Here is a 69,508-nt window from a genome sequence, read left to right as displayed (position 1 = left end):
GAGCTTAGTATTGACAGAACTACGGTATTGCTGCCTTTAAAAGACAAACGTCTCCCTTTTAATTCAGCGCTGCAGTTACTCCTGCCTTTTACAGCCTAATTGATCCGTAAGCTGATTAAACACATGCTGTTCCACAGCAGTGACACTCTCCCGCAAACAACACACACAGCTGCTGTTTATGCAGTTGTTTTTCCGGTATGGAGAATCCCAGAATTAAAATCGCTAAAACATTTTCAACAAATCCTGGAAGCATTTTCACACTCAGCCTTCATTTTGCGGTGTATTTTGTCCTTGTTTAATTTTTTCGTCCTTCTTTAACATCTTTTTGTTTTCCTGAGCAGCTTGTACTAACGTCTGTGAACGTCATGTCCAGTGGTTTATAGTTGTACTATTGTTGTTCTGATTATTATTTCAGTATCATACCTATTTAATAATTGAGCTGTTTTCTCCTACACAGAAACCATCACCACATGTGATTTCATCTTTAATGGGCATGCTCACTAAAAAAAGCTGTCACCAGGTGCCTTGCAGTTTGCCGTCCATGCAGTGTCCTGAACTGTGTTAATATTCACTGTCTTACCGATCCTCTTCTTTCACTCCTTTGGTTTCCATCGGCTCTGGTTGTTGTTGGTTTGACTGCATTGCTTGGACTAAAATGTTTCAAATCGCTTTGTGGCCATTTTTTTCTGTGGTTTCGTAAAAAGGTGAAGGGATGGGAAGGATGGTGGTGTGACGGTTACTGCTTTCGCCCTATGGATTCAATTATTTGACCTCAGTCAGAAAATAGATTTACTCTGAATATACAGAGGAAAAATGAATTCTATTGGCAGATATTTTTCCTTAATTTAGGAAACTTACGAGTGTAAGAACTTGGCCCGTATTCCGCTGGTCTCATCCTTTTCTCTCTTAACTCCTTACGTGCTCTTTGTAACCTGTTACCTCCCAGTTTTTGTCATGTCCTCTTGGCTCCTTCTGCACCATTCTTACCTTTTTATTTCGCCCACAGGGGACGAGTTGCTCGGTATGGATGGAGCGCGTTATTTGAAGCTGGACGACTTCAAGGACCAGGACGATGACTTTCTTTCCCCAAAGAAGACCCTCAGAGAGTTTGAGGGTGGCATGGGCACCACGTAAGTCAGCGTGTAGTGGCTCGTGAGGTGGTAAATCGAAAACTGATTTTGTTTCACTTTCGAGAATACATGACGTAATGTAGTTGTAAAATGCTGAGCCAGTGCCTTAATTCCTGACACAGATCATTCGTCTTAAATTATGGCAAGCAGCAGAATATGACGCCAAGAATTTCTTGCAGAGTAATATTCACCCACTGTCTCATTTTACCTAATTCTCACTTCCTCTCCTGCAGGCCATATTCTCCTGCTATTCCCAGGATCCCCTGTGTGTCACCAGAGACAGTTCTGTTGGATCAGGTAACGTTTAACATTTACAGTGTGGGTTCCATTTTGTATCATTTGCTACTTCGTCATATTCATTTTACTTTGGAGTTTTTCTTTTAGTGCCTTTTCTCTCACTCCTTTTTTGGTGCTGCATTTTTAGCCATCCTTTCCTCTCTCTCATTTTCTACTCCCACTTTTTTAATCTTCTCAGTCATGGTTTTCTTGCTGCCTCTCCGCTTTTCACCACCTGTCATTTTTCTCCCTCTCTGACCGCAGCATACCCCCATCCCTTTGCCAAAAGAGTACGACGAGGATTCTCTAATCCCAAGCAGCCCGGCTACGGAGACTTCAGACAACGTCAGCCCTGTAGCCAGCCCCATACACACGGGGTGAGCTAATGAAACATTTCAAGTTACTCCTTTTTTTTTTTTTTTATTTACTTATATTAATTGCGGTATGCATCCACACCTCTTTTCAGGCTTGCGATGAAGAAGGGGTTTTGGCTGTAAAATTACCAGTATTGCAAATGTATGGTACAGCATGCACAAAAGGAAAAGGAGTTGAAAGTCATAGAGGTTGTTTTTTCTTATATATAACAATGGTCTTCAGTGTATGATTAGTAATTATTTGGGATGTAAAACACAGATTTGCAAGGGAAGGTCTGTTCACAAACAGTTGAAACATTTGGTTGAACTGCAGAACCATCCTTCATCATTTATGTCCTCTGTATGTCATTGACACGATGATATCCTCATGAATGATCATCAGTGGCCAAGAGTGAACAGTAGATAATCCACATACCATCCCTCTCAAGACATAATCACAATTATAGGGATGTTTCTTTTATTTACTAACCCATACTGTAACTTGGATGACGCATAAAATATCAAGATATTCAAAAAGAGGAACCAAAGTCAACCTCTGCTGTGTGGAAGTACTTTACTGAAGTCAGTCAGACAGAAATTTGTAAATTATACAACGTGGATGATTGGCAAGGTGGTAGTACAGTGCGTGCACAATTATTAGTCACAAGTGCTGAGCATCTCTTATAACATGAAGTCTGAATGTATTTAAGTAACCAGATGACTCATTAAATATCTGTGTGATGCTCAGCTTCCTGGTGAGTTTCATGGTGGATGCTCGAGGAGGCTCCATGCGAGGCAGCAGACACCACGGGCTACGGGTGATCATCCCACCACGAACGTGCGCCGCACCGACGCGCATTACCTGCCGCCTCGTCAAGCCCCAGAAACTGACCACACCTCCTCCACTGGTGGAGGGGGAGGGCCTTGCCAGCCGGATAATTTCCCTGGGGCCGTCCAGCATGCAGTTCCTTGGGTGAGTCAAACCTGCACTGGGTTTATTTCCTGTGTTTTTGGCCGCTATTAACTGTGCATGTATGATCCCTTCTTGATCATACTAACATGATTTCTTTTTGGTATTTTAAGGGTTGTATTGTGGGTTTGACAGCTTTTAAATATCTTAAAAGTTCCTGGTTTGTATTGAGTTTCTCTAATGCTTGCAGCACTTGAAAATTCATTACAAGCGTATTATTAGTGTGCCATCTATTGGCCATTGATATGTGCACACATTTGAGGGAGTTGCTGTCAATTATGGTGCAAAACAATACTAACAATATTAAGTAATAACAATAAGTGCCATTTTTTTTATTATTATTATTATTATTATTATAAGACTGGCCTGATTAAGGGGTCTGCTGAATTCAGTACAATTCTGTGAACAGACCAGATCTTTATGCTGGTTGTTGTTTCTTCCACAGACCCGTTATCGTGGAGATCCCTCATTTTGCCTCTCTGGGCCGAGGAGACAGAGAGCTTGTGGTCCTCCGCAGCGAAAACGGCTCCGTCTGGAAGGAGCATCGCAATCGCTATGGCGACGAAGTGCTGGAAACTATTTTGAATGGCATGGACGAAGGTCAGTGCGATGGTAACTGATGCCATTGTCCGTGAGACCTTGCATCGCCGCAGATAAGTCAGTGTTAATCTTGATGTATGGCCCTGGAGCTACAGAACAGGAACACAGGGAGGGGGTACTTTCATAATGGGAACGCTGTCTCAGCAGCACGGCACAAATGCCTGCTACTCTCATATCCACTTACAACTGATTGACTTATACTGTATGCATTATCTTTTTGTCCCCTTCTGAGTATCGTTTCTCTATTTCTATCCTTCCTTCATCGTAGACTTGGAGAGTCAAGAGGAGCTGGAGAAGAAGAGAATCCGTCGAATCATCTCCACCGACTTCCCCCTCTACTTTGCTGTAGTCTCCCGCATTCAGCAGGAGAGCGATCTCATTGGTCCAGAGGGCGGTCGACTCACCACTAAGCTGGTCCCCCATGTTGAGGCCATTTTCCCCGAGACTGCTGTCACCAAGAGAGTGAGACTGGGACTGCAGGTATGAGGATGAGTCAAAGTTATAGTAGAAATCAGTAGATTACAGATAATAAGTAGAATGGATGAACAGAATAGATAGGAAAAAGCAGAAAACCATTTTAATAGACGCTGTGCAGGTCCTCATCTTTCATAATTGCTTGGAGGTTTGTTATCTTGTTAGTACAACAAACACAATCTGAGTGCTTTGCAGAAATCACTGAGAGCAGATGTTTGAATTATAAAACATCTGCGATTCAGTGGTCTGTGCCAACATGTTTACCTCGGTTTGTGTTTCTGCTGCTTTCAGTCTTAGAGATTTGACAGACTTCATTTCCTGAAGCTGATGTTCTGTCAGTTTGACCAATGAGCCCCAATATGTAGGAGTCGTGCTATCAGTCATGGAGACGTTACTCGATGTTGACCGACTGATTCATTCTTATTGAGAATCTTCACGTTTGAAGGAAGGTTATGACTTGTCATTTGAGTTATTGCATCTAGGAGAGCAGAAAATCCATATTTGAGTCAGTATATTGTTCTATTTTATTTTAGAGGAACGTAACAGGTTCTGAATGTTTTTCTCACTGACTGCAAATCATGTGCATGTTACATTTTTGAAATATGTTTTCCTGCCTTGCATTTTCAGTTTTTTATTTTTCATTATAAGATGAATTTGCGTTGGTGTATTCGTCATCAACAAATCAGCTTCGCTGAGACTGAACCGAAACCAAAGGTAGCACTGAATACATTAGTGGCTATATTTACATGCACAATATTTCTTCAATCTGATTAAAATAATTAAGATTACAGATTCAAACCTTTCACATGCAAAAAGTAGTTCTGCCCACTGTGGAGGAACAATCCTGTCAAAAATATAACATATGAAGAAGAATTTGTTTCCCGTTCATCTGTCCAAACTATAGACTGTATATTAAAGAAGTATAACGGAACAGCTCCTCTAAAATGAAGCCAAAGCAAGTAGAGCTCCCCCTGTTGGCAGGTTGCAGAATAGGTCATAAGCTCCACCTCCTCCATGTTAGTGGATGGCCCTTGAGCTGAACTAAAACACTAAAATACACGTCAAATAAAACATTTTCAAAGCTGGTTACTGTCATTTTAGGTAGTTAATATAATACTGATGCATACTCAAGGGTCCTTTTTTCTGATAAGTTTCACTTTAGTTAGTTATTTGTTGCTATAAAAACAGGATGTGATGTTATGATGATTGACAGTTGCCATGTCGCCCAGTCCGCAAAAGCAGTCTCTTAGGAAAAAATAAATAAATGAATAAATCAGTACAGTGTATAATCCAACACTTCTTTATAACTGGTGGAGGTAAAGCAGAGCGTATTATTAATTAAAAGAAAACGCATTGACTAAATATGGTTGTATTTTCAAGGCCTTTAAAATACTACATGATATCTCTGAATTTTAAATTATTATACATTACCCTGGTTACTTGAACACAGCTATACAGCTACTGCATATTGCGCTGATCCTAAATTAGCATTCGCAACACATGGTGTCTGCAATGTCAAAAAGGGGCTTTTGGCAAATGTATGGGTGTTACTCATCCAGACCTCCACAGACACACATATGGGAACTTGGTTACACTCATGCTGACCATCAGTTTTCACTCACCGCCTCCGTTTGGTTTTGTTTTCCATGACAGAAAGATTGTGACGGATTATGGGTTCTTCTTTCCCGTTGCCTTGGTCACTTCACTGGACATTGTTTACATTGTCTGTCACGGCACTGATGTGATGTGAGGATCTGCATGAGTTTTGCTTTGCCTTATGCTGGTCTGTTTATGTTCTCCTTTTATCCAGCCATTCGTCACTCCTCAGTTCCCTGATTTAAGTTGTGAGCCACACTGGCCGAGGTGATGCACTGATCTGAGTTGGGTCAGGTGTGAAATATGAGTTTGTTGCATGTGTGAGTATGGCTGTGTGTTTGCTGTTTCAGTCTTTTTGTATGTGCTCTTTTATAATTCCCTACCTATGCACTATCCTTTCTTATTATTAGGCTGTTATGCTATTTGTGCTTGAGTTTATCTTTCATATATTTTATGTTCTCAGCATTTTTCAACTTCATGTTCTTAAAAATGTCTCGTCTCAATAAGCTGTTCCCTCACCACTTTAACCCCAGGCGCAGCCAATCCCAGATGAGCTGCTGACTAGGCAGCTTGGTAACCAGGCAACCTTCAGCCCTGTGGTTACCATCGAGCCACGCAGACGCAAATTCCACCGTCCAATCGGGTTGCGCATTCCTTTACCACCGTCCTGGAGGGAGAGTCCTCGTGATGCTGGCGAGGGAGATACTACCAGCTTGCGTCTCCTCTGCAGTGTCATTGGTAGGTTTCACTTTTTAAAATAATGTGTTGACTGTGGTTAAATTAGTCTTGTCCCTTATTGGGACATGAATGACGGTGTGGTCATCGTGTCTCAGGTGGTACAGCACCAGCTCAGTGGGAGGACATCACTGGAACCACCAAGCTGATGTACGCCAACAACTGTGCCAATTTTACCACCAATGTCTCTGCAAGGTGAGCCCCCGCAGTGACCAAGACTTGCCTTCCTTCAGGAGTGCACGCATCTGAATACTAATCAAGCTTTGCTCTTCTTTACATTATTCAGATTCTGGCTGGCAGACTGCCCTCGGACAGCAGAGGCTGTGACCTTTGCCAACCTGCTGTATCGTGAGCTAATGGCCGTTCCATACATGGCCAAGTTTGTTATTTTTGCCAAGATGAATGAAGCACGCGAGGGGCGCTTGCGTTGTTACTGCATGACAGATGACAAGATGGACAAAACTCTGGAGCTGCATGAAAACTTCACAGAAGTGGCCCGCAGTCGAGATATAGAGGTCAGCACCGGGGCAAATGGAAACAGTTGGCATGGTCACCAGAACAAAGTCGTTATGAAGACCAATAGAACATGTGATTTAAGTCATTTGTTCTCGAGAGTGATTTATATAAGCAGACTTTGATTTTAGCTACATGGAAATTATATTTTGCGAAAGCCAAGTATGGCCATGCGTGGAGCATTTTTTCACATAACAAGATAATCTATCATGAGAAAAAAGCTATTTTCAAGATTGCATGGACATGGACAAGTAAAAGAATTTGTGTCTGAGTCATGTGATCACACCTGATTTCAGCCTTTAATGGCCCCTGCATTAATATCCAACCTGGAAAAACCTGGCATTGAAATGTGTCTCCACATGCGTCCCCAGCCAGCACTTGAGATCTGATCGCACTTTTGTGCTCTGTATAAATAAACACAAACATCATTTGGGGTGCAGTAAAATACTGTAACAGCTGCTGTCAATAATGAATTGCTACCACTGTATCAGGACCAAAAACAACTGTGTGTCGTGTGTGTGACTTGGAGAAATTATATATATTGTAGAACAAGCTGTTATGTGTCCTCACTCAACTGAAATCACGTGTGTTTTTATTTATTGATCTTTATTTTAGAGACTTATGCAAAGATCACATTATAACTTGAATCCTGAAAACTTCTATACACACGTAATTTCGCCGCTATGCTCTATGAAGCAGCGACAGAAACATTTCCAGTTCAAAGGGGGCAATTTAAGCCCAATCATGCTTTTTTCCTAAACCAGAAAGACTAGCTTTTCTGAGGCTTAAAGACACAAACCTCTATCTCCTTTGTTTAATCTTTTCAAACACCACAACCGCCTTCTCTCAAGGACTTTATCGCTTTGTATAGTACTCTACCCAAAAGAGGATAGAACTTTTTGTTTACTTGTGATAAGAAAATAATCACCTGAAAACAAACTTTTCTGCACAACTTCAGATAATGAGAAAAAATAAACTTATCTCCGTATTACAAAATATTTGTCATGTTGAGGCTACGGCATTAAAAAATGATTGCAACCATTGTCGTTGCTGGCTTCTACAATGATTAAACAGAATAACACATGTTGCTAGTACCGGTGCATAAAAAGAACCAATTCATTTTTCCTCTTATTATGATGTAAAGAGTTTTATGTTTAACTTTCGTGACATTTTCCGCAGCTAATGGAGGGAATGCCGCTGCACCTGGAGTGTTCTGGGAACCTGGTGCCCATCCGGAAGGCCACTCAGCAGCCTCGCAGCTTCAGCTTTCAGGCCTTCAGAGATAACCGACTGCCCGTCTCTGTCAAGGTCTGTCTTCATCCGACCGTCCACGTGCCTGCTCCTTTTCTGTCACTGCTGTGTGTTCACATAATATATATTTCTGTTCAGTTGTTGGGCTCAGTGTGTCAAGGATCCTCTCGCCAGTTCGTCAGTCTGATCACCCAAACAAACCGTTCATGTGGTGGTTTTTTCTGTGTCTGTTTGCTCTTCACTGGCATATCAGTCAGGCAGTTGTTGTCACTGTCGGCATGTTGAGATAACAGTACAGTGCTCTGCTCTCATTCTGTCTGCTTTACGGCAACACTACATCAAAAGAGAATGGAGCAATAATAACACAGTGTCATCGTATTCATACAGTGTGAAGAAAATGTGTCCGTCAGTCAATCCATTCCAGTCATTATCATTTCAGACAAGAGTTGTCAGAATTTTAGATTGTTCCTTTCAAATTTAATTTAAGATAATAATAACATCCAGGCTCATTTGTAATGGTGCATTGTTTATCCCTTGATTATCATTGTAAAATTAGTCCTTTTTTCCGATGATAATGGTCAATTCATCAGTCATTTTTTTCCTTTGTGCGTTTTATTTTAGTCGTTCTCTTGCACATATGACTAGTGTATCTGTTTTCATACTGTGTCGATGTATGTGCAAGCCTTTCTTGTCTGTCCTGTGACCATATATATGTATTATTCACTTGTTCGCTTCTGTTTTCCTAAGTTTCTGTCAGTGACCCTGTGTGTCTGTCAGTGTGACATACAGTACTGTTCAGTATCATCTAGATGAATACTTGTAGCCAAGCAACAAACAACTTACCTATGTAGCTGTCGACTCTGTCGGGTAATTGTTTGCATGTCGTGTGACTCCCTCACTTTCTTTGCCTGCCTTCCTATCTTGCGGCCTTGCCTGTCTGTACGTGTCTGTCTCACTGTCTCTCTTTCTCTCTCTCACGGTCACTGACTCTCTGTAACTGTCTGGTCTGACAGATGTCCAGGTAAAATGTGCAGGTAAATCTCTCCCTCTCGCCTGCCTGTGGACTGCTTCCATCCCTGTTTCCCCCTGCTTCTCGTCCCATGTTGCCACACGCTCGAGATATAGTTGAGGGATCTAATACCTGCTCTGATCTGTTTTTGCTTCCTCCTCCTGCTCATCTCTCTCTGTCTCTCTCTCTCTCTGTTCCATCTTCTTCTTTTCTCATTTGACCCTTCTCTTGCACTCTCATCTTTCTTTCACATCCTTCATTTCTTTGCTCTATTTCTCTTTGCTTACTTCCATATTCATTGTCCTCTATCTGGTTTCTATCTCCTCTTTCGCCATATTCTTGCTCTCTTTTTCTTTTTCTGTCTTGTTCTGTCCATCTTCCTCAATAATAGGTCAGGGATAGTAACAAGGATGCCACTGGGTTTTTGTCCTTTCTACGGAAGTGCACTAAGTACGAGGACACGCAGCACGTACTGTGTAACCTTAACATAACCATGCCACCTTGTGTCAAGGTAAGAATTTAACTGCAAACACAACCTCACCTGCACACGTATACAGTCTTTTTGTGCTTGAATATCCGTAGACATCCACGTCTGATGAGGTCTGGCTGTGTCAGCCTTTCTAAAATCGTTTCTTCCACAGTTGTTCTACAAGATATACTGTTGCTTTGTCAAATATTTGAAATAATAATAGTTTTAGTAGACGAATGCCAGTCAAACATTTATCAGTGTCAGACATTGCACAAATCTCTGTTGTGTCCCATCCCTTAATTGCGGGGGAGGCACGATCAGTTTTTGATTGTTAGACTCTTACGATGAATTTGGACATTTAGGATTCTGACAGACTGCTTTGAAGGTATGGAGACTCTTCAACTTTAACTTGTATTCTTTATTTGGATTATTGGTGCAATAAGTCATTCAGTTGGCATGTGACTAAAGAATAATATTTTACACACTCCTATTGATGTCTGTTTTCATTGTACCCGCTGAAAGCACTACATAGTGCTAATGTTACATTAACCAAACAGTGTCTGTTAAAAGTTTAAAAAGTGAACACATTAGGCAATTATTTTGAAGTAATTCTAATGAAAACTTTTTCTTTAGGCTGTTGGAAGTGAGGAGCGCAGGCGGACTTTAACCCCCCTCGCCCTGAGAGAGCGCTACAGTGCGCTGAACGAGCCTGGCGTTGGTAAGTCCTCCACTGACCTTCAGCCCTCTCCTGATATACACACAGTGGAGATGGGCACTGAAGGTTGCACTGCCCCTTTACCCACAACCCTGCTTCTTACTCTGCCCTCTCTATCTTATCTCTTGTGTGCAAGCATGGCACAAAGACTGAGCCTTGGATGCAATGCACTGCTCTACAGTGTGCCCCAGAGTTATCTGCAGTGCAGTTAAATTATATTGAATGTGCAGTCCCCTAACACGGCCCAAAATGGCTCCATGGCACATGGCAAATGCCTTTTCTGTCCTGAGTGTCCTGGTAGCTATGACAATTGAATGACGACTGTGATTGGTTTTGCATGGCGCTGGTGTCTCCACTGCGAATTCCAACGGCATGGCAGCAGATGCTGTTAGCATTAGCACCGTAGCTTAGCACTGAGAATGGGCAGGAGCTCACAGTGGAGCTAGACAGAGGAGTCCTTATACTGGCCTGTGGTAAATGAACAGAGTCAAGATGACATTTATGGTTGATTTAAATATTTTTGATGGTGGGTGGGGGCGTGGGGGAAAGGCCTTTTCTGTCTACACAGCGCTGCTACATTGCACCTCAGTCCCTCTGTAATGGTTACTGAATGCTACTATGATTAATGGGACTAGCACCTGAATGATCCCCCAAATTCTAACCTCCCCTGTCCATATGGTGTCCTAACCCTGAGGTTTACGTGGATAAAACAATGTGGGTGTTGCATATTTCCTCCAACAGAGCAATGCTTTTGTTGAGGTAAGTGTTGCTAACGACATTAATGGCAACTCATGTCAGTGTCAAATCTTTTAGGTCTTAGATGATGAATTGAAACCGAAAGAAGGAAAATTAAACAAAGGTCTGCAGTGTTTAGATACCTATCAATAATATTTGGATAGTCCAAAGTTGATATGATGAACAGTTGTTTCGCACATTATTATTCTTAACAATTATAGTCACCTTTGTATCTGTTGGACTATCCAAATACGTTGAGACATAACTATATTTAAAACGCTCTCATATTTAGTCTTAGTGACACTGGCTTTTCATGCTGTGTTGCATGTTTCTGAACCCCCTTTTTGTCTCTTTAGCTACAGTGAATGCCATGGAGAGGACTGAGATCAAAATCAACATCATATCTGAACAGCTGGGTTTGAGCTGGGCAGGTTAGTCACCTCAGATATGTACGCCAAACTGAACTAAAAACATTAGGAGCACTCCTGCTGTTGGCCCTGATTCATAACGAGCAGTCCTACAAGTGAAAAATGGGAGCTGCCAAGGATCGGCCCTCTTCCCCAAATAATTACTGACCAGTTCATAGGTTGTTCCTCCTCAGACCACTGACAGTAGATACTCACCAGTGCTGACCCATAGCAACACATAGCACCTTTCCCTTATGAAAGGTCTTTACACTTTTCCATTTCTCCCACATCCAACATGTTGTCTACAATAAATTGTTTTCATAGCTACATACTGTCATACTGACCTGTCATCACGAAGTAATCAATGCTGCTCAACTCGTATATGAGTGATCCTGATATTTACCTATCTGCTGTATTTGTCTAACTATTCACATACTTTCCTGTTCTTCTATCAGAGCTGGCAAGAGAGCTTCAGTTTGGTGTGGACGACATCAATAGGATCCGTGTGGAGAATCCAAACTCCCTGCTAGACCAGAGTTCTGCCCTTCTCAATTTGTGGGCCAGCAGAGAGGGCAAAAGGGCCAAGAGTAAGTACGACATATGAGTAAAATATATTAGTAGAGCTGCGTGTCTCGTACAATTCATGCACTTCTGACCTGAGCTACTTAAATTGATCTGTCTGCGACTGGTGTCCATTAATTTACTTTGTTACTGTAGAAAAAAAGGCCATTAATACTCCAGCTTTTGAATCATCGCATTTTTACATTTTCTGGAGTAGAATTCAATGTGGACAGTTCTGTCGTTAACTTATTTTGCTGTTAGTTGTTTGGAGGGGGAGTAACTTTAGGGACAGAAAAACAGTAGCGTACAGAAAATTATAAAGCTGGCTGAAACCTTTGTGTCTCAAAAAAGGTTTGTGATGCTTAAAGAAGACTAAGGACTGGATGGCTAACGTCATAGTGTGTGGACAGTGTTTGTATAATTGCCCTCATTGCCAGAAGGGGGAGACAAAAGCTCAGCCCTTTATGTTTAAGTTTGTCTAAGTGGTACAACACTCTCTAGCTATCCATCTTATCTGACTTTCTCTGTATCCTTCTCTTATTTTTGTCCTTGTGCCCGGCCCCTCCATTGGTCTGTTTCTCTTTCATCCTCTCAGTGGAGAGCCTCTACACTGCTCTGAGGAACATTGATCGTGCAGACATTGTAACCTCTCTGGAGGGTCAGGCTCCGCAGCCAGTGCCGGGTTCTTCAGAGGAGGGTGCCTGTCGACTCAGCGACCGCGACTCCACCTTCCTGTCGCCCAGTGTTATTAATGGTAAGACACACAGCAGCATCAAGCATGACACACGAGGCATGCAAGATTCAGATCAGTCGAAATCTATGTTCAGGAAGACATATAAACCTACCTTAAACGAGTGGAACAAACTGTTGCTAGATTATTTGATTTTTTTTTTTTCTATTTTCTATTACATTTAAATCTAACATTTAAAACTAACAGTTTGATTGTAATAGTTTTGAAAGTGACCAGAAGATTATGCAATGAATACACATGTTATTTGATCATTAATGGTCAGAAATGGAAAGTTTTAAGAGAAATTTCTTGTGTAAAAACAGTCTGGAAGCAACGTTAATCAGAGACTTAATAACTTCAGTCACCAGTATTTGGCACTTGTCACCCTTTGCAGATAGATAATTTAATAGGAGATGCAAACATATGGTACAAAGGGATTAGGTGTTAAAGGAAGTATTACAATTTGTCCCTCATATGTATTAGTCACTACAGCTAAGATAGTCATCGCTGCTCCAAATCTGAGCCGAAATTCTTCAGCACAGCGAGGTGAGCTGTTGTTCTCAATTACTTTCCACCTCTGAAAACCCCCCCTGCTTCCTCTGAGTCTGGGTAACAGCCGTCTTACCTTGTCTCTATTGCCCCACAAGAGATCACGGACACAAGGCAACCGCGCCTAGTGCACAAGCCACGCGTTATTAGACCCCCGTTTTTCAGAAGGGGTAAGTTGGGAGGGAACTTGGGCTGCATGGTGGTTTGCTGCTCATGACGTGATGATGATGATGGTAATGAGGATGAGTCTCAAATGATGTTTTTGAGGTTTGAGGAATGGTGTCATTCTTCCACCATGAACCCAGCCTTGGGCAGCATGCAACAACACCGCCTCTGTGCATTCCTCACTGGGGCACTGGTCATTTTTTTAAGTTACAGTTTTTCACACCTCATATTTAAGCCCTGAACATGATGGTTCCTATTCTTCTTAAGTAATATGAGAGATGAGGAGAACTCCTTTCAGTCTTGACAGGATTTTAAGGATAAACTGTAAGGCCAGCATATTGGGTAATCGCTAATTATTATTTTTCTCTTTTTATGATGGATGTTTGGGATTGTTTAGATTATTAATTGGGTGATTGTGTTGCTGTGTGTGTACACATACATACACGTGTGTGTGCATTCATGCCTGTGTGTGTTTGTCTGGGATGGATACATTAGTTAAAAGTGTTATAAAGATAACAGTGTGGTTTGGGCCTTCACACCTTGTTTCTATCCCTCTTCCTTTCTCTTTTCTTCCCGAGAACAAGACAAAATTTCACCTGTCCAGTTGTGCATGATTGACCGCAGACATTGTGGCGTAACTGCAATGTTGTAGCTGTCTGGAAATTTAGTCTTTTCCTCGGGGCCTACTTTCTGTCTTTTACTCTGAACCTGTAACATGTCATATCTGCTGCCCAGCCGCCCTGCTCCTCCTCCTCCTCCTCCGCCTCCTCCTCCTCCTCCCTTTTCCTGCTCTTCTTCCTCACAGCTCTTCCTGTCCGACCTCTGACCTCATATGACCTCATGTTGACCTCTGGGCCTCCTCTTCTCTTGTCATCTTATTTTCCCGCGCTCCTCCCTCGTTCAGTCGAGTGGGGACCCTCTCCTCCTCTTTTAATCCAGCTCTGTGTGTGTACTACAGTTTGTGCATGTGCATGCTGCATGCTTTGCTGGGACAGTATCTGTTTGTTTGTGTGCGTGTTTCAGACCTGGGCTTCAGTGATTAGTGGCAGACAGTCAAGGAAATCCATTTTTCTTAGCTCAGCTTGCAGGAACTGTGTCTGTAACTTTTTTGTGTCACTATCACACATGAAATGTTTAAAATATCTTGCAAGATAAAGTGATGCACGGATTGGCTCCGATGCCATCTGAATCGGTCTCTTCAACCACAAGAACAAATACAATATTTTACACCTACACCCAATTCTGTATTACTATTGTGGGGTGAGATTGTTTCCCTGCTCGGTTGGTTCGTTTGGTCTGGTGTAAACAGATCGGTTGACCTGAGACCGATTAGAGAGGTCGATCTTAGCCCACTTGCAGTCGCTTCTTGAAAGAAATAATTTGTAGTGACAACACACATTACCGACGGACCGATACACCTAAGTTATTCAATGCCTCCAGATCGCACCTATTACTTCGGAGGTGTGTGGCAGCAGCAGTGCGCCTTCTTGGCATATATTTTGAAACACTGTTTTCTATGCATAGCCTAGATGCTCGATGAAACTGACGGAGCATCTGGTACATGCGCCCACGTAGCTCCACCACTGCTGATGCTCCATTTTCAGTTCACTTGAATTCAATTTTCCTGCAAAGTTAGTCTCGATTGCTTCGTGAACACGTACAAAAAACAAAAGTTCACCTTATTTGGTCAAACTGAAACAGGCGGACATATTTAATTCCTTTTTAAAGAGTCGCTTGGCTAATATCTAGCACTTAATGCTTTAGGCTATTATTTCAGCCACCCAGACTGTTAATTTTTAATGACCCAGCCCATCCACTGCATCACTATTGCAAGATAAATTTAGCCTCAGCGTAATACTTAAAAGTAAATAAGTATTTTAAATTAAATTCTTGCCCAGGTCTACCCAAGATGATTTTTGTCTGTACAGTGACGTGTGTGTTTGTGAGTGAGTGAGGAGTTTCTTGACGGGAAATAAAGTTTGCTGTGTGCTGTTTCTGGATATGACATCTCTATGTGCATGGCATGCTTTCAATGTATGAAGTTTTCTTCACGGTGTAAAATGTTTTCTCTGTGTTTTCAATGGGTGTATTTCAGTCTTGTTTTAATGCTATATTAACAAACAGTTATTTTTTATTTTTTTTCCTGTAAAATAAATGGTGTGTTTTTTTAATGCTGCGCTGTTAACACATGATCAGCTGCGTAACACATAATGTTCAATGTACAACGTTGCTGTGACACGATGTCTTTCATACGTGGGCAAAATAATTTATAGTGAAATGTTTTCAACATTTGATAGATGCCAGTTTTATGTAGTTTGTACCATTTTTCCTTTTGTGTTCAAGAAAAAATATTTTCTTGTGATAATTTAAAAGTAAAATCTATTGTTTTTGCCCATGTCTGATGACGGACTCACCGTTAACATTGTTGTTGAACATTATCTGCCAGCAGGGATATCGCTGTGAGGTGTGTGTTTGTGTATTGTTTTGGGTGTGTGTGATATTTTCTGTACGTTTGAGTAACACCTGTGAGTCAAAAGTGTTTCTGTTTAAATCGTTTTCTATGTGAGTGCAGTGCGTTTATGTGTGTGTGTGTTTGTGTGTGTGTGCAGTGGTGAAGTGAATAGTGTGCTGTGCAGTGCGTTGTCTCCTCTGTGGACTTTATTTGTGCTTCACTACGTGTTGTGCCTCTGACACTGTGCGTGCGTGTTTTGTGTTTAAACGGCAGGAGTGAAGGGAAAGGCTAAGCCACATTCATCGAACTCATTCTAACGCTCATTCTAACTCATTTCTCCCCGACCACCTCATTCTGACGCCACCTCTGACCGTCCTGGCCCCGTATACCATCCCAGAAACACACACACATGCTTGGTTCATTAGTGCATAAACTCTGAGAGACACTTACTTACACAGTAAAGAGCTATTTCACCCACTAATGCTTTTACTGACGAGAGTTGTTGAGGATTTTTATCTATATAAGGAACAGTCTCCCCCTGGCTAATCACTCAAGCATTTATACTCTAAGAACAGAGAATGCATTTAGTTCATTTAAGGTGGACCATGCTGATTCTTTTCAGTCATTTTCAGACCGTACAGCAGCTGCACCTTAACACTAGACGACTTACTAGAGATTTAACCTTTAAGAAACTTGATGCTGCATTAACTTTGAAATACCTGTGTTTTGTTTCCACAGCTGAACATCAGAGCATCATTAAATACAGGGACAAAGCATTTTTGTGATTACATGTTTAGGCTGAGTCATCGATTCCTGCAAACAAATCTTCTTCGCCTTTCTTTTCTGTGCCAAGTCAGGCTGGTGGAGGTATATAGCTGTGACTAGGATAGGAAAGTATGACTATACACTATCCTTTTGGTTGTCCTATAAGAGGACAGCCTTCGTAGATTCCACTTTTCATAATCCATAAACGTGAGATTACTCATGTGTTTGATAGTGAGGACTCCGTTATAAATGTAGACGTCCTAACATTGAATTTGGGTGAAATACTTCTTTACTGTTTGATTCAGCCTTATTTCATTCATCTGAGCTCTTGCAATTTATGAAACATTTTACCCATAAATCCAAACTTGTCACATCATTTCAGGTCTAAAGATCAAAATATGGATTAGAAGCTTCACAGACATTTCCATAAAATAAATAATGATGATTAATGAATATTTCTTCCATACTGATTTACCACCATGATAATAATTTGTATAAAAATGTTAATTCTATAAAATAATAGCTGAAATAGCTCATTTTTAAATGTGTCATTAGTACTTAATAAAGTATTGATATGTTAATAGTAGATAAATAAACACCAGCTATGAAAAAATACAGATCAAGAAAGAAAGTATCATAAATCCCAATGAGGTCCAGAGAACAAATAAAGGTTTTATCATAAATCTGAATGATAATATTAGTGTATGACTTCTAATTTTTTCACATAAGAAACATGAGAATATAATGTGTGTTTGTGTATTTGACTGTGTATGTTTGTGTGTTCCTGTGTTTTTTAATAGTAACTGTAGCTAAATAGAACAAGTATTTCTTTTGAAATATCCCAATAATGTGTACAAAGTTTATAGATTGCTTATTATATTCAAGCGTCGCTCTAGATTTGCTGATAGAAGTGGACGTTAAGCCATAGATATATGCGTAGAACTGGAGATCCAGAGAGCGTTTGCAAGATATAAATGCATATACAGTACAGAGCATCTAATAAATAAGCCTCACAACCGTCACAACTGATTTTACATTAATGGGTTAGGTTTGGATGAAGACTAATGTGCAGATGAAAGTACCTGTGTCATAGTATGCCACATATGCTAAAATACATAAAATAGCCCAAACATTCAGACAACACACCTGACCACAGCCTGTATGTAGGCATAGATCAGATCAGACACTAGAGCAGGATACTTGAACAAACACACAAACAATCTAATTATTAATGTAACTTATACAAAATAATAAGATTTTCCCTAAATACAACGATCAGGCATAACATTAAATGGTGTGAATAACATGAATAACATTGACCATCTCGTGATAATACAATGTTCTGCTTAGACATGTAGCGCCCACCTAGACCAGACCAGGCACCCCCACCCCATAGCAATGACAGTCCTTAATGGTAGCAGCCATCCCCAGCAGGATGCAGCCTGACACAGGTACACACACAAAAACGGTTTAAGAACAACTCAAAAAACATGAAAACAGCACAAGGTGTTGACCTGGCCTCTATATTCACTAGATCCCAAACTGATCAAATATCTGTGGGATGTACTGTAACAAGCCTGATCCATAGAGGCCCATCCCCTCAATCCAAAGGACCCAAAGCCCCCACTAATAAGATTCTGTTTCCAGACACCACAGGACCCCCTCAGAAGGCCCATGTCTATTCTCTGATGAGTCACAACTGTTTTGGAGGCACAAGGGAGACCTACACAATGTTAGGAAGGTGGTCATAATGTTAAGCCTGACCGGTGTACATGTATCTATATGTGTGTCAAACACTTACGCTGAACAGTGCTCATATGGGAAGTTTATAATACACATAAAAACAACACTTAACATATGACAGTAGGTCCTTTTTTTATTCTGATAAATAGTACCTCGTAAGATCGTGCCGATACCGTAACATAATATGAGAGCAAGGTTGTATTTATTTCCAAACTAATCCTCAACAACTAAGTTGTACTGAATCTCATTAAGAAACTTTCCAGCATAATACATAATAGTACAAGCTGCAACTAAGTGACTGAACTACCAGAAGAAGAAGAGAGGTTGACAAAAGTTTTTGAATGTTATAGCTGTGTTTGATGTGTGTGTACATTTTTGTTTGTGTATGCGTGTGTGGGTGTGTGTGTAGTGACTTTTATTTGGATGCTTGGGGTTCAAACTTAAAAGTGCATGACTCTGATGCTGTGCGGGAGAACGCAAGAGCAACAGCAACTTGCATTTTCCTCTGTGGTATCTGCAAGACGCTGCCGACTCCCAGGCAGGGACGTCCAACTGGGGTTGGAACGATAAGAGGCATTTTGTTAAAGCTTCGGTGTTTGTATCACAGCTGCAGTGATATCTCTGATAAAGATCATCTCTCTGAAATAGTTTGTCCCAACCTTCACCTTGAGTGGACAATAGATGTAAAAAAAAAAAGAAAAAAAAACTATTATCTGAACGTATCTGTTAGTGTGATGATCACTCATTTTTGAAGGGTTCTTAAAGAGCTCCAGATCTGATCATGACACTGAAAGCTCACTGGAATAGATGTTACAAAGTGAGTCAAAGAGAGTTTAACTCCTAGTCTATATATGCTGTTGTGAAAAATAGTTATCGTGCCAACCCCATAATATATAACTCTACACTCGCCTTTGTTTTCTCTTACCAAGAAACAACTCACTGCACTTTGTTCACATGGTAACAAGCTAGAGACCTGCATCATTCACTTGACAAACAACGGATGATACACTGAACCCCCTTTCTCCCTCACCTCACACATAGTGCTGTGTCCCAATGACCTAAACTCCTCCTTTGCATCAATTATTGTCTTTATTATTAGACTGAAAGAAATCAAATGGAGGACATCTTAATTCCAAATTAGATCTCCAAACTCTTGGTGAATAAAGATGGACTTTAGTCTCTCCAGGTGTATTGGGACAGGGCTGAGCCCCACTGTTTCCCTTGTAGGGTGGAGAAACAGTCGACCCATCACCTCCACATCCTCCTCCCGGCAGTGCCTGCTTGGTGTTAGTCTTTCTCTTGTCTCCCCACTGTCTTCCCTCCAGGTTATGGGCTGGTGCAGGAGGAGCTTCTATCCCCGGCCTCCATGCAGTACAGCTTGCCCTCTCCGCTGGGCGCGGAGCCCTACTGGCAGGAAGTCTCCAGCCTCGAGTGCGCCCCCATTGCCACCACAGAGGAAGACACTTTAATGGAGATGTCAGATGTTCAGGTGTGGCCAGCCGGGGTCAGCCCCTCGCTGGTCACAGTGGAGGACTCGTCGCTAGAGGGCAGCAGTCGGGCTGACGACTCGGAGGGCGCCACGCTCTCCTTGCCCTGCAGCTTGGGTCGCCCAAGCAGCGGAGCCAGTGGGGCCAGCGGGTCCATCATGGAGCTGGAAGAAGAGGAGGAGGAGGAGGAGGAGGAAGGGGAGGTTGAGGAGGAGGAGGCGCCACAGGAGCCAGCGAGTGCGCTGGCAGAAAGAGACAGGGTGAGAGCCAGTGGCGCCGTTCCCAAGGTCAATCTGAACGGCCAGCTGGGAGGTCAGAGGTTGGACGCGAGGAGAGGGGAGGCCATGGCGGTGGGAGGAGGAATAAAAGGAGGAGGTGGAGGTTTAGGGCTGGGCTCAGTGGAAGGGATTTCTGTTGTTGCAGGCCAGCAGGTGTACGCTCAGCGCTGTGAGATATCGGGATTGAGTCGAGCCACAGAGCACAATGGAGATAACCGGTATGCCACCTATAAGTGCAGTCAAACTCACAAAACTGTCTTCTTTACCACTAACTGTGCTGAGAATATCACTTAGTTTATTTTCCTTCTCTCTCCTTTTGCTTCAGGGTGGTGGGAGGTGGAGCGTTTCAGCCCTATTTGCCCGACAAGGACTCCCTGCAGAGCTGGGTGGGCTCAGTGTCACCGGGACGTGACGGCGGCGTGCCAGGCTTGCATGTGGCCCAGGAGGCTCTGCTGACTCCGGTGTGTGACACGGGTTACTCTCAGGTGCTGCGTGGGCGCTTCCTGCAGGGCACGCAGCCCTTTGACAAGGGGCTGGGCTTCTCTCACCAGGAGGCAGGCCAGAGGGCTTGGCAACAGGAGCAGAGGCGGGGCCAGGTCAGGTTGCCACTCCGACCACCCGCCGCTTCCTGCGCCTGGAGGGGGGGGGAACATCTTTCTCCGTCCCTTTGTCTTTACCTTTTTTTCAATTCTCAAATTGAAAGACAGTCATTGCTTTTGATTTCTTTGATCGCGATCATCGACGGTTTTAATCTCTCAACTCAACAATCATCAAGAGAGATGATTGATCATGTAGATCTCAGAACCAGACCGAGTGATGTGTTGTGTGGCGCAACACATCAGTGGAAAATCTGCAGACAGTTTTTGCTTTTGTTCCTGATGATTGCAAACAACTTGTTGAGAATGATAAACTCACATTTACCACATGTGTCTCTTTACAGAGACAAGAGAAGGAGGATTATGCTGCTGAGATGCCGTTTGTTGAGGAACGCGGAACTACACTCGCTAGAAAGGTGCGTCAGTTGTGTTTGCATCATTTCCACTGAGTCATAGTCACCCCCAGTCAATGATAACCCAAGCACACAACTTTGTACTTTGAATTAGTCACCTAGTCTGGCATAAAGGGTGGGAAATTAACAGCAGCCACCAGCCGAGTGTTGGTCATTTGTCCACATCAGCAGATAGTAAGAATTTAATTAGACAAATAGGGCATCTATTCTGTTAAAACCTGCAATATCTTGAAAATTGAGACGTATCTCATCATCATTGGCAAGACACTGTAATCTGGTTTAGACAGGTGGTAAACGGGGCTCAGTAGCTGGCCGGTGGACAGACAAGTTAGTTTCCTGCTCTGGTTCCGTGTAGAGGCTTCAGCGGTTTAACCGGTCCGAGTGTTGTTTCCTTCCCTCCTCCCTCCTTCCTTGCTCCAGGTAGGGGTGGATGTGAGAAAGGGCGCTCAGTCAGTACAGCGCACCAGTCTGCGGAGAATTAAACACTGAAATACACTTACTACCCAGTCCTCCAGGTATGGGACACACAGCAAGCACTTGTGCATCCCAGTGCTTGGAAAATTCCTGTATGGCAACCTGCTAGACTCTGTTAGAGCCTAATAGTCTTCTAGTTCATTGATGTTCAAGATTAAAACCCTAGATTTTGTCATTCTCTACACCTTTTCTAGAAGGCCAAAGGAATTAAGCCTGTGTTGTGCGCATTAATGCCACCCGGCTCTGTTTTCTAGGACCGGAAAGCCACTGCCAAAACATCGTTCACGAAACCACGACCGGACCGGAGAGGAAAATGAGCGAGGAGGAGGAGGAAGAGGAGGAGGAGGACAAGTGCGAACTATAAAATGACAAACAGAATCATCCTCAACCTGTGACCATGGAGCACCACAAAACAAAAGAAGAGGAAGGGGAGGAAAAAAAAAAGAAACTTGTAGTTTTATAACATTTGTAAAGAAAAATATCAACCAGAGTAAGGCATGAATCTTTTTTATAAAAAAAAAACGACACCATAAATGTTAGTAAAACAACAAAGAAAAAAAAAGCAACAAAGTGCTTCCTGTGAACTGTAATCGCATGATGACTGCTGGTGCATGCCCTTTGACCTATTGAACTGTCATTATCTACAAACTGAAGGGGTACGAGGTACGGGGCTGGCCCACGCATGGGTCGCAGGCCTTTTGAAGGACCTTCCTCCCCCAGCTGGAGTGGTTTGTATCAGCGAGTTGAGTCCAACGACACTTCAGCCAAAAAAAAAAAAAAAAAAAAAAACAGTCCCTCGATGGATGGTTGTGTAAACAGCTACGCCTGCGCTGAGCCCACCGATGCTTCTGTCACTGGACCCTTTCCCCTATTACTCTCAATGTGATATATGCACTCTATGCTACGTGGACATGTGTCGGTGTGTGTGTATGTGTGTGCGCGCGCGTGTACTCTCCTCTGCCGCATGTGTTATTTGCTTCTGGCTTGGCGCTGAGCCCTCGCCCCATGATTGGTTTGTTGTCCCTGTGATGTCACGGCGTGCTCAGCGCCGGAATGAGAAAGCCACCGTGCTTCCCCTCCCCCTGCTCGTGAGTTGTCTGCGTGTGCTGACGTCTTTCTTTTCCTTTGTGGACGACGCTCGCTTCTTGTTGTTCGTTTCTTTGGAACACGTCCACCTTCAGCTCCGTTTGACTCCGGTAGAGCGTTGGCCGCTTGATTGCGCCGTGCAGCAGCTCTACGAAAAGCTCCAAGCAAACACAAAGCTAGACTTTTTCCTCCCTTGTGACCTTCTCTACACTCTTCGTTTATTCCCAGTAGCGTTAAGTCAAATTGATCCTCAATCCGTATCAGTAGCCTCAGTCTTTATGCAGTAAAATCCCAGGCCTCTCCCATCAGCGTCTTACAGGCCCTCCATCCAACATTTAAAACTCTGTGTGCTCCCTCTTTTCATCCTGCTCGCAACAGCTGTAGCTCATCACTGTCCAAATGTGTGTCGTCACTTGAAACAAAGCGAACGAAGCAGAGAAAGCTTGGAGGATCTGATTCACGTGAGGATGTAAGTGTGAAGTCGCACTGCGCTCCGGCGGCATGTGGTTGTGGAGGGATCTGTGCGGCGAGGACGGACAGGTAGCACTGTGATTGTCTTATCAACACTGACCCCAGACTCGTGAAACCGTCAAGACATGTCAGAACACTCGTACGTGGAACAAGCAAAAGCACACAGATTTAAACACGCATCAACGCATCACACAGTTAAACGATTATTTCCTGGTCAGGGCGTCGTTTGCCACAGCAATAATACCTACAAGAACGAGGAGCCAGGGCTTGGAAGGTCTAAGGAAAGGACTCCTCGGTGAAGACGGAAACTCCATCTGGACGAACAGCATTCGAGTTTGACTTTGCTGCTGCTGCTGCTGCTGCTGCTGCGCAGACGCCAGGTTTCATCGACCTTGAGGCGAATGAGTCAGAGAGGACGTTGTGATGCAGGATCAGATGACTCAGCTGTAGCAGTGTGGGACTGTGGATTCCGGAGAGGGTCGTTCGCTTTTTCAGCACTTAACGTAGCAAATTATAAACCAGGATATGTTCATAGAATACTACCTGTAAAAGGAGTTGGCTGCTGCCATCAGGTGAAACCCACCTTACTCTGTTTTTCTTTCAAATGTATCAATGTTTCACACAGGTCAGAAACACACTGTAAACCATCTGTCGTTCATCTTTGAAACACTTTATGCAGAAACCTGACGGCAGCACCGCGGAGGGGTTATATCGCAGTAGCACACGTTTCCTGAGAATCACAACACACTATTTATCCCATAAGTACTGTAAATGCTACTGTAGCCTGAATGACTGAGACACTGAATGAATGATCAGTTACACATCACAAGGATGCACATACTTTTCCATGCCCGGTCCGCGCATGAGAACCTCATCCGATATACAGCACATGTTTTCTACATATCACGTTTTCCACTGTTACTCCACTCAGGTTTTCAGTTCTGCTCTGTCAGAAACAAGTTGTGTTTTTGATTTCAAGTTCTGAGTCCTCCTCTCAAAGACGGGTGTGGGACATGATGAGTGCTCCACAAATTAGGTGTTGGGGCCTTTTGGGGGGGGGGGGATGCATGCAGGGGAGAGGGGGGGTCTTTTGTGGATATATGAAGCAGAGTGGTTTGTGTGTTTGTGGGAATATATGTATGTGTGTGGGTGAGGGTTAATTATTTGATTAAAAGAAGACCAAAAAATGACAGATGAGTATTGGGTGTGTGGTCAGAAACCACAAATCTCCTTCCTGTCTGGTGCTCAGCTCTGACTGACACCTTTTCTCGATTGTGTTTATCCTCATTCAGTTTTACCACTGATGAACGGAAGCGATCCAAAGGAGTTTTAGTGAAGAATGTTCTTTAATTCGACTTTCTTGCGGGTTTTAGACAAACACAACTCTTACCGTGTTTGTTTTTTTGTTTTTTTTTAAGAGACATTTAATCACATCATCTGTTGCCCAAACGTTGAAGCCAAACTTTGACTTCAGCAACTCAAACCCCACTCTATATTTACTCTACTTCACAGCTTTTAGATAACAGAGGGCGGTGATTCACACCATCTCTTGAATGACTCACTCTCTTTATGTTAGTCTTTCTGTGCACTTTCACCACAAGAAAATGCATAATTTATCATGAGTTAAAGTTATAATGCTTAAGATTTACATTACAAATATAAAACCTCACTGTAATGCTGTATTTGGTCAGCCATGGAGCTGTTCCACAGTTATACAACCAGTAATTGCCTCTGTATGGTAGGTCTATTACATGGAGCTGAGTTTATTGACGTAAAAGTGGAAGCGTCTCATCTCTGGAGGGATGAAGAAACCTTTTCTGTCTTTCTGTAATGAAGACGTTAAATATTCTTGGCATTTTGGATGTATTTGTGGTTCTGATTCAGCAAATATTTAAAAAGTTCAACAACATCCTTGATCACCGTCTAGAATACGGTGCCGCTGACATCAGCCCTCCTTGTGCCGTGGATGTTGAGCCCTTACAAGGTGGCACATCAAATGGTGGCAAGTTGACCAGCTAACGTTACCACATAGATGCCCTCCATATTTTTATTCATTTATTGCCACTTTGTGCTGCGAAAACCAAAGCGCTGACACAGAAGGCATGCACATTTCAATAACCAGGACGCTCATAGAGGATATGATTTCTCAGTGCTCCATGTGAACACCCCACCCCGAATGTGATCAAAATCACAAGAAACCCCCATCACCGATGGTCCCGGGTAAACACAATCCCCGTTAGTGTCTGTGGACATTCAAATTATGTTGCCCCAAAAGAAGTCACGTGAAACTGGAAGTGGCCCCAAATGGGTGGCATTGAGCTTGTAGGCGTGATCTTTACTCCAGTATTAATATTTCTTTCGTGTGTGACGGAATTTGATCGGACAGTGACACAAACAATTAAAACATTAGGAAAAATTATAGTGCGGCAACTGTGATGTCGTCCACTGGGTTGTGGCTTGCAGTTGCGAAACACAAATGGTAGTCACATGTTGTAATTGACATGGCCATTTCCTAAAGCATACCCTGCCTTATGCCTGTTTAAGTCTGGCCATAATAAAAAAAAACGAGAGAGAGAGAGAGAGAGAATATCAAACTTTACTGAAAACATGAACCATGAATGAAACCATTAACTCTTTAGAAAAGAGTTGGCCATTAGAAATAATGCAGGTTTAAGACAATGCTGTAGTTCGGACAGCTGAGTGTTCCTCAAATAATAACCATAAACTTGGTAGCTTCTTAAAACCAACCGTTTGTTGCCAACAGAGCTCACAACTGGTCACTATTAGTAAAAGTTGTTGTAACCATCAGAGACTGCAGGTGGCGCCAAATCAGCCAGAACTCAAATCTTGAGGATTATAACTTTAATTGAATAGTTCACTCTTTGTTTACTTTACAGTGAAAAGACAGATTGATGGTGATGTTTGAAAAAAAAAAAAGAAAAAAAGAAATACACTCAATTAAACGAAATTGTGTATTGAGCAGTTTTATGTTGTGTAAATGTGTTTTTCCACTCTGAGCTGGATTTTAACTTTTAACATCATCTGGGTATACCATCTGAATAAATCAGTCAGTGATCCTGTGCACTCCACCATGTTTGTGCGTACGGTGTGTGAGCGTGTGTGTGTGATGATGATGATGATGATGATGATGAAGCTGGTTGGATCAGAGGGAAGAAGAGAGAGCCTTTTTACCCGGCATGGGACTCAAGAGGACGTGTAACCTACGACGATGTATTTACAAAAAAAAAGAGAAAAAAAAAGAAGAGTATTGTAAAATTTTACCGAAGAATAGAGATCACCTATACTCCTTTAGAATGGATACATGACAATGTAAACGCAATATCATATTACTCTATCCTAAGGAATGCAACTGCGCACATGCACAAAAAAAAAAGATGTTTTTATGAAAATATATGTATAAATATATGACAAAATATATTTAATTAGAATGCTATGCACCCTCATACAGTTGTTATGGATGTTCTTTAAGCATTATGTAGACTAGGCCGACGCCCACATCATGGGGAATGTAGAGGCTTTGTAGCTATGACCACTTGTTTTCTTTTGTATTGTCCCGGAGAGAGGATAAACAAACGTGAATAATGTATACAAGCCTTTCAATCAGAATCGTTCTGACATGAAGATATGTATAGATCATCTTACCCTGTACACCAGCTCAAACCATTTACAAGAATTAATAAACAAAGATGTGACAGAAATGCAGCGTCTTCTTGTTTTGTTTTAGGACCCAGAAAAGATTTTTTTTAACCACTCCACAGGTTCTCTGTCACCAAGTTGTGAATACTTCAGTTATACTTCAAACAAATGCAGATATTTTCCATGCCCAGTTTCTCTGTGCCTCAGAAAAACATCACAATTTCAACATCTGATTTCAGGAGATCTATAATGAATGATTTACCCATATAGCTGCCAACACTTTCTTTTTCTGCTGACTGATTTTCATCTCAGATGCTTTTCAGAATTTGTTTTCATTTAGGAAAAAAAAGTTGTATCATGGGTTGGATCAAATCCACCAGGACTAAAATCCTAAAGATCATAAGTTTCTGTAGCCTTTTTCCTTTCTATGGAACCTGTAAAATAAAGGGTTAGCTACTTTAACCATACATCTATGTTATTATTTTGAACATCTGTGCTTGACTCTTTTATCTATAAAATGTCCATAATTTCTGCTTTAAATTGTCCTTGTATAATGGTTAGCTGTTTGACAGGTCAGATCAGAGGGAAAAAACTACAACTTCCAGGGTCAGTGACGCCCCCTGGTTTCAGCCAATCCCAGCCGTGTGTTGTTTTGTAGGAAGTCCTTTGGATGTTTTGGGTTTGCTCACACCACGTGGAGGCACAAGGTAACTCAGGCGGGCCGACTGCAGCTTTTAACCGAAGCCCTCCGAACTGTGAGCGACACTGCCAGTCGCCTTCCCACCGTCTTAAAAAGTAGCAACGACAGACGCCCCAGTGAGAGATGTCAGCGGGAGGCCAGACCACCAGGAGCCGGGAAATCCCAGCCGTCAGGCGGGTCGCCATCCACGATGCAGCCCACATGCCCCAGGACTACTCCACGACCCCAGGGGGAACTCTGTTCAGCACCACGCCAGGAGGTAACGATGTTATAGGCTCATGAAAGAAGATTTAACTTAAGAGAAATTAGATGATGAAAGCACTGGGGAAGGATTTGTAAAATAAAATTTAAAAAAAGAGCTGATTTAAATGGGAAACTACAAGATATAGAGCCACTTATTGACATGCAGCAGGCAGAAAGGTAAAATACAAGGTGAAAATACATACATCCCTATTTTAAAATACTACTTCCTTACTTTAACAGAAGAGGCTGAAACCTTAAGAAGCATAACTTTAAGTCTCTGTTCAGCCTACAGTTAAAACTCCAGATAACACAGTTCATTGTAAAAGAAATACTTTTGGGGCCAAGCTGAAGGTCTTGTCATGCTGCTCCTGTTAATGTTTGACAGTGTCAGTGCTTCCTAAAGGCTAAAGACCACCACAAGTAAAAAATAATCAGCTCAGCACTTTTTCTGCACTTTCTCCTTTACTCCTGTAACATTTAAATCCCACTTTCTCACTGTGGCTGTTCAGCAGATTATGTTTTTTTCCTGCTTCCATCAGTTTAATGTGAACGGTCGTGAATTACGGGTCAGACGTGAGCAACAGATTCAGTGTCATTACCCCGGGGTGAGACTTTATAGAGAAGGACTGTACTCAGTCATATCCTATTTATAGTCCTGCTTTTGCAGCAGCCTGTTGTTGAGCAGCAGCGACATGTTTACTGGGTGTGGGCTCGGGTTGGTCACACTGGTAGCTTTAAAGAATTCAGGCTTACGATTCCCTCTCTATTCATTATAAATGCAGGAGGTTTCTTCTTGGGCCAGAAGCTGCTGAAACTAACATGATCCCACACATGGCTCAGCTCTCACAGTGTCAGTCGTCAGCACGCTGAGGTGTTACTAGGCCCATTTATTCACCGGCGTGGTGGGGCCTTGGGAAACTTCCATTATGGTGCTAAAAGCAAAGACGTAGCTGTGAGAAATCCAGCGCAGATGCACATGTCCGTTATAGCTGATACTGTGTTCGACAACATCACCAGGTGGGAAAGTTTGAACAGATAAAACTGATGTGGGTCACTGAAAATTGAGTCACTGGTCATCTGCATGTGTGGACATGTTTACAGGAAAGACGTGATCTCACACAGGACAGTCAATCAGCACTGAAACTGAAGCCCCCAATATAATGAAGACGTGTTCAATACATGACTTATTTTATTAAGATACAACTGTTTGCTATTTAAAGTTTTTATCAGACAAGCGTTTATAGATATTTTTATTTTTATTTTTTATTTTAATCATCTAGATCGAAGTCTGTAATGTCATGATTACCAGATTTATTTTATTTTTTTAAGATATGAGAATCTTTAACATGAAGTTGATCATATTTACTTTATTTGATTTTGAGTTTAGGAGGGTTATTTAACTTAAGTTAAGAGACAAAACAAAAAGTCAAACTAAATGTCATTGTTCTTTCTGTATGACAAAACGTTGACCTGTTTGGTTTCCCCCTTGCCGCCCGCAGGGACCAGAATCATCTACGACAGGAAGTTCCTCCTTCAGTGTCGGACGTCTCCCCTGGCCCGTACGCCTCCCAATCTGCCCGACATACCAGGAGTCACCAGGTCGCTCAAGCGCGACTCCTCCAGCGACACGAACCAGTCTGAGCAAACAGCCACCACTAACACCAACCACAACGTGCATGAGGAGAGCGCAGGTAAACATGCCTGAGTATCTATGATGTAAAAAAACAGAGCAAACATGTAAATGCATTTATAAACATGTGCCTCCCTCTACTGAACTGCAATATTTCTTTCTTTTTTTTGTAGGGGAAGATGCCCAGTTTGATATGGACATCTGAAGAGTATCATATATAAGGATGAAAATGATCAACATGTTCTGTGTCATGGGATAAAAATATATATATATATCAGTCGAAATGAGAAGCCTACTCACTCAGTTGCGTAATCTTCTTTCAGATTTGTTCTGAAAACGAGACTGTATTTTTTTTTTTTGTAATGCTTAATATGTGTTTAAATGTCTAACACTATCTGATGCAAGAAATAGTTTTCTCACTTTGATGATCTTTGACTTACTTGACAAGTAAGTTTTGTTAAGATTACATAATCGATATTTTATGTGATTTGACTCTTTATATTATTTTAAAGAAATGTCTTTAATTTTTTAAAACTAATAAAAAAAATATTGAACTGTGCTTCTCTCGTTTAAAAAAGTGCAATAACTGACTCCGGCCGCTTGAGGGCAGCAGCGCCCCCCTCTACATTCTAAACACTGACATCATTATTTCAGTTGCTATGGTGATTTAGCAAGTTAGCCAAAAGTTGCTAATTACACATCCAGCAAATAAAGAGACGTTATCGGCAGTTAGCAGCCGTATTATTGGCCACTTGAGTGATGTCTTTACTACTACTACTTTGAAATTAATCATATACTCTTGAGAAATATCTGAGTTTTGTGAGGCCAGATGTGTCGCTATTTTCACTTACCTGCTAACTTGAGGCGCTTTGCTTTTTGATGTTGCTCGTAGCATAAATACAAAGGGGTTTTGGCTTAAAAGTGAAATTAAGACACTGAAGCAAGTTTGAGGCCATGAAACTGGTGAAAGAGTTGAAAGATAAATAATATTAACTGAAAATATTTTAGTGAACAGGTTCCCATTTTAAAACTAAAAACATGTTTCCATTTTTTCAGTCTGTCTGCGGACGCAAGCGCACGTTAAAAGCTTGAGCAATGGCTGAGCTCCATTTAACTGTTGGGGAACTAATTGACAATGAGCCAGAATCAACAACCCTGGGACCTTGAGCTTGTACCTATGGCTTGTACACATAAATGGTACGCAGTCGTAATTGATTTATTTTCATTTTTTAAATTCACCACACATGTGCTGTTTTTAGTTAATCTCTGCCCAGGTTTATGATCACAATCCCTAACATATTATGGGGGATCACAGAAGAAGACACTCTTATAAACACATGTAATGAAAACTATGGAACAATTTAGTTGAAGATAAGAAATAATTTATTGTGTTACTGTACAATGTAAACATACAAATGGGTCAATGTGACCCAAACATCTTAATAAAGTTAAAGCGCTTAAACCATTCTTAACTAAAAATTCTGTTTTCAAGCATAAAAAAAACAGTTTGTACTTATATTGTGTACAGCTGTACTATAGTGCTTCAGTTAGTGTCCTACTAATCTCCAGAAAGTACCATTTGTAAATAACTATTAATGTCTATAATTCATTGAGTGTTGTCCAGGGTGTACAGTAGTTGCCTTCTTTCATTTCTTGCATCACAGCAGCAGCCTCTGTCCCAGTGTCAGACTTGACATCTCTGTAAAGTGCTTGTGGACCGTCATCCACTTTGTGCCTCTGAGTAGCTCCGGTCTGTGGCTGTAGTCTCCTCTGGACATACAGTCCAAAGTCTCTCTGATTTGCAGGTGTTGTCCTCAGTGGCAGCCACACTCCTCCACCATCATGTTCTCGTGATGCCTCATCACCATCTTCCCGTTCTCGTAGTACAGCATGGAAAGCGGTGCCAGGCGTGTGGGCACACAGGACACACATGGCACCTTGTCTGGGTGGTGAAGCTTCAATAGGCTCTGGAGAGAGAAAAAGAAGAAAAGTATTGATTAGAACACATCTACTATCAATAGATTAATTCAGAAAGTACTGAACGGTAGAAGTAAATGATTATGTTCTGCACAGTTTAGTCTTACCTGCATGAATGCGTGGTTAGTTGGAGTGAAGGTCTCATCTACTGGTGTAGGACAGCTCCCCTCACAGCGGTAAGCATTGTATCTCTTGGGATAGACAATCCACTCGCTCCAGCCAATCTTCTCAAAGTCCACCCACATGTCCACCTTCCTGCAGAGAGGACCCTTCTCCAACTCTGTAGCCTTGCCGACAGGAGCAGCCCCGTTCACCCCCTGTTTCTGCTGCTGGGCGTGGTGGTGCCTCTTTTCTCTGCGACTCCTCATCCTGGAAGTCGGAGTCGCTCCCTCCTTGTCCAGGCTGACGTACTTGGAGTGCTCTGCTGTGCGGATGAGATTCGGCTGACTGTTTGGGCTCTGCCTTGAGAAAACGACCATCATGACCCTGTCAGATGTAGGATGCTGGATTCCCTCCTGCTTCTCCACCTCCTCCCCCTCTGTGGAGTGTTTCTGCTGCAGCCAGCGATGGAGCATCTCTGTCATGTTGAACACTTTCCAGGAGGATGGTGACACCATCGAACTGGGGTGAGCTCTCAGGCGGCCCAGCAGTACCCTACTCTCTGTGCAGAGTGTGCCAGAGCACTGGTCACTGTGAGAGTGGTAGATGTCCACAGAGCTGCTGGAGGACTCGGTGAAGTCAGGAAGGCGAATGCGAAGCTGAGCCAGCTGAATGTTGTCATTTGCAGACATGGAGGACATGTCAAAGGTTACAGACCATCTCTTCCCAATCTGCTGGCAGCCTGAAAGAAAGAAAAAAAAAAAAAAAACATTTGTTAGCATATGAGTTTTGCAAAAGATGAATTCAGCTCTTGTAAAATATTAAGGGGAAAATCCACAAAATGCTGCAGGAACTTGCAGACATTCATATTTCTGTATATTTTAGTGGTGACATTTTAAGTAACCACATTAAACTGAATTAGATAATTGTGTTGATAGGCATTTTTTTTTTTTCTAAAGCTGAATACTCACTCTTGGCGACGAGGCTGATCACAGAGTCGGAGTCCTGCAGACTCGGGTTGTCCTCGGCCCTTGTTTGGCTCACGATGGCAGCCGGAGATCTGTCCCGGTCCTCGGTAATCATGGTCCGGTAGAGCTGCATCATGTAGAGAGGCAGCCTGCCGGCCTGCTGCCGCTGCACGGTGCGTGTGGATCCACGGAGCCGAGCGTTCATCCCACGGAGCAAAGCGTCAGGGTGCATCCCAGTGAAGGGCTGCGCCGCTGCCGGGGCCACAACCAAGTCCACGAGAAGAAGAAACGCGAGAGCGAAATCCACAGATAGTCCCTTCATAATTCCTCAGGAGTGGTGTTGTCGCTTCCTCAAGCAAAATCCAAATGCTCCAGATGAGATGCTGAGACTGGGATTTATAATCACACGCCTCTTTCCTGACGGCCTTTGAAGAGATCTGTCAAGTTGAAGGGCGTGTGTGATCCACGCTCAAAGACTTAAACGCTACAATGTGAGATGTGACAAGGTCGTTATGTATCGAAACCAAGCGGGCTTTGTTGTGGCGGAGGTGGGAAAAGCCCAAGAGCCCTCCACTCTGATTGTTGTTGTTTTGTATATTAGAGATCCCTTTGATAAGGAGCTGTGACAACAATATTAGTTAAGGAGATTAGGAGCTGTAACTGCGCTGTGATTAATGGGGAAGATACACGGGAGTTAATCAGAAATCACTTTCTGTAGCTAAGGTCCTGTTCGCAAGAAGACATGGGGGCAAGTTAAGGTCAGTATTAATAAGGTTACAAAAATGAAATATGTGACACGTAACTATTTCATTATTGTTTAAAAAGTTAAAACAGAAAGGTAATACTGTGAATAAAACTGAGCGCATGCTCAGACTTTAGTTTAATTACTCAACAGTGAAATAAAATCTTAAAATAGTAAGAAATATTCGGCCTGTATTGAGACAATACATTATTTTAACCTGTAATAATGTAATATTATTTAAAAAATAAACTTAACAGAACGTTTTCAAAAGATATTGATTACAATCACATACTGTTAAAGGAAAATTCAGTGTATGTTTATGGAATCAATGCCAACTATTTTATTACTACATATATTTACCTCTTTAGAAGAGTTTTATTTGTGTTACCATTACTGGGCATTATTTCATAAAACAACATCAAAAGATAAAAGAACAGAAAAAAACTAATGATAAAATGATAATTGACACACTGATCGTTGCCCATTCATAAGACAAACTGCACACTTGACCTCAAAGGAGACAATAGAGAGTCGATGGAAAACTGCAAAGCTTTTATTCCTTTGATGAGAAAACATGTAGTTGTTACTAAATTTGCCTTGTTCTTTGAAAACTTTTTAGTGTGACAACATCAAACAAACTTAAAACAGAAAAATGTATTGATCGATCAGCTTTTAAGAAAGTAGTCCCTTCATGGTGGAGGAATGAAGAGAAGCGGATATTGTGTCATGCGGATATGATATAGTTTCAGTTACTTTAATATAGTGTTGAAGAGGAAAATATCCACGTGTCAGATTATTTCAGACTGAAAACAGATCAACACATTTATAGAAAGAAAACTGCATCACTTCAACAGTATGTCTTGTTCAATCTGCCATATTGATATGCTACGGACTTGTTTCAGCAATGCCGTATAATTGAGCAGTGGAGTGGAACACATTATAAATAATACTATCAATATTATCATTTACACACGGGGAGAGAGCTGATAAGCAGTATATTTAGTTTTGACACTGTTTTTTAAGAAGAAAGGGAATCGTAACTTTAGTCGTTCCGTGCGTAAAAGTACCAAACGTATCCAAATACGCACGGCCCAATCCGGCCCGAGAACATGTTAAATAATTATGAGCTACACCTCAATGAAAGTCTCCATTTTCTAGAATAAAGTGAAACATTATAATGATCATTTTAAAGTGGATATTTCGCGAGTCAACAAACAAACAAACAAAAATATTTTAAGTGTGTTTTAAGCAAACCTCAAACATGATTTCATGATGTTTTAATAAATACATCTCTCAAAAATACTCGGTAAATAAGTGGCATCGTATGAAGTGTTCAACGTTGCAGATTTGATCGCATTTTATACTTTATTAAATCGGTGAAGGCTTCTATCCGTGTATGCAGTGACAGCCACACCTGCAGCAGAGGAAGCTGATAAAGCCTTTCCTCTCAGCTGATACGCTTCGTCCCGATGAACCGCGCCGGCTGACATGGACCCGCGCTTGTTCGTTTGTTTGATTTTTCTGCCAATTCTGAGACTTTCCCGAGGTAACATTGTTTTTAAATATGCAGTTTTAACTTCATTTACACCCCTGACACGAGGAGCGGCTTGATTGTGTTCCTCAGACCTGGACTAAACACGACGGCGTGAACTTTGAAATCCCCGTGGTTCGGGGCTCGTTCGGGCTACCATCTTTAATCTAATTGAACTTTTAACTACAGATGGCGTTTCCTTGATCAAAATACCTTGAAGCAAGGTCATTTTACACAGCTAGCAGTAGTCAGAGGTGATTAGTAAAGTGGATGAGAGACTGGCGTTAAACTTCCTTTACTAATATTTGACCATGTGGAAATGGATTCAACCAGTGCTTCTGTTTGGCCTTACTTTTTAGTTTTCATGTATCTGAACTTCTTTATCATCGAAGTTGCTCTCTCTGAAGTTTTCCAAGCATTTATCTTGTTTGGAATTAAACTAACCGTTAAATCTTTTTATAAATTGTTGTGATTTTGGACTCATGTAACTCACTGCGATATGAGCGATGGGCAATAAATGTTCAGCTCACTGTGGAGGAAATGAAATATTCTTTGGCAACGTTATTAGGTTACATGTCTGTTTAGCCCTTGCTCTAGCATGCGGTTGAAATTGATCAAAATAAAAGAGTGTAAATTGTTTGCATTCCTTTTTATTTATGACCCTAATCTAGCTCTATTAAACATAGACTTATCCAAAACTGATGTCTAATTTTGGCCACTCATTACATTTTCTTAACTGTATAGATTTGTTTTGCTTCATCACATAATTTTGACTTCTGTTTGGTTTGCTGGTAGGACAAATCGTGTGCCGTCGAGGTCAGTGGGAATGTGATGATGGAAGCTGCATTCCTGATGAGTGGAGATGTGATGGACAGGGAGACTGTCTGGATGGATCTGATGAAGTGGACTGCCCAGGTATTTATTATTTATTCATAAATTGCCATAGCTGTTTGCACATAATCTAAAGTATCACAAATAATTAGACAGAAACCTGCCTGCCCTCTTGTTGGAGTATTAATGATTGAAAATGAATTATAAATATTTCTTCTCAATGAAATTAGAGTATTATATGTTGTGTTTTCTCCCCCTCAGCACCTACTGGTTCTACCAATTGTCCACCCGGTCACTTTCCTTGTGTGGACTCTGTTGGCTGTGTCAATGCGTCTGCCCGCTGTGATGGACAAAGCCAGTGTCCCACCGGCTCAGATGAGGAGAACTGTCCGGCTCTAGAAGGCTGTCTTGACTCTGACTGGACGTGTCGCAACAGCATCTGTATTCCTAAAGAGCTGCGCTGCAATGGACGCAATGACTGTATGGACAACTCTGATGAACAAGACTGTGGTGAGGAAGATGCTTGGAATCTGTGGGTTTGAATAGCACTGTGGAGTTGTACTTAAATGCCCCAGTTCATCTGAGTTTCAAAAAGTCATGTTAACATTTACCCCGAGAGGTAACTTGAAAAAATGGGGTTTTATATCTCACAGTATGGAGACAAATGAACACTTGTCTTCAGTGTCCTGTGGGACATGTTTATGCAGCCAAGGTTTCTTCAAATGGTTCAGTGGTAGGTAGATATGAGAACCTGTTGGTCACAGAGTAAAGTACAGATCGTCTCTCCTTTTTATAGGTCTGTGTACTGACGGCATACGTTGTCCTGAGGGGAAGTGTCTATCTGCTGAAGAGAGGTGTGACGGGCATTTTCAATGTACTGATGGCACTGATGAGCCAATAACCTGCGGTAAGCTTGGTAGAAAATGCTGGAATAAATAACCCAATACAGCCCAAAGGCTTCTTTTAATAAATGGAAAAAAAACAACTTCTGTAGTTCTCAACTATTGCTGCTTATTATTGCATCTCCTGCAGGTCGGATCTGCTCTGTGAACAATGGTGGATGTAGCCATGTCTGTACAGATGAAGCCTGGGGAGCTCTATGTTCCTGTCCTGCTGGATACAAGCTCTCTCCTAACGGAGCAGTCTGTGAAGGTTTTTCTTCACATTCAATACTGATTTTGTACGAGTGGTCATTCGCCTCATCCAGTTTTGTAGATGACCACTGGAGTGTTTTTTTGTCTGTTTTTGATACATGCTCATGTTTATGAGCCTAACACACACTGTCTTCTCAGATTTGGATGAATGTGCTTCACCTTTTCCTTCCTGTGTCCATCACTGCACTAACACCATTGGATCTTACTATTGCCACTGCAGAGAAGGTTTCAAACTAAACAAAAGCTCCAACTGTCTAGCTTCAGGTAACAAGCTTTTTCCCATTTATCCAATTGTACTTTACACAAAATCAGCACACCACCATGTTGTTTGGTACCAACTAGCCTTAGGGAAAAGGAAGAGCTCTACAAAAAAAGCTATTTTTGCACATGTCACATACAGAATAAGATCTAGTCAACATTTGAATCATATAATGTGTGAACTGTCTCTGGATTTAGTTTTATGCTCTGAAAAGATCAAGAAATGAAGTGGACAAAATTTGTTAATATGCAACTTTGAAGTGGATAGCCAATAACAAAAGAAACAAAGCCTAGTTGATGATGATCATAGAACTTGCAATGAGCAATTTACATCTAAATGGGTGTTTGTTACACTATTAAACAGTATACAGAAATTACTGCACAGTCATCCAGGTACTTTTGTGTCTAAATACACTGACTTCATTTTAGATAGAAAGATAAGGTAACCCAGAATTGATTGTTAAATTTGGTCCAATTTAATTATGCTCACTAACTACATACTTTTTGAATTTGTATCCAGGGAGTGCTACACAGCTGCTGATGGTGCAGAGGAGCGCTGTGGGATTGTTGGATGTGCAGTCTCAACAGTTTCAAGTGATCCACACTTCAGTGTTTGACCCAGTGGCCTTGGCATTTGATGTTGCCCGAGGGTGGTACTACTGGGCAGACAGCCATGGCAGCATATATAAAAGTGATGGACAGTATAGCTGGATGGCCTATACTGGTTAGTTGACCAGAAAATTCTGGTGGATACTTGGTACATTCATATTTGAATAAAACAATAAAAACAAAAAATAATGCAAAACGTTCTGCTAATGTTCAAACAGGAGAGCCAGGAATCACAGGTCTAGCTTGTGACTGGCTCAACGGATACTTGTTCTGGACCAATCAGAAGACGGAGTCAATCTACATGCAGGCCGCTGACGGGAAAAGTTATACAACTCTGCTAAGTAAACGCATCAGCCCGTCAGAGCTGGTTCTTCTACCTGTGGAGAGGTACATTGACTTTTATTCAATCTGCTGCATATCATCAGATTTTAAAGTGACCTAATTTAAGAGATTTTGCGTATGGACTCATGAAAATCATGTTATTGTGACTGCTTCCAGAAAGCTTACAAGGCATTTACTCCTATTGACTTTTCTCTGCCTCCCAGCTTGATGTTCTGGATCAATGCAGGTCCAGGTGACAGGATGACACTAGAAAAGTCATGGATGGACGGGTCAGAAAGAAGCTCCCTGGTCGTGATCACAGCTCAGTCTGCCCACAGCCTCACTGCTGACGTAGCTGCCAGGAGGCTGTATTGGATCAGTGATTTCAAGAGGGTGAGTTTTATCAATTTCACACTTTGCTTACAGGCAGATTGGGAAGGTCTCAGATTTGTTGAATGTTATGTTTCACAGTTAATATAAATCACTTTTATTCAGTCCATAGAGACAGTAAAGATGGATGGGACCGGACGTTACTCCTTGACAGGACTGTTTAACAGGAGACCAGCTTTGGGCCTCGCTGTGTTCGGAAGTTTCTTCTACTGGGTGGATAACAGAGGACTGTGGCAGACTGCACAGAACCAACCTAGCCAGAAGAAATTTATCTCGAAAGCTGAACTGCCTCTGTTAGCTGTTTACCATGAGCTGCAGCAACCTAAAGGTACTTGGCAGATTTAATATTAGTCTGGCTGTGGTGCTCGTCATATGCAACATACCCAGTTCGTTTTAAATACAGAACCAGTTTTCTATACTTGTAGTAGGAATATCTCTTTCTTATGGCTTCTTTCTTCATGGCTGTTTCCTTCACACCTCATCATATTTTTTAAATATTTTGTATTGTCTTCAGGTACTTCTGCTTGTATCAATACTCCATGCCAACTCTGCCAGCTGACTAAAGGCAGCCCTGTTGGATTCACCTGTGCCTGTCCAAACTCCAAAGTACTGTTGCCTGATGGAACATGTCATTGTAGGTTTACTTTATTTTTTTTTTTTGTCGAAAAACTGTCTCTTAGTATCTTGCAAGAACTTTGATCATTAGCAACTGGGAACGTGTCTTTAAAATGTACTATTAATCTTTTTTTGTTCCACAGACCCACAGTTTATATATTCTACCATGACAACCATCAACTTGTTGGAGTTCAGAGGCAAAGAGTCGTCTGAAACCCAGTTGTTCACCACCGGCAACGGCATCCTGTCTTTTGATCTGGACTGGAACAGAGACTGGCTGTACTGGGCCAATCAAACTGGGCATATCCAACGCACCAGTCTAATCCAGGTCAAGACTGAGGTGGTCCCAACACCTTTCCCAGGTTAGCACTTGATTTGTGGAGATATAGTACATGCTGGTGTGGTAGAGCAATTGAGAAAGTCATATTTACAGTGTTGGTTTTTGACCACTGTTGGATACTTTCTTTTGACTTGTATCTTTATTTCATTTTAGTTTGTCTAATAAATGTAGACCAGAGGAGCGGAAGGCTTTATTGGGTGTCATGTGACCAAAAAATCCTTGGCACAGCCACAACAGATCGTTATCCACAGCAGCTGTACCGCACTACCAAGGAGATTCGAGACTTGTATCTGGACTGGTTGAGGGGTGGCATCCTCTGGCTGGAAGAAGATCAGATATTCAGCATGAGCATGCTGGGAGGCAAAGTTAAAGAGGTGCTGCACATAGCAGGAGGGGTCAGTGGGAACATCGCCTTCGACATCAGGGCCAATAGTCTGCTCTGGAACTCAAAGAGAGCAGGTCAGTTATTAGATTAGTTATTAGAAAATGCAGTACTCTCTCAGGGGGCAGTGATGGCAAAGGTCCAATGTGTAAATTGATGCTTGGCCAACTAGACATTGTAATAATGCATTGTACAGTTGGTTTTCGACAGTCAATTCAGGTAGCAGGTAGACGAGAGCATAACATGCATGTCACATTAAGCTACAAACTATATGGTATTAGTCATAGACTGTAGAAAATACCTTTTTTTTTTTCTTTTTTTTTTTTCTCCTCTCTCTCCTATAGTCTATCCCAACATTGCCCATGAGTGTAATTAGTTCCATTCAACAGTGGCCATCAACATAAGTTGCCTTTTATCAGTTCAGCAGCTTTGTATGGAAAGACAACAACTTCAGTATTATTGGGAAAAATAAATTGAGTTCAGTCATTAATTAATTAACTTCAGGTTCAGTCAGAATAATAATTATTTCCAACTTAAAGGCATCGGTTACTTTCTTTAGGAAGAAACCAAAAGACTTGGCTAAATGTTTTTTGAGTTACTGCTGGGCCTTTGACTTTAGTTATGTTCAGTAGTATACTAACTTCCATATCTTTGATAAATACGTCATTGGTAGACGCCTGTTGTGACTCCTTCCACAGGCCTGACGGCCGTGAGTCTGTTGCAAAGGAGAAGCCACCAAGCTGGAAGAAGATGGAACATCTCAGGCTCAGTCATAGCTGCATTTGAGCCCTTCTTGTTGTCCATTTCTGGTGATGTAATAACTCTGTGGGATCGGCGTGATGGGAGCCTCATTCGAGAAGTGACAGTCAGTGGTCAAGTGTTCAGTGTAATTGCTGCACTCGGGGACATTCAAACAGGTCAGACAAAGAGAAAACACGTTTATTCAGTTATGAATTGTTGATAAAAATTTATGTAAATGATCTTTTTTTTTTTTTATTCATGGTAGATGCCATGGCTAATGTTAACTGTACAGTTCCTTCTGTTTTTTCTAAAACAGCAAAACTTAGTTTTAATTAAAGGTGAATCAGCACTGACATAAAGATGTTTATGAGAAGACATTTGTATTAGAATTGAACCCAGATGTACCTCTTAACTTGTTCATTATTCCTTTACTTTGTTTCCATAGCGCCTAGTGCTCCTGTCTGCACTGAACCGTCTGTGTTGTGCCGGCACTCATCAATCTGCCTCTCACAAGTCCAGCTGTGTGATGGAAAAAGGGATTGTCCTGACGGAGATGACGAGGAATCTTGTGTTGTGACTTGTCCATCTAAAGGTAAACTGTCAATGTGTCATTAGATTCTTGTGAGTAGTAAACGCATTCACCTGCAACTTACTGATTTTCTTTTTTTCTTTTCTGGCCCTACTGTCAATCAAGATTTCAAGTGCAAAGACGGTAGAAGTTGTATCTCCAGAGACCTTGTATGCGACGGTCGCTCTCATTGTCGCGATGCCTCGGATGAGGTTGACTGTCCGACCGTAGCGTCTCCTACAACTCGGGCAAACATCTTGAAATGTCGCAAGGGCTCCATACCATGCAAAGATGGCACAGAGTGCGTTTTATACAGTCACGTGTGTGATGGAGAGAAGGACTGTAAGGATGGATCTGATGAAGTGGGATGTGGTGAGTTTTCTGACACGCAAAAAAAAATCAGTAATGTTCTGTTTTTATCTTAAATCTTAGGGAAGGGCATTTCCCTGGGCAGGTTTGTGGGTTTCTAATGCAATGTGTATCTTTTAAGATGTCCCACAACAGACCACGACCACAATAAAACCCACCATCGACCCATTGAGTGTAATGCCACCTGCCACAACAACTCCTGCTCAGACTCGGCCAACCTGCAGCAGCCCTTCTGTCCTCTGTCCTTCTAATATCCATATCTGCATTTCTCCGAGCCAGTTTTGCAACGGGCTTGAAGACTGTCCTGATGGCTATGATGAAAAGAACTGTGTGAAAAGCTGTCCCTCAAAAAGTAAGCCACAAATCAGGAATGTGTGTTTTCATATTTCCAGATGTTTAGCATCTCCTCCAAACAGAAGTATACACAATACCTCTGACTTGTTTTAGGTCATGTTCATAGATGGTATTTGTCATCTGTTCTCAGTCCTGCGCTCTTGATGCAGATGAATACCTAGCTTGTTGGAAAATCTTTTTTTCAGTGCAATAATGTCACTATTGAATACAGCTGTAACACTGTACAGCAGAAAAAAATCTGTAATAAAAAACTTGTCTTGAAAGAAAAATAAATTACTATGTAGATCAGACTTCTACGAAAAGTAGCCTAAAACTAAAATATCCGACAGCCGTGAGTGCCCTCTTCACTACAGTAAACACGTACTATGAACAGACCTTTTCACCCATTTCACTACTATGTCCTTTGTTTTTCTTCTAGCGGATTTTCTCTGTAAAGACCGTCTGAGCTGCATCCCCAAGAGCCTAGTTTGCGATGGTCGGTCTCACTGCCACGATGGCTCAGATGAGTTTGATTGTCCGAGTGTAGCTCCTCCTACTCTGCGAACAAATACCCTGAAATGTCGCTTTGGGTCTAGACTGTGTCAAGATATGACAGAATGTGTCCTCTTGAGTCACGTCTGTGATGGAGAGAGAGACTGTCGGGATGGATCAGATGAAGAGGGATGTAGTGAGTATTCATCTAAATGTTTTTAACCTGTCATAAATATACGTTTAGGCATTACAGTTGTTGCTAATAATTTGACAATGTTATATTTAGTTTTGTAAATATTGATCCTTCCTGTTCTTTGCCGTCATGTCTAGATGTTTCAGCCACTCCTGGTGCTACGACTGTTCTTGCAGAAAACCAGAACTTGAATGAATCTGCTGCTCCCATCAAGCCATTTACTCAGTCTACCACCAAGCCGCCTTGCACCAGCCCTTCAGTTCTGTGTCCAAAATCCACTTTATGCATCAACTCAACACAGTTATGTGATGGAAAGACAGACTGCCCTGATGGATCTGATGAAAAGTGTGTGAAAAGATGCCCCTATCAGAGTATGTAGAGCATTCAGTCACCACTTCAATCTGTGCAATCCCACAGTCGTAAAGCTGACTTCTTAATTTTTTACTAAATTGTCATTTTGTATTAAATGTGGTTTGCTAAAATTAAGTTTTCCAACAGAGGTAGGGATGTGAACTAATCTTATATTCTAAATATATTCTGTGTAAATTTGACATACAGAGAAAATTGGACACAGTTCTACTCCAATCTTATTTTCTTCCACCCTCTACAGCGGACTTCCGCTGCAAAGACCGCCGGAGCTGCGTCTCAAAGAGCTTAGTGTGTGATGGCCGCTCTCATTGCCACGATGGCTCAGATGAAGTCGACTGTCCGAGCGTGAGCCTTACCGCAGCTCGGACAAACGTCCTGAAATGTCGCATGGGCTCCAGAATCTGCCGAGATGGGACGCAGTGTGTCCTGTTCAGTCACGTCTGTGATGGAGAGAGGGACTGCAAAGATGGATCAGATGAAGAAGACTGCAGTGAGTTTTTGTGGAAATTTGGCAAACTGAAAGGGTATCACAGGTTTATAAAGTAGTCTGCTCTTGGCATAGCTACCTTTTGAGTATATATCTTTTTCACAACACGTTATTACAATCATTTTGAGATGTGAGTATAAATCAGAATTGACAAATCGCCAACAATAACAGTGCTTATGAAGAATATGAATTTTGAAGCTTGTTCTTAAGGCAGATTATGTTGGTGTGTTTAAATTGAACTTTAAAATAAAACCAACATTTGCATTTGTCAATTTTTAGATGCTAAAGAGATTAACACGCCTACACAAAAACCCTACTCAAATGAATTGCCTTCACCTGTCGAGGCTCCCACCAAGCCGCCCTGTGGCAGCCCTTCGGCTCTGTGTCCAGGTTCATCTTTATGTATTAATGCAACACAGCTGTGTGATGGGAAACAAGACTGTCCTGATGGCTCTGATGAGAACTGTGTGAAAAAGTGTCCTTACAAGAGTAAGTAGTAATGGAATTATTCACTTTTCATCTGATTTGTTGCTTTTGTATCATGTTTAGTAAACAAAATGCTTTCCTTCTTAGCTGACTTCCTCTGCAAAGACCATAGGAGCTGTGTCTCCAAGAGTCTGGTTTGTGACGGACACTCTCATTGCTATGATGGTTCAGATGAGTTCAACTGTGTAACTACTCCTGCATCTCGGGATAATGTGTTGAAGTGCCGTATGGGTACAAGGCCATGTAATGATGGCACAGAGTGTGTCTTATACAGCCACGTATGTGACGGAGAGAACGACTGTAGGGATGGTTCTGATGAACTGGGATGCCAACAAACCTGCCAACAAGGTTGATTTTAATTTAAACTGCTGAAGTGTACATTAAATGTTGCAGATTCTGAACTGTTGAGCTACCCTTTAACTTTCCTCCATTCCAGGTGAGTTTCAGTGCTCCCACGGAAAAATGTGCATCCCCAAGGCTCAGGTGTGCGATGGGAGGTCACAGTGTCGGGACCAGTCGGATGAACTGGACTGCCAGGAACGGCCCAAGAGCTGCGAGCATCAATGTGCTGACGGGAAGCGCTGCATCCCAAAGAAATTGCTGTGTGACGGAGAGAGAGACTGCCTGGATGGCACAGACGAAGTTGGCTGCGGTATATTATTTTCTAGAATTTATTCCTCTTTGATTGATAAATAATTCAACCATATTAGTTGTAGGGGGTTGAAAGCTGGATATCAAATCGCAGGAGCATAATGACATTGACCATTGTTCTCTGATACTTGGTTTCTCCCTTTCCAGAACCCATCACTGCTGCAACAACTCAAACTCCTGTTCTCACTTCCACGTCAACTTGCATCACTCCTTCAGTCCTCTGCCCAGGTTCATCACTGTGTATCTCTCAAAATCAGCTTTGTGATGGGCAAAGAGACTGCCCTGATGGATTTGATGAAAACAGCTGTGTGGTACAATGTGAAAACCCAAGTAAGTCGAAGAAAAAGCGCTTCAGTTTGAATATTCACTCACCGTTATATTACCAATTTTATAATCTTATCTAAAGGATTTGGAAATATTCTCACAATACCTCAATTAGTACATTAATTGGCACATTTTCTCTCTTCACTCAGATGACTTCTTATGCAATGACCGGAGAAAGTGCATCCCCAAGATGCAAGTGTGCGACGGCCGTGCCCACTGTCCCGACGGCTCAGATGAGAACCAGTGTCAATCAGCAGATTCTACTACCATCTGTAAGCCACAGATGCAGTATAACAATAACCTGTACAAGCAGTAGAAAACCTACAAGAACAGTAGTCCTATGCAGACATAATACTATTGAATCTCATAATTCAATACTTTGTGCCTACCTGTACCTTGCCAATAGCTACAAGCTAGTTACATCCTACCAGCTCACACAAACACAGGTTTTAGTAACCACTAGGCGACATGCTACATTTTGGCCAGCTCTCAAAATGTTACTAGTTAACTTCACAACTTATTTGATGCGTAATTTTCTCTCTGCCAAGCTTCCATGAACCTGCTCAATGCCAGATCAACACCTCTGAAGTGCCGTAAAGGGTTTAAGCCATGTAAAGACGGCTTGGAGTGTGTTATGTACAGCCATGTGTGTGACGGAGAGAAGGACTGCCGGGATGGGTCAGACGAAGAGGAATGTGCCACTCGGTGCAAAGCCGGTTTGTTTAGTCTGTTGAGCTGGGAAATTAATGTAAGATTAGCATGTCAAAGATTATCTTCGAAGTCTCCTATCTCCTTTATAGATGAGTTCCGGTGTTCCCACGGGAATAGATGCATCGCGCAACAGCAGGTGTGCAACGGGCAGTACGACTGTCAGGATCGGTCTGATGAAATGGACTGTCGAAGTCTGAGTGAGGGCTGCCATCACCGCTGCGACAACAACAGTCGCTGTATACCAGAAACCTTCCTGTGCGATGGGGAGAGAGACTGCGCTGATGGGTCAGATGAAGAAAAGTGTGGTGGGTGACTTCTTGCAACTTGGATCAACACAGGCAAAAACGAACATTACACAATATCCAGATTTTGGTTTCCCTTCTTTCAGGTTATGTGGCCTGTTCGATTAACCAGTATCGCTGTGCCAGTGGCCAGTGCGTCTATGAGGCTTTGAGGTGTGATGGATATGCTGACTGCGGTGACCGGTCCGATGAGGTGGACTGCTCAAGACCCCCACGCTGCCCAACACCTCTGCGATGCCCACACAGCCATGAATGTTTGCAAAAAAAGTGGCTCTGTGACGGTGAGGACGACTGCAAAGATGGCTCAGATGAGAAGGTGGGGAAGGACAAACGTGTGAGGTGCAATGCATATTGTAGGCAATAATTAAGGGAATTTTGTTTCAGGTTTAAGAAGTGGTGAGTATACTGTAACTGTCAAACTTTTATCCAGAACTGCAATACTCCGCCAGTTAAGTGCAGGGTATACCAGTGGCAGTGTGGAGACATCAATCAGTGCATTCCTCTGCCCTGGAGGTGTGACGGGAAGCAGGACTGTTACAATGGTGTGGACGAGGACAAATGTGAGTTTGTTTATTAAATATTGTGTATACTGCTTGGACTTATTCATTTTGTTGATGAGCTGCATCGGTGGATAGGATTAGTTATAAAAAGTTAGACTGGTTAATCTCATAATTTTTTAAAGTCACTGTTGTTTTACTTTCTGCCATCTGATTTTTATAAGCATTTTCAGAGTGGTAAAAACATGGATGAGAGGAGATATAGTTTTTATCACTGGAAGCAAAAATAAATCTGTGATTGCGATTTCACAGGCAGCCAGAGACAATGCCCCTCCCATCTCTATCAGTGTGGCAGTGGAGAGTGTCTGGACCCCAGTCTGGTCTGTAACGGCTTCACCAACTGTGCCGATGGCTCAGATGAAGGGGCGGGATGTGCTCAACGCAACTGCTCCAGTCAGTCAGCACCTCAGTGCGACCACCACTGTGTCAGCACGCCTAACGGAGCGGTCAGTGCACAACTGATGTTTGTCTGGTTGTTGTTTGTCTGTCCAAATCTGCTATGGCTGCTTTTTCACAGACTTTCTCCTATATTTTCCTTTTTAAAATGGTAGGCAAAGAAACGAAATGATATATGCTTAAGCTGTTTTCTTCGGACATGTTCATTTATTACCAAGTCATGGCAAATATATCTATGGAAAGATATCTAGAAACAAACAGAACTGATTTTATGTGAATATAAAACTGTGCAGATCCATGCTTGGCTTGAAAATTTAGTTTTCTCTCATTTTTCCAGAGATGCTTCTGCACTGCAGGTTTCAGGCGACAGTCCAGGACTATGTCCTGTGTGGACATTGATGAGTGCAATTTATCGCCACATCCCGTCTGCAAACACACTTGCATGAACACCCGCGGATCCTACAGTTGTCACTGCCACCCTGGCTTCTACCTGGAGCCGGACAACAAAAGTTGCAAGACAAAAGGTGCAGTTGGACTAGACAGACTGGCAGCAATGCTAGACTTGTTCTAACTTGCCTCTGCTGTCTTTGCAGTGGCTTTAACTATCCAGTTCCAAGGTATTTTATAGTGGATGTACTGTCAATTACCCTAAACTTACACTGGTGCCCCTAAGCAGAGGAACTACTGGTGTAGTTCATCACAATTGGAATGGAAAAAATTAATAGTGGTGCAAAGTGTCATTGTCTAATTTCTTTCAGTTTACTGATCATGTTTTCATCTCTAGACGAGCCTTTGCTTCTGGCCTCAGTACAGTCAGAACTGTTACTCCTTGGAGTTCGTAGTGGCACCTTACGTCTCCTCTCCTCCGCCAGTCGGCCGGTCTTCTCATTGGATTATCACTGGGCTCAACAGAGAGTTTACTGGCTGAGCCCTGACTACCAAAGCATCCGCTGGGCCGATATGAAAGGCTCAAACAGCAAAGGGACACTGATCAAAGGTATGAATATCTCAGTAATGTTATGGTAGTGCTATTAATGAATCATCTTTCTTGATGTGATAGTATTCTAACATTGGTCAAGCCTTAATGAAGATAATGAAATGCACTGACTTTAATGAAAACTGTGATAAATTTATGATATTCAAATTAAACCTCCTCATAGGCGTGAAGTCGGATTTCATTGCAGTAGACTGGGTTGGTAAGAATCTGTACTGGGTGGATGGACTGGTTGGCCAGATTCTAGCAGTGAAGCTCAGCAATGCCACACTGAGATCTCAGGACTACACTGTGGTCCTGGGTGAAGATCTGGAGCAGCCAAGTTCATTGGTTTTACTGCCACAGAAAGGGTAAGCCTGGTTAGAAAAAGTAAAGAAATTACCCCTGACTGATCACTAAATCTGTCATCATTGCATGTGCTGAATATTCTCAGGTTGATGTTGTGGTCTGAGATCGGCAGCACCCCTCAGATCGAGCGGTCTGGGATGGACGGTTCAAAGAGGAAGGTGGTGGTGAGCCGTGACTTGAGCTGGCCAGTCAGTTTGGCCTATGACCTGCTAGACAACAGGGTGTACTGGGCCGATGAGAAGTTGCGCTGCATAGGCTCCTCCTCTCTGGATGGAGACAACATTAAGGTAAAAGGATATCTGAATTACAGCCACCTTTTGTTGTATGTGCAGTCGATTCAAATGGTCATGAACTTGATCTTCAGTAAATGTGTGGTAATATTTCAACTCGTCTCCCAGCATTAAAATCACATAGTGATGGGGATGTCCTTCTTCCACTAGATCCTCCAGCTAGCTGAGTCTCCAAGTCCTTTCTCAGTGGCAGTCTTCAATAATCGTGTTTTCTGGTCTGACACCAAAAGAAGAACCATCCGTTCAGCTGACAAGAACACTGGGAAAGATCAAAAGGTTCTTCTGAAGAGACCAGGGCAGCCATTTGGACTGAAAGTGAGTCTTTTACATCTAATTATGTGATTATCACTCATAATAAGGCTTGACATGAGCTGGAAAAAAAAAAAAAGACACCATCATTGGGATGAGCCTTGTTCATATTCCCTCTCTCCCTAGCTGATGCATGCCCTTTCCCAGCCATCCGATTTCAGCCCCTGTGATAATCTGCGATGCTCCCATCTCTGTCTGCTGGCTCCAGCAGTCGGAGGAAAATCAGGAGTAGCAGGGTCCCCGGCATCTCCACCAGGGAGGTGGCCTACAGCAGTTTGTCGTTGCCCAAAGGGGCTGCTACTGTCCCAGGACAAGATGACCTGCTCTCTGCCAAGGGAGTCGTCTTTCATGCTTCTCTTGTCTCGTAATACAATCTATCAGGTGAATGCTGCTACTGTAATGTAAAAAAACTCTTTTAAGCAACGCATTTTTCTCTCTGTTGCAAATTTTAATTAATACGCCTGCTTGCTTTTCTTCTTTAGCTCATTTTCTGTTCCACCTTCCTTTTACTTGCAGATTTACTTCCGCTCCATGCATCATGATGGCGTTGCTCTAAAAAAGATGCCAGACAGCCGTGTTTTGTCCCTTCCTGGAGTAAATGAGCCCTTGGCACTAGACGTTTGCATCAAGGAGCTTTCTCTGTATGTGGCTTATTCAGGACTGGGGTCTGTGGAAGTGCTGAGACTTGGCAGCTCCAGGTCTAGACAGGGACTCACACCTGCTGGACAAATACTAAAGCTGAAGGTATGTGTAATTATAAAATCCTGGAGAAATGTCACCTGAGAACATAAATGTACTTAGAATACAAGTTTACCTTGAAGTATCTTGGACAGCATACATTTTAGGTGGCTTGTAAGAGTTCAATCAGTCTCACATGCAACACAGCAGTTCTCCATTATACTTCACTCCCTGGTGAAACTTTAATTCTGGGAGCTGACCTTCTTTGTCCCACAAGAATGGTATAGTCACGTCTCTGGCAGTTGACTGGGTGACCTCCAACCTCTACTGGAGCAGCAGTGAGAGGCCCGATATCCATGTGACCTCCCGCTATAATGGCTACACCACCTCACTGCTGCAAGGATCAATGACGGTAAAAGCAGTAATGCACACATTTGCTCTCTCCTGCTCATCCATCGTCTTTTACTTTTGGCATTTGCATGGACCTTTCCTCTCAAATATATATATATATGACCTTGCGCAACACAATATGCAGTGTAATGTCAAGGCACTGCAGATCTTTATTTTGAAGGCTGAACAAGCAAAGATAATAAATAAGCACTGGCTACATTTACATCGATGATACTTCAACAACATGTGCAAATTGGTTCTGCATCGCTGTGGAGCATCAAATCAGCTAGAAATATAACGGAAGAAGATATTTCATTATTGAAACTGAATTTATTCAATAGAGGATGACCAAGATGTTGCTAATATTTTCCTGTTGACTGAATATTCCTTCTGATTGGGCCAGATTTGTCCAGCCTGTTCTAATTGGGATTTTACTCTGATTTTTAGCACAATATTTGTGTCTATGTAAACACAGCAAGTGACTTTACATTTTTCAGTGATTTAGGTCAAATTATTAATCAGATTGTTAAGGAAATAAAAGTACATCAACATAAGAACTCAAATTAATGTTAACAAACTGGCCCTGCACTCTTTTGCAGTTTCCATTTTGGTATTCTCCATTAACAGAATTAAAAGGTTATTGGAAGTACAGGTACAGATTGCTGCACTCTTGGATAAAGTATTGCAATAATCTTAAAAGTAATGTCAGTGTAGCGGTTATATTTTTCTCCTTCTGGCCTTACTTTTGAGCTCTTTTCCTTGTGGCTTCAAGACTTAGTTTTTTAAATGTGTCTGGTAAGTGTAGCATAGAGCATGTTTATCTTTTCAGGGCATCACATCCATCGCACTGCATCCCCCCTCGGGTCAACTTTGCTACACAGCAATAGTCGTGGTGGCTAGGAAGAGTCAGGCGGAGGTGGATTGTGCCTGGATGGACGGCCGTAACAAAGCAGTGCTTTGGAGGAAGTCGGGCATCCCCTCCTCCCTGGTCTTCGACAATAAGGGAACCAGGATCTACTGGGCCGACACTGGTGGGGTGTTACAAATCTCACATACTAGATTTAGTACGATAATATTTCAGCCAACTTGAAATCCTTATATTTCTTTGATCAGGTGAAGGAATAATTGGCTCCATCGGAGTGGATGGATCAGGATACAAACCGTACAAAACAGGTCGTGATCTGCTTATCTCCTTCACATATGCTACAAACATCCTCTTCTGGGTCACCATGGACAAAGGTAAGGATGGACATGCTTCTCGTTTTGGTGTGTCTTCAGGGTGACGCTACAAAAAATTCAATTAATTTTGTTAGTCCAGAGGTGACTGGTTCCTCTGTTTTAAAACTAAAGCAACCTCACCGATACAAAAGCTGAAACTTGTAAACGAGCGTCTTCAGTACCATCACTTCCTAAGTGCTTTTCTACTCCAGTATTCTGTTCAAAGCTGCTGAGGCCTTCATCTTCGTTTCATCTGTCTTTGTCCCCTTCAGGCAGTAGATGAGATCACAGACTAATGTAACAATTATTTATTCATCATCTTATTCTCTGCAGTCTTCACTGTTATTTAAACATTCATTTCTAATCACATTTTCTCTTCTCCATCATGCCTGTTTCCTTCCTCTCAGATCTTGATGCTCCTTTTTTAATAAAAACTTTTTATTTCATGAAAGTGTGTTTTCCCTCTTTATAGACGTCACCAAACTGTGGTTCAGTGATGGCCTTCAACCTAAACGGCTGTGGTTTGAGACAAAGACCAGCGTGGGAGAAGTCAGAGCCTACACTAACGATAGCCAGTCTGGTGGGTGTTTTCTTTCTCATTAAAAGAAAATAATGGCGTAACAGCAGAGTGTTCCCACATAAATTTATTTTAAAAATTTCCCTCTGTAATGGGAGTTGGTTTGTCAACAGGTGAATGTAGGAAATGACTGAGGTGGAATATCACTGATGGCCACTAGAGGGAGGAGGAAGCATGACAAAATGTCCAAAGTAGGAGCAGTGTTCCAGATATTCAATAATTATTGCATTTATACGATAGTTTCAGAGCCTATACGATATAAAGGAGCAAATATACGTCAGTTTGCCATTTGACTGACAATGAATAAAGCAGCTATTTCATTAAAATGGCCAAGCCTCCGTGTTTATTCCTTAAGTTATTGCAGCTCCATCCACATAGAATATCATTGATTTTAAATGCACTCTCCTACTGTGTGAGTTGTTTTAGTACATACAATAGTTTGGGTCAAAATATGATAATTTTAAAGCGACAGTGGGATATTTCTTCATTTTCCATCTGGCAACATTGAATGAGAAGAATCTGAACAGGGAGAGGGACCAATAGATGGACCAACATATTGGAGCAATGTATGCTTGTCTCTTTGTACCAGTAAAATTCCAGTCGCTGAAGTTCCAACATTCATTCATAGATGACATAGACATCGATGCATGCAGGTTTTGTATTGCTGTGTTGCAAGTAACCTGTCAATCATAGCACTAGGTTTCAAGAAGTATATTAAATAATTTCCCAACCACTTCATGCTGTCATGGTGAGTTTGCTGGATTCTGTTGAAACCAAAACTCATGACCTCAACTTGTCAATGCTTCTTGTAATGCTAACCAACCGGCTTTTTTGTGCCATGTCAGCGTAATCGGTAAAACACAAGTAAGCCAAACCAGTCTGTTAGTCGGAAACGATGAAGTACGCTTATATTTTCACCTCCACTCTTCTATCTGTTTCTGAAGAGAGGGAACTGATGTGTGTTATCGGATACTGCAGAAAGAATAAAAAGGCTCACTTAGGCTCTGGTTGATTTGAATAGCTGAATGGATGGCAGAGTGATGTGATCCCTGTAGGGAGATGGGGCTTGGCAAGGTGTGAGAGGTCCTAGTCTGTTGCTGTATGCTGCAGTGGGAAAGAGGAATGATGAATGGAGCTCTAACACAGGGCGTACACTCGGAGAGCTTAGTCCATTTGCGTGTAACACTTAGCTGTCTAAGGAAGGTAATGGTAAATGCATCAAAAGACAAATGGATATCATGAATAGATTATATGCCGTTCGTTTTTTTTTCTTTAATGACATACTGTCCAACAGCTGCTACAATTCCATTTCATAACTTAAAGCATAACGTTCATAGGAAAAGGTGCTTAATAACCACTAAAGCTACATCTGAACCCAAACCTTGAACAGTCATTCATGAAAATTATTACATTTATGAGACTGAAACTGTCATTTCCTGTTTACCCATTTCCTCCAGGTAGCAATAGCTGCTCCAAGAACAATGGTGGATGTGCCCATCTGTGCCTGCCCTATCCCGGAGGTCGGACATGTACATGTGGACGGGGCTTCTACAGCACCAATGTCACTTCTTGTACTCTGCTCCCCTCGTGCCCCACCGGAGAAGAATCCTGCTTTGACAGCAGCGAGTGTATCGGCAGCAAAAGGTTCTGTGACGGACACGTGGACTGCCCGGACCAGTCAGATGAACAGTACTGTGAGTTCAATTCAATAGTCTTATCTTTAGGGTGACCCAAATACAGATTCACTAGTAATAATTCTGGTACACTGTAGCTTTTGTAGGTTGGGTAATATGATGATTTCATTTGAGTCAGTCATATTAACTTTAGTTCATCACCTCAAACCTCACCAATATTGCAGTGAAGAACTTCATTTTAGACATCTTTCAGTTACCATGGGCCCTATTTCTTCTGACAGTCATTCCATTGTTAAAGGACTAGCACACAATTTTGGAAAATACACTTGCTTTTTGATAGAGTTTAATGGAAGGATTGATACCACTCTTATGTCTATATTGTAAATATCCAGCTACCTCCAGTCGCCTGGATATTCTTAGTATAAAGGATGGATATGGGTGGAAACGAGTCCAAATGTAACAAATATCCACCTATCAGCACCTCTTAAGTTTACTAATAACATGTTAAATCTGGTGTATTTAATCAGTATAAAAAGTAAAGAAATTACTATTTGGGGGTTTTAAGAAAGGTTATGTTGTATGTTTTTCTTAGCTGGACACAGTTACTTCTTGGGTTCTTCTGGTTGCCTGGAAATGTCATGGTCATGAAGAGACCCCAGGAGGTTACAGTCATCAGTTAGAGCAGTGTAGTGTAGGACAATACGTTGGCAGTGTATGATTTCTAACAGTTATTAACAATAACTTTCTCTTTAGGTCCAGTCTCAAACTTTATTAGAACCAAGGGCAGTGATGGCCGTACACCCCAGTCTCCCCCCTCTTCCTCTCACTCCAACAGCCAGAAGAACTCTGTTCTCTCAGTTAAAGACACTGCATCCTGTGATGTCCAACACTGCAACGGTCACGGCCGCTGCATCACAGAAGGAAAAGTGACTCGCTGCCAGTGTCTGGCTGGTTACAAGGGAGAGTTCTGTGAAGAAGAAAGTGGACAAAGCCACGTGGGTGTGATCCTGGGTGTCTTCTTCCTCGTTGCTGGACTGATGGCTGCTGCTTTTATTTTCACTAAGAGGTAGGTCCAGACTGTTTTCTTTTGCACTCTGGAGCACAGGACTCGCTTTGAAGATGAATGGCATCCAGCTAGATTGTCTTTGTGCTGCAGCAGGAGAGCTCATTTCACAGATTGACAATTTGAGACAAACTAAAAATTAAAGTCAGCTTCTATAGTTAAAAAAGAGAAAAGGGTCCAAGGCACCATTTTGGCATTTAACAAAAACTTAAAAGGCCTTTCTTAAAATTAAAAAATAACCCAGACAACCTGAAGAAGGCTATTTGTGCAATAACCTCATTATTAAATGGAGGCCAGTCAACCTTCCTCTACCAATTGGCACTTTTTTAATACTTCACATAATTGAACTTTTGAGCATTTTTTTCCTAAATTAAAGACCTATTTGACCTCTGCACGGGGATCATTACTTAATGACCCTTGTCCCAAAATGAAAAGCTTGTTTCTCTAATGTCTGTGAAGGTTCTCAGTTATCTAGGTCATGGTATATCCAAATACGTTACTGACACTAGTCATGCCAGCATCTGGTCGTTAACAGACACTAGTCAAGCAAGTTTCTGATGGGCTACACCCACAGACGTTCCTATTTAAACCTCAACTCCCCACCAGTCCCTCAGAACTGAAGAAGCCACTTGGTTAAGTGCCAAAACGTCTTCAAGAAACTCTACCAGTCTAGTTGCCTTTCTTTAATGTCTTTGGATGGTTTCTCTAATCTTGTTTCAACAGGAGAGAGTGGGCGTCCATCAGAGGCAGATCTGTGGAAAAAGAAACGCTGATGGCCAACATGGGCCTGCCATTTGACAACTATGATACTGACTCTGAGGTAAAACGGCTGTATTAGTGAAGGGGAAGTAATTTGCAGAAATAAGCAGAGACCTTTACATCAGTTTACTGCTGAAATAGGGCATCCAATAATAAAGAAGTTTTGTTTTTTCATTTTAAATACTTTTAGCATTTATAGAAACACCTTTAATATCAATTAATTGTATTTATTTCAGTTACTTACATTTCTAAAATATGTTGCATCATTAGTTGATGGGATTTCTGCTTAATGTTTTTCTTCATGAAAATGATATTTTCTTCTCCCTCAGGAGCTGGAGTCCCCAGTAGATGTGAAGAACCCCACACTAATGTAAAATCACCGCAGACCAAATAGACTAATCTGTGTTCACTCACAGGCACATCGCCTCCCGTAAACACCTGGTAGCTGATGCTGTACATTGTTACACTAGATTTGTAGTGCTGGATTTAGTCTGAGGATGCATTTCACTAGCCATGAATTTCAACATGCTGATGTGGACTTTCTGTATTGTAATAAAAATGATATACGATGAACCAAAGACCAAACTCCTCTTGTGGGTTTTCTGTACCAAAGAAATTTTATTAGTGAGGTTTCTTACTATGTAAGTGTTCAGAATATTGACTCAGGAGAAAAAAGCTTACTGAAATAAATCAAAGTTGCAGCACACTAGACTTGACTCAAAAAACAAAACAAAAAATGACATTTTTTTTTTTTTTTTAATTCAAACCTGGAGCAGAAAGACTTGTATCATGTCTAATCTTGTCTGGCAGCACAGTGGCACAGTGGTTAGCACTGGTGCCCCACAGCAAGAAGGTTCGTTCCAACCCCCGGGGTAGAGAGAGTTCGATTCTCAGGGCCTTTCTGCGTGGAGTTTGCATGTTCTCCCTGTGTTTGCGTGGGTTTCCTCCAAGCACTCCAGTTTCAGTGGTTTGTATTTGCTAATGATCACATGTCTGTTTTCATGTGATGATTGTGTGACAATGTTTAGTCTGTCATGCATGCCTTTGAGATCACATCGGTGAATTCCTCAGAAGAGCTTTACTTTCCGTTTAGGTGTCTCGCTATCGTGCAGAAGTCTTGCTGTAAACTGACACCAGTTCCAACGAAATGCTTCCTTGTCATTTTGGTTCCTCCCATTCTTTGTTCCTTAATAATATTTGTCATGAACAATCTCGATGCACTTCCTCCTATCATCCAGAAACCACCCATAGATTGAAAGGAAACATGCTTGTTACTTGTTTGACGGTAACTTTTACCACAAAATTAAAGAGTAGTGAGAGCAAGTACAATCACATCTGACTCGTTTAATCATCTGCGCTGACCAAGTTTTAATGTAAATCGGGCACATATTGGAATACATTTAATATAGTTCAGTGAGCCTTTAGTATGTCTACAGTGAGCCGGGCATGTGTAATTTATTTATCAGGTCATGCGTGATCCTCTTGACTCCACCTCATACTGGAGCCTGAGAAAGCAAACATATGCTGCCTGCGGTTTAATGCTGAATGTTGACAATTTATCAAGAGTTCAAATAAACCTTAAACTGCTCTTTAAGGTAGCGTAACCTGCTGAACCTATGTACCACAACAGAAAGCAGTCATGCTACCAGTAGCCTTTAAATTTGAATATTGCCAGGAGGATTTTACATAGGAAGTAGGTAAACTATTGTAGTAAAATAAACAGTCCAGACTTGTGTAAGAGCATGATGAGAGCTGAGAGGGCATGTTCTGGATAACATTGCAAGAAAACAAATGAACAAATTTTAAATTTTCTTTTAAACAATCTTGGAAATATTCTTCAGAGAGCTGGATTTGTCCTTAAGTTATTGCTTTAGCCAGCAGCTGGTTAGCTTATCTTGGCATAAAGACATGGGAAATGCTTTTGCTATCTTCAATTGTGCTCGTTTGTAAATGTAAGTAAATGGCTGAAGTGCGAGGTAAGTTAATATAATATTGTTTAGGCGTATATAGTTTACATCATAGTTTTTAACAAGTCTGAAGAACATTCCCAGTGGCCTAATCCTTTCTTTATATCTTTGAATTTCCTAAAGTACGTTAGCAAGTTAGCTTGCTAATCTGTTAGCCTTAGCCGCGGTGGCGTAATGTTTTAGACGTTTCAGACCAGACCCAGTAGTTGCCTAGCAGCGATGTTCTCACCACTTACGGCTGATGTTACTACTTGAATTTCGGTACAGGAATTCCAGTGTCGTAACCACGAGCTCACTAGTTTAATTTAAAGGCAGCCAAGCACTAGCACAGTGACGGTATGTACTAGGCCAAGCAGCCAACTTACTTTAATGCCGCAGGAGAAAATAGCATTGACTGTATATACTATTAAAACGGTAGTTAATTCCTGGAATGTTCCTTGCCCATGTTGCTAGGCAACAAAGGTTACTTTTTCAATATTCAAAGTAGGACGGTTACATTTTTCCTTTTTAAAAACTGGAGCACACAAGACATTGAACATATGGGTTGGGAGAGTCTGAGCTGCTCCCACGGTTCTGCCTGTCTGGCTATAATGATTTTATTAAGGTTTGTCTAATTGCACTGTAATGCAGCTAACATGACTCCATTGATGAGTTGCTCGGTGGCTTTCAGGTGACAAATCTCTCTTTGTCGTCATGCTTGAACAGACTTGTACTGCATTGTTTTCTCTGGGACTCTTACATTATCTGATCTTTGCCATTGCCATGCCTAAAGCAACTTCCTCCAGTTCATGTGAGTTAAATGCCAAAGTGCGGGTTAGAGATCACTGAGATCGTTCCAGTTCTGCTCTGTCTCCCTGCTGTACACCATATGTAGAGAAGCACATGGAGAGCTGTTATGATTCAATGAAGTGGTTCCCAACAATTTTTGTCAGATGTAATTACTCAGGACGGTCAGATCCTGTACTCTGTGACTGACACCATAATGTGGTCCAAATCTGTTCATCTGATTTGATTTTAAATATAATTCTAAATCTCAATATAACATCCGCATAGTAAACTTTGCATTTTTGCTAGCTTCAGGCATGCATGCATTACATTTAGCTAAATATACTTTTCCACTAATTTATCATTTCAACCCGTTTAATCACTATTAAAACCTTTTCCATTACTTTAAGCATTCCAGTTCATAGTCATCTATACTAATTGTTTGTTATTTGTAACTTCTTGTTAACTGGTTAGACATAATTTCATTTAAATGCATAGCCAGATCTTATCCGTTCTAATTGTCACATTTTTTATTTTTTTTTATTCGGTTCCCATTTTCCCTGTGTTCCCCGAACTATTTGTTTCTTTGCGTCAAATCTGCTGGAAACGATGAGCAAGTTTCTCCACTGGGTAGCTTAAAAGCAGAAACGTGGTGTGAATCTGACTCACCCTGGCTCGGATGACAGCAAAACAATGGGCCAACTGAGTAACTTGTTGCAATAACCACAAGATAATGACTGCGATTTGTCTGATTTATGTTTCCAGTCAACGATCAGTTAAAGTAACGCATGACCGTGTGAACATGAAATGTAAAAAGGCTAATGCTCCATAAAAAAAAAGAGTGATAAATTGTTAACCACATAAATAGTTATATTTTTTCAAATTGTGAGAGTGTGTTCTGAGGTGTTTACAACTGTTTAGTGTTTGCTCAGTCTGCCTTACTTAATGCCACTTGTGCAACACATGCATGAACATTGCATGTTACACAGACATGACGGTCTTGTCAGGTCTTGCCAGGTAAGTCCTGTTCAAGCCTGACTCCTCCCTCTTCCCTCCCCCACTGGTTTCCCAAACACACCTACTGTAGTTCAGTACAATAGGCTTCAGGTAAAAGTGCTTCACCCCTTCACTTTACTTTTAGTCATCTTCTTTACTTGTATCTATTATTCTTTATTCATGGCGTCTTCCTTTTTACTATAAGGAGTCATTGTGCCAAAGGTGCAGCGCAAATGATTTAATTTTTTTTCCCACGGATAAGCTTCATGAATCAGCACTTAACTGGAGCATACCTTTAGTTTGCTCTCTCCTTATGAAATGTAACATTGCTTCATTACTGCTGGGGATATTTGAGCGGGAGTGTATATGACTCAGGGCATTTAAAGATAAGGCAAAGGGAGGAGGAGGAGGAGGAGGTGTTCTTATGTGTGTGTGTTTCTGGGAGAGAAAAAAAAGCAGACAGGTTTTCACAGGTCTCGTCTTTCTTCCTCTGTTCCCCCTTTTGTTTCAGATTCCCTCACTGAAACGAGGAACTCCGGATTCACTACCGAAGACTGAGGACGACCCTGCCACGCATAGTTAAACTCTTTTATTTTAGGACAGCAGTTGTGCACCATTTACGTCTGTGAGTAAGACTTTATTTATTTTTTTATGTTGCTACAGTATTTCAGTCCATCCCAGACCTGAATCCGGCGCGAAACATGATATTTTTGTATTTTTGGGAGAAGATTTGGCAATGTCCCACATCACCACGTATTTAACCTTTCATGCTTTAGTTGCTGTTGTCTCTTACTTCTCTGCAGCAGCTTTTATTTATTGTATATTAGGCTGTAATGCAACTGTTTGGTTAGCAACTTAGTTAGTGTCTTTGGTTTATTTATGGTGACTGAGAATTTTCACTCAGGTGTTGAGAGTCTAAAAAGCAGAACACACATTTTATTAAACTACTTCTAATCAGTATTTCAGTTAATATTTATTTAACTGTTAAAAGTTTTGTTTTGTTCACAGTCTTGAGCAGTTGTTATGGTTGTTTTGTTGGCCTACTTGCGTCATTTCTATGTGATGATTTAAAAGTAAAATATGTTCGACCGGTGCACCGGTATGGCCTGACTGGTGTTTCTGGTGTTTTATAAAACTAGAAAAAGTATTAAGAAGAACTTTCTAGTAATAAATGCTATTTAGGGTTTGGGATGTGATCCATTCTGAATTATTAATCCACTTGTAATCCACTTGTACAATCATGGGGATCGTAATTTATACCATCTCTGTCATGCTTGGTTTCCATATTCTTAATTCCATTAGAGAACTTGTAATTTTGATTATTTTGCCAGGCACTTGAAGAACGCACAGAGTGCTACAGTGTCTCAGATGTCAATCACTTTCTGTGAAAGTTGTAATAAACCAAAGTTAAAAAACAAAAAAAGTACAATAAGAACATCCTAACAAAAAAACACTGGCCTGTGGTGAAAGATCTGATCACCTGTTCATGTCAAGTTTCCAACCTCTGGTCAAAAATAGCCCTTTTTTGCTCCAGCGTGAACATTGTTATTATAAGATCTGTCCAGGCCTGCCTTTAAAACGGAGTGAGAGCTAACAACGTGTTGTATGGTCAAATAACATGTTTGTCAGGCGTCGTTAAGTGTGTGCTTTTCCATCGTGTTGGAGAAGTGCACTGCTTATCATTTAAAATACAACACAAAAATAACACTTTGAAGCAATTTAAAGCAAATTCTTCTTTGTTCAGTCATGAATCAAGTTACTGATGTGAGGCAGCAGAACTTTAATCATTTACTACTAAGCTTTAAATGAAGTGATCTAAAGAAGGACTGCTGAAAAAAATAAAAAAATATTTTTTGGAGATCTGTTTGTCTTAACCTAGCCTCAAGACATCCATTTCAGTTCTGTGTCATGTTTCTCTGTTGTGTGTGTTTAAGGGTGTGTCTTGTCCACCTAGTCACCTCTCTGCTCTCCTACTCTCCATGTGCTTCTTCCCTTAATAGTACAGTCTTCTCTTCCCTCCGCTCCCAATGACCTCCTCTGTCCCACCACCCCAACCAAGGGGCATTGACCACAACATACCGACCTGTGGAGAGACTCAGTGTAATGGCCACGGTGTCTGTGTGGCTCCTCCGGGCGGAGGTGTTGATATGGTGTGCGACTGTATTCTGGGCTACCACGGTACATCGTGTGAGGATACGGTCAATGGGGCCTTAAGCTTACCACTGACGCTGAGTGTCCTAGGTGTCATCATCGGCCTGTTGATCCTGGCTTTCATCCTGGCCAAGATGCGTCGGAAACAAAAGAAGAGGCAGAGGTACAGTACAAAACTTTCCTGTCTGTTTTTTTACAAGGAGAGTGTTGTTAATGTGTGTATTTGTGTGATGTGAGTGATATTAGAGGATAATATTAATGCTACAGAGTGGGACCTTACATTCAACCTCTTCTCGAAGGAGTTTATGGAGGCTGATGAAGCGAATCAGTGCCAAAACTGAAGAGGGGAACAACCACAGCGACAAAAACAGAGGCTAGGCTACAGCAACCCTGAGTGTGCTGCAGAAGTTATCAATGTAACTTAGGTTCTATGAATTCACAGTCCCTGGCAGTCAAGAAGACAAAAAATAGAGCATATGAGGCGTCCAAGAAAAGTTTCTCATGCTCCAGATACAAAAAGAAGTCTAAAAAAGAAAGTGCTCAACGTCCAGCAAAACATGTATTACTGTTTGTGTGCCTTTTCCTTGTTGGAGAGCACTGAAAGAAGAAAAGGGACTGGTGCACCGTGGGCGTAGATCATACAAATGCATCATCAGTGTCTGTGTAGTTTCTCCCACTGCCATAAGAGGGAGACAGAAATCCTGCCGCTTAGCTTTAAATCCTGTGGCCTTTTATGGACTTGTGTTTAGCCTGTGAATTAGCATAAAAACAGTAAGAGCCTTCGGGTTTGTAGCTCTAAATTTTCTGCTCAGAATACTTTGCACTGCATTGGTTGTTTCTTTTCATTATTATTACGAATGACGAATAGCCAGTATATTTTTCTGCAGTCCCAGCACAGCCCCGTACGTGTTTTAGTTTCCAGCTGAGAGCTTCACCATTGTTAATTTGATTAGGGAAATATCTGTGTGGGTTTACCGAGAGAAGCACAAACACAAATTAATCGTGTGTTTTTGTTTGTTGTCAACAGGAAAGATCTGGCAGCAAACCACGGCTACAACATCGCCATATAACATGGATCCCATGTCAGCCATGATGAGGTACTGGAGATATTTAAAACATTTACAGTTTTGGGAAGGAGCTGTCTGGATGTCAGATTATGCAGTGTAGATACATGTAGAATTTAATGTGTGTAAGTGATTTAATTCAGATTTTCTTTAATTTTTTTTGAGGAAATAATGACTCCCCAGTAAAAAACCATACCTTTAATGTTTACCAAATGTGTTGCGTATTTAATTCCTTTTGAATAATTTGCCAAATCACATTTTTTTTAATATATCCGTCTAACATACTAAATATAATTCCTCTCATTTTTGTCCAGGTGTGTGGACACACTACTGAGCTTCCGTCAGGATTCCTCCGCAGGGCTTACGGCACAGTTTTTTGCTATGCATCAATTTTTCAAAACGACAAAAAGCACGTCTACTTTTCTGCCATGTGGACTGACCTTTCTGTACCACTGAATGGCTTGTGCTGCAGCCTCCCCGCGAATCAAACACTGACCTGATGGATCCGTTTGTTCCGTCTAAACACAGACACATCCCTGACTACGATTCCAGTTTGTACTATTCGGACTTTATTCTGGTATATACTAGTTAACAGTGGCACAAATTCATCCACCCAAGCTTCTCCAGATCTCTTGGTAATTCATTTAAACAGGTAGATTGCTATCGACTTACATGTTTATAGACTGTAATAGACAAACTCTAATAGCAGATGAGGTCTTGTCACTTCCCATATATGTTCACATTTTTGACAGTCCACACGCTCTCTCCTACTGGACGGACTTTAATGGACCTCATTATCACATGCTTCGCAGTTTGATTCCACAGCAACAAATGTCAGGATGTGCCCACACTAAAATCAGAATCTGCTTCCCTGATCACATTCCTGCTTGGTATGCAAATGTTTCCATAGATACGCTGTCCTCCAACACCAATTACACTTAGGGATGCAAAAGGATCAGTTTCTGTCTGAAGCGGGGAACCAGCTTCCTTTAACGCAGCAAGAGCAACGGTTATTGCTTTTATGACATTAAGCTCATCTTTCCGACATGTCTTTGAACGCAGCAGCGCTAGAGGTCGTACAGATGCTGAAAACTAAAAGTGGATCTACGTTAAACCGTTCCATGGCAGTCGATTTGCCACGGGGGGGTGAGCCAGATCTGATTCTGTCCTATTTTTTTTTTTTTTTTTTTTTTTTAGCGACAAATTTATTTAGAAAATAAGCACTTTAACCCAAAATGTCATAGTTTACTTCCATTGTTGTCAAAGTGGCAGCATCATTCATGTCCTTGTTGCTGTTTATATATATATCACTCCCGTTAACATTTGCCTGCATTTATTGAGCATTTAGTTTCCTCTGAGGTCTCAATGATCTCTTTGCTGCAGAACAGAAACGCATAACGTCACTGGCATTCTTTAGCTCTGACTTTTATTCGCATGGCAACGAGAAGGCTCCTCCATCTCTCACTGGAAATGGTAGAGTTTTATAAAACTGGCACCTTCTGTTTGTTTTGGTCCTCAATGAGTAATCAAGTTACTTTAGGTAACGTAGCCAGTGTTGAGTGCTTTTTGTGCTCTATTGTCTGTTTCTTTTGTACCCTTCTGACTGAATAAATGTGTTTTTACAGACCTTCAGCTCCGTCACTACTGATAACCTCAAACACATGTCTTTATTTTATTATCCTTTCCTCTGATTTCCTGTAGTGGTAACCTCTGCGTAGCTCCTGAGCAGAGGTTTGCTCATATAACGTTATTGCGCAATATAGGGCTGCGGTAAGAGGAGAGAGTGATGAGTGTCAGCGGCAAGCCTGTGACTGCGTGCACTTCATAAATAGATTGAATGTTTCTGCTCAGAGGTGATGAATCAGAGTGACACAACACTTTACAGAAGACACTCATTTGATGTGTTTTGTAAATATCTGCGTCTCCGAGCTCTCGGAAAATTATATTTCACCCCTGCCGCACACAACATTCAATCGTGTGTCTGCCTCTTACCTAAAATCTCTGGTGGTCTATTTTTTCCTCCATAGAGTAAAGCAACACACGTACTTCTGTTTTTTTTTTTTTTTTTTATAATTACCTTCTAGTCAAAACTATCTTTATTTTCTTGTTTTATTGTTTCTAATTAGGCTATAATGTATTTTTTGTTAGACATCTGTTACGTCTGAACACTTAAGATGCTTTCTCTCTCTGTGCCATAACTTCACATCAACATAAAGCCATAGCTTTTTAGGATATCTGTTCTTTTAGTCAGTTTACCTGCCATGTATACTTTTACAATAATGCCTCACTGTGCTGTTTACGTTCAAACTGTATTTAATATGCTGTAGCTTTTGTATGTTTTTTTAGCTTTCAAATAAAACCCACCGAAACTCTAATAAACCAGTGATTTATTTATACGTGAATGCTTTAGGAATGCTCAGATTCAACTGGCACTGGTTAAATTTTACAGTTTATTGCCAGACAGAAAGATAACGCCGGTGAGTTTAAAAGCGACCTTGAGCTGACAGCAGATGTTTTCAGTTTTCATTGCAGGGTGCGACTGGTTCTTAACACAGAGAACAGACCGTCGCTATGTTTTTCTGGGATCCGGCGACACAATAAGTGTTGGCTTCACTGTTTATTGAACCGACGTGCTGGCATTCTTTGTCATGTGAGGAAGTATGTATGTGATCCAACAAGGAACAGGAAGGATCTGCACAGAGGACGCCCCCATGCACCTGCTCTTCTATTCATTAGCTTACTTTGCATGACACGGAGGGAAACGCAAACTGAAATCATGACAAAATTAACTTTAGCAGAATTTCCAAAACTGGAAGTGCTATGTTGACGTTTAGTGGTTGCATTATGGGAAATTCAGGATCCAGACTTTATTCAGTTTGACCCATGCATATTTTCCTGGTTTGTTATGAGTATTCTTCTAACCAGTTACAGAACACTGGAAATGTTTTGGTCCAAAGTGCTTTATGTGTCAAAAATAAGTGGAAAACTACAGAATGGGGATTCTAGGTTTACGCGGAGGCTTCTCAGCCACCCTGCATGATATACAAATGAGAACTAGTCTTTAGCCACACCTTAAATACCAAGCCTATTCTCACCCCACCTATATTCTGCTGTCATCTTATGAGCCAGTGCATTCTTCCAAGGCGGCTTTTTCATTTTTATTGGACACGCAAGACAATCACCTGACAAGTGATTTAATATACACCGATCAGCCACAACATTAAAACCACTGACAGGTGAACTAAATAACATTGACCATCTTGTGGAAACGTTTGGACCTGGCATTCATGTGGATGTTACTTAGACATGTAGCACCCACCTAGACCAGACCAGGCACCCACACCCCATAGCAATGACACTCCTTGATCGCAGCAGCCATCCCCAGCAGGATGCAGCCTGACACAGACACACACACACAAAAACAATTTAGGAACAACTCAAAAAAACATGAAGAACAGCACAAGGTGCTGGCCTCCAAATTCACTAGATCCCAAACTGATCAAGTATCTGTGGGATGATCCACAGAGGCCTCTCCCCTCAACCCATAGCACCCAAAGATCCCCACTAACAACATTCTGTTACCAGACACCACAGGACACCCTCAGAAGGCCTATGTCCGTTCTTTGATTCTCTGTTACAACTGTTTTGGAGACACAAGGGAGACCTGCAAAATATTACACATATATCTTCCTCCTATAGTCTACAGGAGGGAGATATATTCTTTGTGAGTTTCCATTTTTCCCCCCTTTGCAGATTTCTTTGCCAGACATCACGTCCTGCTTATCCGCTGGGGTGCGTCTGAATAAAATATATGAAGAATTCAAAAAAATAACAAATGGAAGATAACCATTTAGAGCAGAAGTCAGAGTGTATAGCATACTTTTTTATCTTCTTATGTCATCCACACACAAACACAAAAGCAGTGATAATACTGATACAGATCAGAACAAACTAACAACAAATATGAAAATGAAACTAAAAATTACGTTGTCATACAGCTGCTAATAATAGCAGTCCCTTCTACCCTGGAGCTCTCTGTGCCAACACCAAGCGGCATCTTGCATAATTTGTCCAGACTTTACTGAGCTTGGCTCGTTCACTGCAGATGCCACCTGTTACGTCCTTCTTCGCCCTCACTGGCCTTGTAGTTGCAGTGCAAGTGTCTTTGGCTGTCACATGGCCTTAATTAATAAGCTAATAAGCTACACCTAAGGTGCAGATGTGATTCTCAAGTCTGTTGTGGCCTTTGGCAAGAAATTTCACTTAACAAACATTACAGAGAAAAAGTATAGTCCAGATGAGCTTGTTTTGCCCGCTAGTGTCCCATAACATGACTGATGAAACTCTAGAAATGCCAGACACCATGTGTTTATTCAGTGACAGTGTCTAGGTTGGCTGGTACTTTAAATACTAGCTTGTTATTTCAGGCCTCCTTTTTCTTTTCGTATTGGACACGCTGCTCTGTTAACTAACAAATATTAACCGTCCATGAAACAACAAAAGAAATAATGTGATGAGGAAGAAGTTTTATTGATTGTCTCTCTCATAGCAGTATTCACTTAGCCATTTAGCATTTTTATTAATCGTCATTTTCTGCTGGGGAATAACTTCTTTTCATTTTGAGTTAAACGCTGCTGTCGTACTTAACCACTTTTAAAACATGTAACCGGTCCGACTGTACTGACTTGTCTCATGTGGGGGCCAATTAAGGATGTCTGCCACCGTCATTTTAAACTTAGCATATTTCCACTGCTGTAGTTCAGCGTTTGTTGGCCCCTGCTGGCCTGGGCCCGCAAGCATTTGTGTGCCTTTCCTGTTGACAGGCTGGTGGTGTGGACCTTGTGTCTTCAGTGTGCATTTGGCCGAGGAGACCTGAGAGAGTAGACGTAACTCTTCAGCTGCAGTAGAGTCCCACATCTCAAGTCGTCTGTCGTCTGTCTCCCTTTTATGTTGTGGCCCTGGAGCCTGGTGTTGAAAACAGCTAATGCACACTGGGTCTAAAATGTTATGGACATTTGTCGTGTTCAGTCAAATTTAGTGTAGCTGCAGGTGAGAATATTTAGAACAACATTAAAACATCATCAGTGCCACGTTTTTATATGTCTGCCGTTCGCGCTCTAATATACAGGTTTGATTTAGTAAACTTTCAGTTCTATTTTTCAGACCTCCATCTGGCAAAATCACACATTTAAGGACACTTGCTGTATTTGAAAACGTCTGATCTCTTGTCCGTAGTGACCGAGGTTATTCATTTTCGGAAAATATTTTAACACGGATAATCTTTTATCAGATTCAAGATATTTTTAGCAGCCAAAAAGAGTTTCCATACATTCTTCGGCATTCATTGTCATGTGCAGGAGCTGATGCACTCATTCCAGCCTGACTGAGTTAAAATCTGCTTTACATCTAACTCGCCTCGCAGCGAGAAACTGTCTTGCTATTTCCATCAGAGCGGATTTAATCACTAAAGTGTAGTGTAGAGAGGCGGCAGTTCCACACAGCGGCGCCTTGTCTCGTATGTAACATCAGGTTGAACAGAAAGGATAATGTTGTTGGACCAGATGTGTAAAGAAACCAACCTCTCAGACCGGTCAGACTACATTGTCTGTATACTTATGAGGTTAAGACGGCAAACTGGGTGAAAGATAGATAGAAGATTATTGCCTGCCTTTGTGTGTTTTGCCTAAAGACTCTCCTTTTTTTTTTTACTTTTCAAGGAGAAAAAGTTGTTTTTTCTATTTGAACTAAAGTTAAATCAAGAAAACGGACTCAGGTCTTATTAGGAAACAGAGTGCACATTTAATGAACAGCAGTGAGTACAGCATTGACCACTTCCCCATGTTCCAACAGGATGCCTGTCGGCCTACAAATAATTTTAAAGTGCGTGAGAATAACCTATTTACAAGAAAGTAGACAAAAGAATACGATAGCGTTCACAAAGCCCCACAAAAGCTTCCTGGAAGATGAGCAGTATTTACAGCTGGAGTTTTGATTCTAAATGATAACTTTACATTTACACTTGTCTTCAGGCTGATGGCTAAATGGTGTTTTCTTCCCTCAGTGATTCATTGTCCATGCAAAAGACTTCATTCCTTAGAGTCCTTCATATCAAGCTCCTTTCATTTTCTCCCATCATAATGTCTACCATCTATACTTTTATGACTGCACTGCTCCAGGCCTACAACTAATATGTTACAATGATAATGAATCAAGCTGGGTTCGTTTTAACTTGCAGGAAGCACACTGTTTATTGGACTATTTCCACTTGGCTAATAATATTTAAGGTATTTGATCTCTTACCGCTGACATACTCTGTTAAGGCCTCAAAATACTTGTGTGTGGTGACTTTAAAGTACTTGGTAGTTGTATGCTCTATGTTTTTTCTACAATACTCTTCCTGGTGTCTCGGTCCCTTTTGCAAATACTCAAGTTGTCTTCCTTCTCCGTGGGGTCGTGCGTCTTCAGGTTATGCTTCTATAAGTCTGCGTCGTAAGGCCTGCCGTTAAAGGACGTGTTGGCTGAGCGGGCCGCGGGGCTCTTGGCCCGGGGGAAGGAGACGTCGTCGTCCATGGAGTCCTTGGAGTACGGGACGCTGGTGCTGCTGGCGCTGCTCCTGGCCCGGTCCAGGCTCGGCACGTCGACGCGCCTCGACGGTGGCTTCTGGTGCCGGAAGCGGCCAGTGACCTCCTCGACCCGCGTCTCGCCCCGGTTCTTGCCTCCGCAGCAGCGGCAGATTCCGATGAATATGACGAAGCCGCCCAGGATTTCGAATATCCCGCCGATGTAGCCCAGGATGATGCAGTAGCCGACGAGCACGGTTTCGTTGTTGTTGTTGATCAGGGTCACCGACGTGACTTCGTTGAGGATGTGCGTGTACCATGCGATGGGTATGATGGTCATGACGCCCGAGAGGAAGATGAGCAGCCCGCCCAAGCCGGCGACTACCCAGTTCGGGTTGCTCCTCCAGCAGCGGATCCCCGGGATGGCCACGGCCAGCCCGATCAGAGTCACGATGAGCGAGGCCACCATCAACCCCTGCGCGACCCTGATGACCTCGTTGTCGCTAAAGTATGTGGGGTCATCCAGACCGCACGTCGGACTGTCTGTGGTCGTCTCTCTGCTACAGATGTCCCAGATGCCCTGCTCGATGAACTCGCTCTCTGGCCTGTTGTCGAGGTTGCTCACGGTCCTCCAGTTGGGGGCCACGGTGGCGGTCAGGTTCAGCACCCAGCCGCAGGGAGCCATGACCAACCCAAAAATGAAGATCCCCGGGGTGCGCAGTGATAACCGGACCCACTCCTGCGCTGATCGGTTCGGCATGATTTCTGTTGTTGTTGTTGTTGTTGTTGTTGTTGTTGTTGCTTTAGTTGCTGCTGCTTCTGGTGATGTGCGTATCACTGCTGACAAACTCAGAGTAGTAGTTTCTAAAGGAGCGGAAGAGTTTTGACAGCCGCAACAGCTGGTCTGAAAAAAAAAAACGAGTCGGACTGAAACTTGGCAGTGGGCGGTGCTTCAGCCCGTACCTGTCTGCCAGTCTCCAAATAGAACAGGTGTGTCGCGCCGTGCTCAGGCGGACGGAGAGGCTATTTCATCTTCACGGGGAGGGAGGGAGGGAGTTTCGATGATCAGTTTTGTCATGCAAATTTTTGATGCGATAAAGACAGGAAGAGGTTTCCAGGTCGTCTGCATCTCGAGCTTCGTTTCAAAAGAGCAAAACGACGTATATTTAAGCACGTTATTTGACCTGGCCAAACTAAAAGCGTTTCACTGCTGCAGCCAAGGCATTGTTTAGTAAAAATATAAAACATCTGAACTCAGACAACCACAAAAGCAAAAAGTTATGTGTCTGAGAGTCCATCTCATATTTTTTTATTGA

At 41.9% G+C, this 69,508-nt stretch overlaps 6 protein-coding genes across 10 annotated transcripts in view; 4 read left to right on the top strand and 2 right to left on the bottom strand.

The window, feature by feature from the left end:
• Nucleotides 1-21,729, top strand: part of ank1b (ankyrin 1, erythrocytic b) — a gene marked incomplete at its 5' end in the record, with an annotated part of 70,270 nt that extends 48,541 nt beyond the window's left edge. The window contains 20 exons of the mRNA XM_084571637.1: nt 1,007-1,130; nt 1,364-1,427; nt 1,671-1,783; nt 2,508-2,732; nt 3,175-3,329; nt 3,598-3,809; nt 5,933-6,137; nt 6,233-6,329; nt 6,421-6,649; nt 7,827-7,955; nt 9,299-9,418; nt 10,010-10,094; nt 11,183-11,257; nt 11,689-11,820; nt 12,390-12,548; nt 13,172-13,243; nt 19,524-20,181; nt 20,289-20,559; nt 20,904-20,975; nt 21,393-21,729. Coding sequence (XP_084427763.1) covers nt 1,007-1,130; nt 1,364-1,427; nt 1,671-1,783; nt 2,508-2,732; nt 3,175-3,329; nt 3,598-3,809; nt 5,933-6,137; nt 6,233-6,329; nt 6,421-6,649; nt 7,827-7,955; nt 9,299-9,418; nt 10,010-10,094; nt 11,183-11,257; nt 11,689-11,820; nt 12,390-12,548; nt 13,172-13,243; nt 19,524-20,181; nt 20,289-20,559; nt 20,904-20,975; nt 21,393-21,461 — 3,266 coding nt within the window. The 3' untranslated portion in view covers nt 21,462-21,729. The remainder of the gene's footprint in view (nt 1-1,006; nt 1,131-1,363; nt 1,428-1,670; nt 1,784-2,507; nt 2,733-3,174; nt 3,330-3,597; nt 3,810-5,932; nt 6,138-6,232; nt 6,330-6,420; nt 6,650-7,826; nt 7,956-9,298; nt 9,419-10,009; nt 10,095-11,182; nt 11,258-11,688; nt 11,821-12,389; nt 12,549-13,171; nt 13,244-19,523; nt 20,182-20,288; nt 20,560-20,903; nt 20,976-21,392) is intronic.
• A 5,485-nt stretch (nt 21,730-27,214) lies between these two features.
• Nucleotides 27,215-29,810, top strand: LOC311507396 (eukaryotic translation initiation factor 4E-binding protein 2-like). The gene is made up of 3 exons (XM_084571712.1): nt 27,215-27,619; nt 29,103-29,294; nt 29,407-29,810. The coding sequence occupies exons 1-3, from the start codon at nt 27,484-27,486 to the stop codon at nt 29,436-29,438; spliced, it is 360 nt and encodes a 119-aa protein (XP_084427838.1). The 5' UTR covers nt 27,215-27,483; the 3' UTR covers nt 29,439-29,810.
• A 723-nt stretch (nt 29,811-30,533) lies between these two features.
• On the bottom strand, nt 30,534-32,779 carry LOC311507395 (nodal homolog 2-A-like). Its single transcript, XM_084571711.1, has 3 exons — nt 32,281-32,779; nt 31,318-32,051; nt 30,534-31,200 (listed from the first exon to the last, which is right to left on the bottom strand). The coding sequence occupies exons 1-3, from the start codon at nt 32,597-32,599 to the stop codon at nt 31,048-31,050; spliced, it is 1,206 nt and encodes a 401-aa protein (XP_084427837.1). The 5' UTR covers nt 32,600-32,779; the 3' UTR covers nt 30,534-31,047.
• Nucleotides 32,780-41,830: 9,051 nt separating this feature from the next.
• LOC311507568 (vitellogenin receptor-like) lies at nt 41,831-55,347 on the top strand. Of its 4 annotated transcripts, XM_084571952.1 has the most exons (25): nt 41,831-42,517; nt 42,757-43,836; nt 43,925-44,140; nt 44,287-44,469; nt 44,613-44,735; nt 45,012-45,179; nt 45,264-45,479; nt 45,563-45,792; nt 45,907-46,036; nt 46,286-46,479; nt 46,767-46,953; nt 47,214-47,426; nt 47,590-47,773; nt 47,857-48,058; nt 48,212-48,376; nt 48,497-48,751; nt 48,887-49,114; nt 49,326-49,460; nt 50,268-50,469; nt 50,552-50,677; nt 51,129-51,236; nt 52,691-52,927; nt 53,621-53,933; nt 54,654-54,750; nt 55,019-55,347. In XM_084571952.1, exons 2-25 carry the CDS (start codon nt 43,560-43,562, stop codon nt 55,061-55,063), a joined length of 4,434 nt encoding a protein of 1,477 aa, XP_084428078.1. In that variant the 5' UTR covers nt 41,831-42,517; nt 42,757-43,559; the 3' UTR covers nt 55,064-55,347. The 4 variants fall into 4 exon arrangements, with proteins under 4 accessions (XP_084428078.1, XP_084428079.1, XP_084428077.1 ...); XM_084571953.1 differs by having other exon boundaries at nt 41,831-43,836; nt 47,614-47,773; XM_084571951.1 differs by having other exon boundaries at nt 41,831-43,836.
• A 3,383-nt stretch (nt 55,348-58,730) lies between these two features.
• LOC311507724 (uncharacterized protein) lies at nt 58,731-63,258 on the top strand. 2 transcript variants are annotated; one of them, XM_084572183.1, is made up of 4 exons: nt 58,731-59,042; nt 60,423-60,731; nt 61,596-61,665; nt 61,947-63,258. In XM_084572183.1, the coding sequence occupies exons 2-3, from the start codon at nt 60,445-60,447 to the stop codon at nt 61,636-61,638; spliced, it is 330 nt and encodes a 109-aa protein (XP_084428309.1). In that variant the 5' UTR covers nt 58,731-59,042; nt 60,423-60,444; the 3' UTR covers nt 61,639-61,665; nt 61,947-63,258. The 2 variants fall into 2 exon arrangements, with proteins under 2 accessions (XP_084428309.1, XP_084428308.1); XM_084572182.1 differs by having other exon boundaries at nt 60,418-60,731.
• A 4,135-nt stretch (nt 63,259-67,393) lies between these two features.
• Nucleotides 67,394-69,035, bottom strand: LOC311508192 (claudin-23-like). The gene has a single exon (XM_084572877.1). The coding sequence runs from the start codon at nt 68,950-68,952 to the stop codon at nt 68,107-68,109; it is 846 nt and encodes a 281-aa protein (XP_084429003.1). The 5' UTR covers nt 68,953-69,035; the 3' UTR covers nt 67,394-68,106.
• Between the last annotated feature and the right edge of the window lie 473 nt (nt 69,036-69,508).

The sequence above is a fragment of the Chelon labrosus genome (assembly GCF_963514085.1).
Source record: "Chelon labrosus genome assembly, chromosome: 22".
Taxonomy (NCBI): domain Eukaryota; kingdom Metazoa; phylum Chordata; class Actinopteri; order Mugiliformes; family Mugilidae; genus Chelon; species Chelon labrosus.
Note: the sequence above shows the minus strand (reverse complement) of the source record. Positions and strands in the feature narration are given on the sequence as shown.

Bases quoted from the DNA above. Each gene is read 5' to 3' on its own strand.
- LOC311507396 (XM_084571712.1), top strand. From the start codon at position 27,484: ATGTCAGCGGGAGGCCAGACCACCAGGAGCCGGGAAATCCCAGCCGTC. The intron at 27,620-29,102 runs GTAACGATGTTA...TGCCGCCCGCAG, and splicing joins GTTCAGCACCACGCCAGGAG to GGACCAGAATCATCTACGAC. The intron at 29,295-29,406 runs GTAAACATGCCT...TTTTTTTTGTAG, and splicing joins CGTGCATGAGGAGAGCGCAG to GGGAAGATGCCCAGTTTGAT.
- LOC311507395 (XM_084571711.1), bottom strand. From the start codon at position 32,599: ATGAAGGGACTATCTGTGGATTTCGCTCTCGCGTTTCTTCTTCTCGTG. The intron at 32,052-32,280 runs GTGAGTATTCAG...TCTTTCTTTCAG, and splicing joins GATCAGCCTCGTCGCCAAGA to GCTGCCAGCAGATTGGGAAG. The intron at 31,201-31,317 runs GTAAGACTAAAC...TTCTCTCTCCAG, and splicing joins CTAACCACGCATTCATGCAG to AGCCTATTGAAGCTTCACCA.
- LOC311507568 (XM_084571952.1), top strand. From the start codon at position 43,560: ATGCTTTCCTTCTTAGCTGACTTCCTCTGCAAAGACCATAGGAGCTGT. The intron at 44,736-45,011 runs GTAAGCCACAGA...CTCTCTGCCAAG, and splicing joins AGCAGATTCTACTACCATCT to CTTCCATGAACCTGCTCAAT. The intron at 46,954-47,213 runs GTGCAGTTGGAC...TTTCATCTCTAG, and splicing joins CAAAAGTTGCAAGACAAAAG to ACGAGCCTTTGCTTCTGGCC.
- LOC311507724 (XM_084572183.1), top strand. From the start codon at position 60,445: ATGACCTCCTCTGTCCCACCACCCCAACCAAGGGGCATTGACCACAAC. The intron at 60,732-61,595 runs GTACAGTACAAA...TGTTGTCAACAG, and splicing joins AAACAAAAGAAGAGGCAGAG to GAAAGATCTGGCAGCAAACC.
- LOC311508192 (XM_084572877.1), bottom strand. From the start codon at position 68,952: ATGCCGAACCGATCAGCGCAGGAGTGGGTCCGGTTATCACTGCGCACC.